General features: G+C 45.7%; 1 long non-coding RNA gene across 1 annotated transcript; it reads right to left on the bottom strand.

The window, feature by feature from the left end:
- Positions 1-52,015: 52,015 nt before the first annotated feature.
- On the bottom strand, positions 52,016-71,568 carry LOC130681078 (uncharacterized). Its single transcript, XR_008994148.1, has 3 exons — positions 70,688-71,568; positions 70,348-70,469; positions 52,016-52,191 (listed from the first exon to the last, which is right to left on the bottom strand). It is a non-coding gene; the product is annotated as an uncharacterized LOC130681078 (long non-coding RNA).
- Positions 71,569-72,089: the final 521 nt, after the last annotated feature.

Here is a 72,089-nt window from a genome sequence, read left to right as displayed (position 1 = left end):
TCATAATAACATCAATTGTAGTGACAGTCATTGTCCCCATAATCACTGTCACTCTAATGGTAGGAATAGTAACAGAAGGTGTCTGTGTCTGAGGCTTGACAGTCTCTTAACTGAGTCACATGGAAAGAAAAGGGGCACAAAGGGGATGACTGTCCATCAGTAAACATGTACAGGGACCTACGAGAGCTGAGGGTCACTGGAGTCTGATGTGTTTGACATGACCATTGAGGCCAAGGCTGAACAGATTTTGGGGAAGAAGAAAGAAATACCTCTGATTTGAATAGAAACCACTAAGGAACAGAGGAAGCCCTACATAGTGGACCCAACCCGTGGCTGCTGGAAGCAGTGGCAGCTGAGAACAATGGCCCGGGTCACACCCACCACTGCAGCCCAGATGTCTGCTCTGTATCGCCCGGGGAGGCAGCAAGCTACTGTACGATGGCAGCCGGTGCAGGGGAAACACTGTTTCAAATTCCGTTTCCTCCTTTTATCTTCTCTCACCTGATCTCTGAAAGCAACTGGGGCCCAATAAATTTCTTTGCTGTTTAGAAAGTGAAAAATAAATTTCAGTTCCATGAATGCCTACCAAGGTATCTTATGCCATGCTGGGCATGGGACTTGGCTCTTGACATTGGACATGTGCTCAAAAGGTACAAGGAAAACAGAGCCTGAAGATGTCAAGTGACACAGCCAACCAAAGAAAACCAGCCAGTCTGACTTCCATCCTAGGTCTATTTCACCAATCTGCTGCCTGAAAATGTGCCTTAAGAAGCCATTTGCCTTTACAAATGAGATGTTTCTGTTAAGTCACATCTTACTCAACTTTAAATTTGTGCTCAGCCTTGTAGCAATTGGTACCAATCCCTTGTCCTCACCTTACCACTGTAGAGCTTGTGGGCTTCTGTCTGAGCACCTTTTCTGGCTGCCAGAGCCCAGTTTACCTGCAAATGCCCACTGTAAGTACTGGGAGATGAATTCCCTCAGGAACATCCCTCAACCAATGGCTAGAGGGAGTCTGCAGCCAATATGCCTCAGCTGCCTGGTGTTCAGAAGGCTGTTTAGAGGCATTTGTCCTATGCAGGTTCCCAGCCAGACTAAGATTCAGTGCTTGTGAGCATTACTGGCTTGATGGCGCATCCTTTATTCCGTGTCTTCCTTTCCTTCCTCAACTATCCACTCGCCTCTGGGTGTTCCTTTCCTATCCCTTGTAAACTGCTTACACTCAAATCCTTGCTCAGGGTTTGTGTCTGGCGCAGCCCCAAAGCATCAGATCACACCCACTTTTCTAAACCCTTCTGTTTTTCAATTGGCTAAAATTACACCCAAGAAGGTGATACTCGATGTTAAATACAACACATCATTGTCACAAGCACATTATTTTGAGAGAACACTTCATCCTGTGTTTGGTTTTTGAAGCCCTAAAATGTTTCCCAGTTTTCCTGTTATTGTGAGTAGGACAGGATTAATTATTACCAGCTTTCTAAAGAAGAAAAGGGGGGGAAAAAGAAGTTCCAAAACATTTGTATGTAATACAAATCTGGGTGGAGAAAAGATCTCTTCTTTCCAACTATGTGTCAGAGTGCAAACTAGCTACATGAGCAAGACTGAGAGGAAGAGGAGGAAAAGTGGAGGTTCAGGGGGGACTGGAGGGCATATTTACTTGGGTTTTTGTGGAAGGAGATATTCATAGCCATTCAGGTGCCAGTAGGTCCTTGATGGATGGTTTTTCAGGAGAATATCTGTACCAAAACTGGGAAGGGAGCTTACCTTGCATATGTGCCTATTAGGGATCAAATAGTCTTCCAGACACTTTACATCTCCTATTGAGGATCATTATTACCATTTATATGGAATAGAACAGCCTAAGAGGGCCTAATAGAGTTAAGAAAGCATATGTAGCAGGTGGCAAAACGAATTCAAAGCTCACATGTAATAGACTCTAAAGCCTGTTACTATCAATACTACTACTGCCCCAGCAGGCCTGCATGGAAAGGAAGTCACATCACAGCTGACAAAGAATTTTCATTGAGGTTGAGAAAGAGATAGCGAGCTCCTGACAGCTGGGAATGGGGCTGCCCCTCTTAGGCTCACTGTGGTGTTAAGTAAGAACCTCCCAGCACTGGAAGGCAGGTGGATCTATCCTCCTGTTCAGCACAAACAACTTCACAGAACGCCAAGGGGCAGATGATCGGGATGGAGCAACATGAAGACAAGACCACCTGATAATCAGGGCTGAGCAAAATAAAATCAAGTACACTGTCCAAACTAAGAATGATAAAAATAACAATATTCATTCATTCATTACAAAGACCAAATATCATCCTTTCCTGGCAACTGCAAGTGACTGCTTCTTCTTTACCAACTCTGGCAAGAGCTTTGCCTCTTCTTTACCAAGTCCATCATGAGCTTTCCACATGCCTCCTGGACAGAAATTACCAAGATTTCTAATTATAGAATCACCTTTACTTCCTGACAGCATCTAATGTAGGGCAAAGCCCCACTTCCTAAAGCCCTCCCCACAATCCCCAAACAGAAGCCTATAATAAGACCTTCCAAGCACCCTCTTATTGAGAAAACCCACAATTTCCAACGGTGTGCATTCTCCCTCATTATAGCAATTTAATAAATCCTATTTTGTTCAACTGCAGGTGAATTTCTGGGGATCTTGGCTGAAGGGCATTATATGTTCCTTTATTCCACAAACTTTCTGAATCAGACACAGTGAATGATATCTGTTTTCTCTGCAGAAACTGACATAAATCCTACCCTCAAAAGGTGTATGGCAACACATACTGTAAACTCAAAAGCAATTTTAAAAGTGCAGAGACAAAATGTCAATAGATATAGCAAAATATTCAAAATCCTCCTTACTGAGTTGACGCCAAAATAATAGTGAATATTGTCTCTAAATATGATTCCACGGTACTGAAGAGAATGGGAGAGGGGTCCTCAGAAAAAGAAAGAGGATGAAAGGGTAATTATTGAAGAACATTGGGTTCCCCTGAAGGTAAAGCCTGAGACGAGGACTTGACATAGACTGAAATCCAGGGAGCAGCAGGGAGGGACCAGGGAGAGAGAAATAAAGGGGAAAAGCCAACTTGAGAATGTGTTTCTGAGTTTACCAAGGCATCCATTAAGGAAAGTTGCAACTTACTGCCACCCAGGTCTTCCAAGGACAGTGCAGAATGAGCTGTCCACCCAAGGACTGACGGAGAGAAGTAATGATCCACTCATTCTCTTTGCCCCATTGGTTGGCACCATCCATGGAGATGTCAACTCCCTGAGACCCAGAGGCTTCTCACACCTGCTTCATGATGAGCACCTTTTGACATCTTCAAGGAACAAGGGACTTGGGGGTATAATGTGAAAGTCACATTGAACATGTATGAGGGGAGTCGCTGTCAGTGTGAAGTGAGCCCAACCCACATGAACTGTCTACTGCAGCCATAGGGGACATCAGTGAGGCCAAAAGCCTGGGGGTCCAGGCTCCAGGGACGTCTGCTCTGCACAGTGAGAGAAGCTACAGCTCAGAGGCATGGGTGGGCTTCTGTGCAACGGGACTCTATTAGCCAACAGAACCACGTGGAGTCTTGTTACTTGGAAATACTGGGTATCACTGAGAATTGGAATAAGATATGGGATGAACATGGAGGAATAGGTGGTGGGAAGAGACATTTATTTAAATGCTATAGGCAGAGGGCATCGTACTACAGAACAGACCTTGTCTTTATTCACTTTGTTACATGTAATACCTCCCAGTATCAGGACCACTCACTGGCTTGTGATCACCCAAGTGCAAAGCCCACCTGTATACTAACCCACCTGCTGTGCAGAACCCCAGTTCAATATTAAGTATAAATCATTAGATAGTTGGGAGTGTCCAGTATAAAAATTAGATAATACAAGATAAATAGAGAAAGAAATTAATCTGGAGGAAATAAAGCTACTGCAGGGAATAGAAGATAATTTTAAGGGCAAATTTTTAATCTTTTAAAGGATTTGAAAACTTGTATTATCAATAGAACAGGCACAAAAAAAGAGTGCCCCAGAAAAGTATGTGGAAAGGTTAAGGAAATCCCCATGAAAACAAACTTGAAATGACAAAGAGACAGTATGAGATACATTTATTTCCCTATGACATGTGGGAGTATCAATCCAGAATCCCAAATATACTTTATAGTATTTTTAAGGAGATGACAGAGAAATGATCTGTTTCTAAATTTCACCAAGATGTGCGTATACATAAGTATTTTTAATTCACTATGTGAAACCATTGACAGACCTTCCTATCTGGAAACATGTTACAAATTAATAAATAATTTTAAAAGATAAACTAGAAAATACACTCTAGAACATTCATAAGAAAAGCCTCAAAATCCCAGTGGAAAAATTTGATAAGAAATGTGGACATTTCACATGAGACGCACAAGTGGTCAATGAGAAAGAAAACTTTAAATAATACCTAAATACATAAACAAATGTAAGTGACATGAAGAAAATGCCCGGCCTCACCGGGACCTTTTAGTAAATACAAACTGAGATGAGATTGTCTTTTTTACTTATCAAATACAATAAGCTTTTAAAAGTCAAACATTTTTGGCAGAGGAGGACCGGAACAGATACTCGTTTCCTTCCCCCGAGAGTGCAAGTTGTCCCAATTATCAGGAAAACAATCTTATAACGTGCATAAAATCCTTTTTAAAAAAATGTCCCTTGCTTTCCTCAGTGATTTTCCCAAGTCTGTCCTAAGAAAATCAAACTGACATCTCTGTAATTGGCAACAAAAATATTCACACAGACAAAAGAGGGGAAATGACTCAGACAGAGACATGTATAGAAAAATGTTTATTATTTTGGTGTCAACATTGGAAATAAGCTAGACGTTGAGCAAGCAGAGCAATAGTTTTAAAACTGTGACTCATCCGTTGAGGAAGCCTTCTAAGAGGGTGTTTTATGAGACTATTCAATGTAATGGGACACTGCTTGATGACACATTTGAATGATGAAGAAAAAGCAGGATTCAATAGGACACCAATCAAATTGTACAAATACAAGATATACATGTATGGGCAGGTGGAGATATCATCTACATGACAGAGATGACAGAGATAGATATCGGGAGAGAGAAAGAAAGACAGAGAGGAAGATATCCTGGGGGAAAAAAAGTCCCAAATGTGACCAGTGAATATTTCTGACTGGTTGGATTATATGGCTAATTTTTATTCTCTTCTTTGGACCCTTTGATTTTTTTACCCAGCCACTTACAATGAGCACCTACAACTTTTAAGATAAAAATAAACATTTTATAATTTCATTGTAGTCTATAACTATTTATATAATTTCTAGTTAAATTATTATCTCATAATTAATTATTAAAATAATGTTTTAATCTGTAGCTGTTTATCTTATGAAATTCATTTGGGGGTTTTATTTTAAGAGTTTGTTAAATGACCAACCAAGGACATCAACAGACAAAAGCCAGGGATGTGCTTTGCCAGGCCTGTGCACGCAGAGCAGAGGGAGAGCGGGGGAGAAAGGGGGTGAGTGGGGGCTGCTTCTTAATGTGTGCTTTGGGGGCGGCGCATGGATGAAACTGGGAGTCCCGTGCTTCCGTTCGAAGCCATGGAGAGAGGGGACCCGGGGAGGCCGTCGATAGGGGCCCACTTAGTTCCCTCCTGCAGACCCACAGAGCGAAAGGGAACTTGAGCGGCGGTCTGCAGCGTCCTGACTGCCCCCCTGGGAGGAGTTCCGAGCCGGCGCCAACACGTCACGAAGCGCGCTGCTTTAGAAATGGAATCACACAGTCAGGACTCCATTTCATGCAACTTTATCCTTTTTAATAAGCAGTTAAACCACATTTTACATCTGGTGGTAAATGAATGGGTTTTATACCGTGGTAAGACTCCTCACAGAACTGTCTTCACGAGGATCGCACACGCACAGCAGCCAGGACCAGGGACCTGGGAGGCGGCTCCCCTGCCTCCTAGCTGTGTGGCCCCGGGCGAGGAGTTATTTCACCACTCGTGCTTATTTCCTCATCTACAAAATGCAGATAATAAAAGAACCTACCTCTTTGGCTTTTTTATGAGGATTATATGAATTGAAATATGTCAGGGGCTTATTAGAACAGTGCCTGGTAAAAGGATATGCCTGATGGAAACATTTTCTGTATTAAGTAAAAATAAGTTGGAAGCATTTCTTGGTCTAATGTGTGCATTAGGAGACATAATTTCTTCTCCGCCAGCTGCAGCTCCCATCATAAAACTAAATCCAGGAGGTTAGTTCATCCAAACATGAATAAAGAAAATAAAGAACAAGCAGTGGGCAGCATCTTTCTTGCCCACCCCAAGTCCCAATGACAAAACAACACATGGCTGTTGGAGCTCAGTGAGCAGAGGGGATGCAGCTGTTCCAAGCAGGAAGCAGAGAGGAGAGAGTTCAGGGAAGTAGGGGCTGAGTGGCTGACCTTGAGGGAGAGGGGGTCCCCCATTTGTGTGAGGGGCAAAGTTTGGGAGGGCCAGTGAGTCATGGACAAAGAGGACTACTTCTTGGAAGCCTCCCTAGGAATGGGCAGGACCCCAGATGGTCCTGGTGCAGAGAGGGAGTGATGTGGTCCAGGCCACAGGTGTGGAGAGGCTGGGGGGCATCCTACACTGGTGCCTGAGAGCAATCACAAGGTGGAGCAGAAGGAGACAGGAGCCTTCCCTTTGTCCTAGGTCCTCTCCCGGCCTGTGAACTGGGCTCGTCATCCCCATTCCAAAAATGAGAAAATCAAGAGATAACTTGTCCAGGGTCATACAGACCTGACGTGAATCCCAGTCCTGGACTTTCTATTTGCTTCCGCATTTCCCCTGGCTGCCCAGAATCAGTAAATCCTGGAGCTGTAGTGTATGCAGTCAGTCAAGACGCGGCAAGGCCTGACCTGCCTGCCGGATCATCGGCAGGCCATCTGCGATCAGCCCAACCCCCTGCCTGGTCCCCCTACCCAGTCTTTACACAGGAGCCTGTCCATGGATTTAAGGCTCTACACGGGATCAACAATCAAGAGAGGAATGACGAGAGCAGGCTGGATAAAATCCTAACACATCAGTCCCCATCCCCGTGCAGTCATGTTGATTGCTGCAAAAGATACGGGCTGTGGCATCATAGAGCCGGGGCCTGAATCCCAGCCGGGATCACAAACTACATGATGCAGGACCAGCGCATCTCTATCTGAGCCTCACTCACTTTCTCTGTAGTGTAATTGTCATAACTCCCACTTCACATAATGCCTTTGTGAGGGTTGAATAAGACAACAGAGGGAGATGCTTAACTTGGTGCTTAATTAACACCAGGGTCTCCAGCTCCTCCCCAAATGTGTATCTAAACCTTCTTCTTCCCATCAAGAGGAATATCCAGGAACCTAGACTGTTCGGGACTCACCCCCCTCCTCCAGGGGCTAGACCCACTCAGTGTCCATACAGACACGTCTAAACGATGTGACCTGTTTAAGGCTCCCCCCCCAGCCCCTCACTGAATTTCCCAGTGATTATTTTCAATGACACAAAGAGAAGAATGACAGGACATGAAGACAAAGAATGTCAGTTTTTTTAACAGCTGGAAAGGAAAACAAAATGAAGAAAAATATTCCCCATGAAATCCTTATAGGAAAAAAATAAAAGCCATGTTGTCTTTAACCGGGATTACATAGTGAGTTCACACCATGATCGGGGCGCATCATACACCTTGCCGTGGTCTGGCGGCTTCGGCACAGGACGGCAGTGTTCATCATTTTCTGAAGGTGGCTCTGGCTTTGGAGGGTGAGAAAAGGCAAATTCCCAGAGCTGAAAACTGAAAAGAAACACGGTACAATCACAGGAATTCGGGGGAAAAGACAGTCTTGGGCTGAGTTATTACATATTCATGAAGCTGAGCGAGGACTTTCCAGCTGTGAGCTTCCACAGGAGTCTGAGCAAAGACGGCCACAGGGGAGCCTCGTGGCTCGCTGCAGTGGGGGCAGCCGGCTGGCCAGACCTCTGGTCCTCAGCCAGGGAAATTTTGCTCCCCAGAGGACATCCAACACGTCTGGAGATTGTTTTGATTGTTGCAAGTCAGAGGGAGTTGCTCCTGGCATCTAATGGGTAGAGGCCAATGAAGATGCTAAATATCCTCTAATGCTCAGAATTGTAGCCCCCTGCCCACCCCCCCCAAAAAGGCAATCCAGCCCCAGATATCAACAGTGCTGAGGCTGAGAGACCCTGAGCAAAACATATGGAGAAATGCAAGTTCATCACTGGGGGCAACAGGCAAGATCTGATACCGAGACCCAGCATCTGATTCCCGAATCTTCCGTTTCTCACACTGGTGCACGTGCCCCAAAGCCACATACATTCTCAGCCTCAGTCTATGCTTTTTCTCGCTCTCTCCCCTGATACTGAAAACACATCATTTGTCAAGTTCTAATGTGCCAGACCTTTGCTGAAGCGCTTTACAGCACCGCCTAGTAATCTGCCCTAATTCTTGTGATACCTCTCCACGGGACATGCAGTGAGGATCCCCGCTCTGCACACCGGGAAACTGAGGCCCCAGGGTTACTTAAACTGCCCCACTGTGAAGTGGCAAAGCCGGGTGTCAGACCCAGGCCTCTCTGACTGCAAAACATCAGCTCCGAACCACTCAAATCTACTTGCCACGCTGAACCTGATGGCCTGGGCAGGCCTGCAGGTCACTGAACACCCTTAGGCTTTGTCCTCAGAAACGGATAATCACAGCTTAAGTTGCCTGAGCTGAAGAGGACGCAAAGCAAGGGTCCCCGAGAGCTCCGAGAGCTCATGTGGGGAACCTGTGGGGCTGTTACACCCAGGATTTCCCTACGGCTGACTAGAAGTCACACCAGAGGCCCCCACACTTCCTTCCAGTTCTAAAAGGCTGGATTGTAGTGGAACCGTAGCAATTCTTGGGGGCTTGGCTCAAACCCCCACCTCCTCTCATGCTTCCCTTACAGTCACTTTGCTTCTAGACCACAGGCGAGCTCCTGCTATGAACCCTGACAGTGTCCTTTTGTGTACCAGGCCCCAAGTAATCTTTCTCTTTTTGTCAGATTGTAGAATTCGACCTGAGAGCATTTCACCGTAATGTCCTTGAAACAGTTCTATTGTCAGTTTTTAGGGTCACTCAGAACAGATTAGACAATAGCTGTAAATGCTCAATAAATACTATTGGCTGAGCTTACCCAGCAGATAAGCAACAGACGTTATAAAGCTTGATTATATGTATATAAAGAGCACAGAATCACGCTTGATTTCACTGGGTCCTCCTGATAACCCCTGAGGAGTCGGGCAATGTTACCCAACCCTCACGTCTCTCCTCCCACCTGTTGGCATTATTTTGAGGCTGCTTTGGCAGCTCTGTGTTCCCCTCTCCTACTATGTGGTTGGGGATGACCTTCGCTCGGACTGACGTTCTGCCTCTGATCAGTGGGTGGACTCGGTCATGGCGGAAGGGTAGCCAGGGGGGTGAAGTCCTAAGAAGATGCAGTTGGGCCTGATTCTGACCTATTGTGAGGACTCCTTATCCCACTCTGACTCTGCAGCCCCCCACTCTTCTAAGCAGCTTTGTGGTCACACTGAAAGCACCTGGGGAACCCCCAGCACTCTCCCCATCCCAAGTTCCTTAACTTCATCGCCCCTGCACAGCCCCTCCTGCCATGTAAGGAAACATATTCATAGGTCCCAGGGGTTGGATGCAGACACCCTTGGGGACCAACATTCATCCTATCACAAATAGGGTGCACTGGCCAGAGCACAGGTGGCAGGTGCAGAGCCCCAATATCCAGGAAGCATCGGAGGCTGCACAAACCACAATTTTACTGCAACTGACCTGAGGCATTCCTCAGATCATGGGTGAGGGAATAAGGGTTGAAAGGCAGGGAGTGACTTCTAGTGTAAGGTCAAGACTGAGTAGAAGATCAAGGCCTAGGATCAACTCCTGGTCCCATGCCCTTACCCATAACATCACTACATGCAAAGGTCTCCCTGCAAACAGTACCAACAATAAAATATGTAGCATGGCTTTGGTACAGTACAAGCCACAGTCAAACCGCCATGTAGCTTTGCAAAATGAAGACAGAGAGGAGGTTCCCTGGGCCTTGGAAAGCTGACGTCCTGTTATGAATTGGAAGGCCTTCCACTCTGGAAACCTCTTAGTAATGAAAATCCCTGTTGGCCAACAGCTAACTGCTCATCAGAAAGCAGAAGTCAGGGCTGAGCTGATCAGAACAGAAGGCCCCTGGTGAGGTCCAGAGACCAGAAGGCCTATACGTGGTCCAGCTGCAGGGTAGAGGGTGGCCCCAAACCACTTGCCTGCATATTTCTGGTCCAGTGAGTAACCCATCTGCTCCCACGACTCTCCTTCACTCTTTATTTCATGTCATTCACTACTTTTTTCCTTAATCTCAAATATGAGCCACATAAAGATTTTGCAAAAGACTAGACCCTCTGACATTTGGATGACCTGGTGTTTATTATTTTGGGAGATTTAAACTGACTGTGATTTGTTCTTAATTTAGGGGAGTGACAGACAAATGCCTGAAGTGTGTGTTTGTGTGTGTGTGTGTGTGTGCATGTGTTGTTTGTATGGCACCCAGGATCCAGGCACACTGGGGGTTTAAAATCCAGGCAGCCACAAGTTGAAGGGAAAGGGAAATAAATACACATTTCAAATCATTTATACTACAAAATAAGTGGGGCACTTGGCCAAGGAGCAGGGGTCCACCTACTGACGCTACCACATCTGTGGGCTTTCTTCTGGAGGTGCCTGGGGTACTGAAATGGCTTTCAAGAATGAATGAGAGAGAGGTCCTGTCAGTCTGTGGACCTCTGACAGAGCCCAGCTTTAGGGAGACAGACGGACAGGTCACACAACTACCCCGGGGGACCCAGTCTTTCCTGACCATGCTGGTAATAGCCATCTGGCTTTCTCAGTGCAATTCAAATCATTTTTATCAAATACCTACTGTGTGCCAAGCACTGCTAAATACTCTAGAAAAATCTCTTAATTTTCACACCAGTGTGGAAATTGGATACTATCCTAGAGTTCAACTTATTTCATGGATTGAAGCTAGAAATGCTAACTGCATAAGACCTTTCCAAGTGGGAAAGGTGGGATTTTCACATGGGTTCATCTGACTCATAAGTCTGTGTTCCTCCCACCGTACCATGAGGCTTACCAAGCGAAGAGCAGGACGAATATGTATGTAGATGTAGATGCTGTCCTCCAGGAGATCTGAGTCAAGCAGTAACTAATTCGCTTACTCAACTTTTGACTCAGCTAGTATTCAAGAACAGCAGAGGATACAACAAGAAGCCTCTTGTCCCTGTGGAGCTTACATCGTTTGGAGGGGAGGGAACCAGATAGTCAACAAATGAACAAGTAAGTCAGTCAAATAGCTGCAGATGCTGATAAGGGGTTAGGAAGGCTGTAGCCGAATGGCTGCCGTGGCCAATAGCAGCCGACAGCGTCCCATAAGGGACCACGTCATCCTGTAAGGGACGCACTTCATGTCTCTGGGAGAATTTAATCAAAGTGTGGGTGACCCACAGATGATCCTGCCACTATGGGAAGCTCGTAAAGGTCAAGGGAAGCAGACACCCGTCCAGCTGATTCCTGGTGATGTTCCCCACCTGCAGACAGGATGTGCCACCCCCTTAGGGTGGAGGAGGGATTCTGGAAAAGGGTTTGGGTTATGGATCAGTATTCCTAAGAACTGGGCTCAGGCCAGGGAGGTACCAGCTGGATATTCTGGTAATTCTGAGGGAGAAACAATGGAAGAGAAAGTATTCAAAGGACTGGGGGTGGGGAGGCGGGCGACACACTCAAGTCATCCGCTGTGACGGCAAGAAGGGCGAAAGCCCCGGGTTCAGGCCGAGCTCAGGCCCCGCGAGATCGCTGTCAGCGCCAAGCCCTGGGCTCCGCAGAGCCCGGCCCGCGGGAGAGCGTCTGGCTATCTGCTGGCACGGGGGTTCCCGCGCCGGTCCAGAGCGGGTGGGGAGAAGCGTCCAGTCTGGGCTGGAAACCGGAGAGGCACTTAAGGAGCACTTCATCTGAAAAGGGGGACTGTTTTCCTTTTGTCAAACTGGGTAATTTGCCCCAAATGTTGAAGACCTCCCGTTCCCTTGAAAGGGCAGCCGTCTACAGATTCCGTGTTCAAACAGCCAGACCAACAGGGCTTGGGGCCAAGCTCCGCCTGCGTCCCTGCTCCGCCTGCGTCCCTGCTCCGCCTGCGGGTCTGGCCGGCGAGCTCATGCACATGACAGACGCACGATTTTCACTTGCAGCCTTTAGCAAAGTTTCGGCGTGAGCGGGTCCGAGGCAGCCGGATCTGACAGAGCAGGCGCGGCTCACAGTTACCCGATTCTAGAGTAAAATAATCTCTGATTGGGCTTAGGAAGGTTCAGTGTCCCCGGACCAGTAATAACACCCTTAGTTCATGATTTCGGACCCGAAGTTAAGAATTCTCAGATTTTTGAAAACCCCTTTTCTGCAAGAAGAAGGAAAAAGAGGAGTATGTATTTCAAAATTTTAACGTCTGGCAAAATGCCAGAATTAACACCACCACCCCTTACCCACACCCACACACAGCACAGAGTCAAGAATTCTGCTACAGTTTTTGATGTATGTTTTCTCATGTTGTACCTAAGAAAACCGAGGCTTCAGGAGATTAAACACGTTGCCCGAGTTCACACAGTTGGTAAGTGGCAGAGGCAGGATTTGAACCAGTTCCGTCTCGCCCTAGAGAAGTGCTTCTCAGCCAAGGCCATTCTCCCCCCAGGGAACATTGGCGATGTCTGGAGACATTTCAGGTTATCACACGGTGGGGGGGGGCCGCTGCTGGCACCGAGTGGACAGCAGCCAGAGACACTGCTGAGCACCCTAATATGCCCAGGACAGCTTTCCAAAAGCGAAGAATTATCTAGCCCAAAATATCAGTAGTTCTGAGGCTGAGAAACACTGGTCTAGAGGCTGCTAAGTATTACCCTTACCCCTGGCGTGTCTGTTTTCATATCAGTCCTTTCCTTCTAGCCCGAATCCCTCTAGGGTCTGTTTCAATCCCACCGTCCTACGTGTGGGTGTGTAAAGCCACCTCAAAGCCTTCCTGCCATCGGATGAGGAACACGGCGTCACCGTCTCTTGGTATTCCCACATGGAATTCTCTCTCTCTCTCCTCTTCTCTCTACCCCAGCCGCCAGCCCTGCACACTTCCCGACGGCAGACGTTCTCAGACTTCAATGAAAACTTACATCAGCTGCAGGGCTTGGTGTACGCACTCCGTCCTCGCCCTCGGGATTCTGATGCAGGAGGTCTGGACTGGGAGCCAGGAATGGGCATTTCTGACAAGCGCCCCCCCATGGAGTTTCGATGCAGGTGTCCCTTGGACCAAATTTTGAGGGATGCTGCCCTATGGAATGCTACATATGACATGTTTTCATGGCGCAAATAATGGCAAAGATACTGATTTGCCTTATTTAATCGTGAAAATAACGAGCAAGATGAACGCATGTGTTCACTCATGTCTGGAAAAGAAGGCAGTTGGCTTTCACGGTCCCCGCAGAGTAGTGACGAAAGTGTTGGCTTGAGCACCATGGAAACTGGGGTTCGACCCCAGCTTTGTCATCTGGAGCCTCCTGGCTGTGAACATTCTCTAGACCTCTCAAATCTTTACATCATTTACTATTCATTAATAGAGTAGAACTCATATTATCTGCTTTCTAGAATGCTCCCAGCATTAGACATTTTGTGCGTGACTTCTGTGTACTTATTAGAGAATGAAGATCCACTACCTGTCCTCAGGAAATACTTTGTTTCATTGTTGCTGTCAGTCAGCGTGTGAAATGGGTCTGTTCAGCCTGACTACGAGCAGCCCTGAGCACAGCGGCGCCTCCCGTTTGGGCAGGGCGACACCCCTCCGTAATCCAGGAGCAGCTCACCTGGCTGAAGCGCGGTCCCCCTTAATGCATTCCCCGCGAGCACCGAACCGGAATAAGCAGCATCTCACAGGCATCTGAAATATTTAAAAATTTATAAACATGCCTGGAGCAAGAGCCTGTCTTCCCGGCTCTGACGGCCAGCAGCCCCCTTTTCCTCCTTCCCTTTTATGAGACTGGGCTGTGAGCAACGCATGCGTGAATGAACTCAGAGATGTCAAAATATGGTCAGACGGTCACAGAGTTTTCCTTTGTAATTACATGATTATTTCTGTCTGAAAACCCGATCCGAGTAAAATGCATGCGGCTCCATTCCGTGGTGGGGGCTGCTCAGAGCCCTGCCACTGGATGTACAGCGGCCGGGCGACCGGTGGGGTGCAGGGCACGCGGGGCAGAGGCATTCGCCGCATCAGCAGACGCGCGCGATCCCTGTCCTCGGGAGGCTGAGTGTCTGGCGTGGTGGCGGAATCACTCGGACACCCACGAGGCGTTCGCCGAGACACGCAGCCAGCACAGCTCAACACTGCCAAGGTCCCACGGAACACGGACGGGCGGAGAAGCCGCCACGGGCCACGGAGACTACGGACGCGTGACAACAAAACGCAATATGGTGCCCCGACTTGGATCCTGGGCCAGAAAGAGGACATTAAAGGAAAAACTGGTGACCTCCAAGGCTAGAATTCAGTCAGCGGAATTGCGCCAATGCCAGTTTCTCTGTTTGGACAAATGTCCCACAGCGGGCGTTTGAAGCTGCAGGAGCTTATGGAGAAGTAAAGTGTGAATGATGGGGAAATGGTGGGGAGTATAAGGGAATCCTCTACTGCACTCCCTCCTTTTCTGTCAATCTGAAACCACTCCACAACAAAACTTTATTTAAAAAAAGAAAACAAAACTAGGGACATTCTGATAAAAATGCGTATTTCGTGGTTCTTATCCAGAATATTCCAGTTCAGTAGTTCAATCTTTTATTTCTTAGGTTGGAAACAAATCGTGACCCTGGCTGCTGCCCCTTCTGAGGCCTGGATGTTCAGCTCCGCCCGTTAGATGAGCTGCTGCAGGTTCTCAGGACATGAGGTATCCGTAAGCTCTTCTGAGACGTTCCTTTTAAAAGTTCATCCAGAAAAGCAGTGCGTGTTTTAGGTTGGAGGAACCAATGGGCAGATCTTCACGGAGCTATTTTCTGTCATTTTGTTGCCCCAAATGCGGAATGTCAGCAGGAGGCAGGGATGTGTCACCTGCTTGTCCCTCAGGAACAAAGGGCAAAACATCCCCATAATTATCCCATTGAGACTGAATGTGGATTGGGGGCAGGAAATTCCCTATGGGGAAATTAGGATGCTGTTGCCAAAGAGGACAGGAATAAACGCCAGGCAGCGCAAGGAACAGGCGTCCACACCGGGAGTGGGGCTGAGGATATAACAGAACCCTCCCTCACTCCTGCCTCCGCCCTGGGTGATTCTCCGGCCAGGGACCAAAGGAGCCCACCTGAGACTCACTGGCCTACTGTGGCTGACGGACCTCAGTCATGATGCAAAAAAAAAGAGAGAGAGACTGACCTTGACCCCAGAGATGAGGCAAGGTGCATGGAAAAGTGGCAATGAACTGGGTCCTGAAATACGGGCAAGATTTCTGAGCAGGGAGGATGGCAGGATGAGCAATTCCTGGTTCATGTTTTCCCCTGGCAACAAAGAAATCAGAGCAAAGGGAAGAGGAACTGTTTGGGACCAGTGTGGCTGGCCTGTGGGGTGCAAGGGAGATGTGGCCTGAGATGGGGTAGAGAGGAGGGCCCCCAAATGTTCTGCAAGGTGCTTCCCTGCTTAAGGGACCTTCTGCAAGTAAGCAATAGACATGGGCCTCCCTGTTCAAAAAGCAGCTGGGTCCCCCTTGTGCCTGGGCAAACTGCAAACCCCTGAGAACCTGAGAGGGTGGGACAGGAAGCGGGAAGACAATGAAGGAGGAGGATGGCATCTGTCTGACGACAGGTAAAGGACACCTGAAGCTCCAGGAATGGAAAGACGGTCAGAGATTTGGCAGAATAAAGATGGCAACAACTGGGACTGGCGTGAGAAGTGAGGGGGATGTGTCTGATTTCTACTCGGGGGATCCAAGGTGACCATGTGAGCTTGTGCTATGGAGCAGTGCACAGGTTTGGGGTCCTGCAGACCTGCTGAGCGAGGGGGTGCAGCTCCTTCATGCTTTGGGCAGTATCACTAGGGCGGGATGCCAGGACAGTGGTCCAGATAAACTAAAAGAGCCAAGATCCTTGCTGGGCTAGTGGTGCTGAGTTCAAGGCTAAAGCATGAAGCAAATACAACATTCAGCCTGATCAGTGAGGCCTGCTGCAGGGACAAACACGCTCTGCTACACGAGAAAGGTTTAAGGACAGAGAGCAAGCAAGGAGACCGGGTAGTGTGTCCTGCTGCTCCATTTCATGCGCTGTCCCATGGGGTTCTTACAGGCATGGACATTTGGCTTAAAGGGCCAGACCAGGACTCCCAGAAACATCTGTGAGATTTCAGCTTGATTGACCGAGAGAATGGGGGAGAAATTACCTGACACAGGCAAGCAGGAGGAAGAGCTGAAGTGGGGAGCAGACTTTGAATTAGTTACTGCGCAAGAGGAATTCAATCTGTCCCCTGGTCCGCTTCTACAAGCTGCGTTCTCCCTGAAGAAATATTTATCAAGTGCCCCTGTTAGAAACTAAGGATTCAAAACCCCCATTTTTGTAGAACAAAGGTTTAAGTAGGCAATCAGAAACTATGCAAATAAACGATATTTAACATAATATCAGGCCGTTTCTAGAAAGAAAGGGAGTAAGTGTTGGGTGGCCGCAAAAAAGATCTGCTGTCGCACTGAGCTTTTTCCTTTTGATTCGGGACATCAAACTTTGAAAAATAGAGGAGAAAGGTAATTAACTTATCTAGAAGACAAATTGCGAGTTAACCAAGTAGAGTTTGGACCATGAGGGGATCATTTTTTGATAGCAGCCTGAGATTGTCCACTGGAGATGGACAGTCCTGAATTCAAGTCTCAGCAGCTCTACTGTGACCCTGGGAAAGCTACTGAGCCTCTCTCAAACTCAGGTGCTTTATGTACAGAAGAGATACACGAATACTTCCTTGAAAGTCTGGGCTAAGGATTAGGAATAGCATACATAAAGTGTTAGTATAGATCCTCTTGTAGGTGACTGCAGAAATTGTCAAAAAAGAGAGACATCTTTGTTTCCTCTCCTGGACAGTGAATATGAAAAGTCAGCCAGCACCGTCTACTCCTTCTTCTCTTGACAATTTAAACCACACTGAATGGATGGAGATGATTTGTGTTAACAGTGTTACCCCAAAGAAGCTGTCTATTACTTACAACTATCTCATCCCATAAAAAAACCTGCTTCCTGCCTTTGCTGAGGCCTAATTGTCCAGTTCTTCCTTCAATCCTGCCCACGTGCTTCTAGTAATTCCCCTTTGCTGAGTGTCCACAAGAGTCTCAGTGACTGGCTTCTAAGAAACCTTGACTGGCTCTGTTAAAATTAGCAGTAGTGTTTGTATGTCTAATATGGAATTACTACATATTATTTGTATTAGTGTTAATATTAATTTCTTTCTTAGAAGTAAAAATCTTAACTGTACCCTAGGTTTGAGGATGATGGAAAGAGGATGGGATGGTACATACATTAGTAGATAATAGATCCCCACCACCACCTGCTGGATCTTGATTGGTTGAGGAAACACTGTTTGCTTCATCTAAAACGCTCAGGACACTTAACCACGATCTTGGCCAAGAGAAGACAGACTGAAGCCTACACAGATTTCCTGCATGACACAGTGGATGCTGAAGAACATCTCGGATATGGCTGCCCGCCTAGAGGAGCAGAGCTCAGGAGGTTGTACATGGGGACTCAGAGATGCAGGAATGTTCAGACGGCCATTGTGGCTGCTGGTTCCTAAGCAGGAGTAAACACGTATGTCCGTCCCTTGCCAAAATTTGATTATATTGCATCCTACTGCTGTGCAAATTTTACTTGGAGGTTAAGTTAGATTAGAATAAACACAGACATGCATGGATTTTGTGGTCTCTTGTTTACACTGAATAAATTTTGTTCTGAAGTTCACCTGACTTGAGCTCTGTCTCCAGCTGTTCAGAGTTGACTCCAATACACTTTTTAGATGGGAAAACTGCAGCCCAGACAGAGGAGGACCTTGACCAAGCCATGGAGTGCGTAGAGATTGGGGCCAGTCCTGGACATCAGTCTCCTACTTGTTCAACCCAATTAAGAAGGAAAGGAGGAAAATGTGGTGGTAGCTTTTGTTATCTTTTGTTGTGCAATGTTTTTTCTAGACAAATTCTCGGGTTTTTGCTCTGCTCTGAGATGGTAAACTGGTGCCACGAGCTGTTTTCTTCCCCACGGCATGGCTCTCTCCATTCAAATCCCTTGCCTATGGCTGAGCATGGGCAGCAGAGGGCAGGTGTGACTTAATGCAAATGGAAACGACCCTTCATTTATTAAGGCTTGCCAATTTGGTGGACAGAGTTGAAGTTTCCATCACTTGTACTATAAAAATCTTGAGATGGGCTTTGGTAGTAGAAATCGGAATCATCAAAGAGAATTCTAAATAAGATCTGTGTCTACTGAGAGTCCTGACAGCTCCTTGAATTCCCCTGCACACAGCCGCCTCTTTGAATCACCATCCAGTTAAAATCCCAGCCATCCTTTTTCCTCTTATTATTAGATATTGAGAGGAACCCCTGGAGGAATGTTGGCATATACTTTCTTCATGCTTTATTATATGCATTTTAAATAATGTTGGTTATATATATGTAAACATCTTCTCCTAAAATTTCCACATAATAATATGGAACTTGGAAAATGGAAGGGCACAGGAAAGCAAGGGTATTTCACTAAAGAAGAAATATAACTGGTTGAAGAATGTGGACCAAAGTTCAACTTCAGGAGCCAACAGACGGTAATATAAGCAAACTGGTACGTTTCATGTTTCAGTTACCTTATTATGAACTCTGCATAGAGCTGCGTACCTTTTATCCCTTGACAGGTACTTGTTCATCTCCAGGTTGTGGGTAATTAGGATCACTTTTTTGGTAATTATTAAATTAATAAAGGTGAACATCTCTTTTTTTCCCCCTTATCTCATTGCTCTCTTTTTTCATTGAAGTTAGTTGGTAGACAATCTTATGTTAGCTTCAAGTCTACAACACAGTGGTTCAATAGTTACCCACATTAATAAATTTTCAACCCCACTAGTATGGTTACTATCTGTCAACACAGGAAGATGTTGGCTTCTATGGAAAAATTGACTATATTCTCCATGCTGTGCTACCATCTCTGTGACCAACTTATATTATGATTGAGAATTTTTGTGCCCCTTTATCCCCCTCACACTCCCCACCCACTCAGCCCAACTCCTTCTCCATGGTAATCACCAGTCACTTCTTGGTGTCTATGAGTCTACCACTGTTTTGTTTGTTTTGGTTTGGGTTTAGATTCTACAAATAAGTAAAATCATATGGTATTTGTCTTTCTCCACCTGGCCTATTTCACTTAGCATAATACCTTCTAGGTTCATCCATGTTGTTACAAAATGACAGGGATTTTCTTTTTTATGGCTGAATAATATTCCATCATGTATATGTACTGCATCTCCTTATCCATTCATCTATTGATAGGCACTTCGGTTGCTTCCATATCTAGGCTATTGCAAATGACGTGGTGATAAACATAGAGGTACATGTATCTTTTTTTTTTTTTTTTTTTTAATAATTATTTTTTATTGAAGGGTAGTTGACATACAGTATTACATTACATGAGTTTCAAGTGTACTACACAGTGGTAGAACATTTATATACATAATTCTAGGTTCCAGCTATCACCCTACCAAGCTGTTACAATATCTTGACTATATTCCTTATGCTATACATTACATCCCGGTTACTAATTTATTTTACCATTGGGAGTCTGTCCCTTTTTTTTTTTTTTTTTTTTTTTTGTGAGGGCATCTCTCATATTTATTGATCAAATGGTTGTTAACGACAATAAAATTCTGTATAGGGGAGTCAATGCTCAATGCACAGTCATTATTCCACCCCAAGCCTAATTTTTGTCAGTCTCCAATCTTCTGAGGCATAACAAACAAGTTTTTACATGTAGAACAAATTCTTACATAATGAATAAGTTACATAGTGAATAGTACAAGGGCAGTCATCACAGAAACTTTTGGTTTTGCTCATGCATTATGAACTATAAACAGTCAGTCCAAATATGAATATTCATTTGGTTTTTATACTTGATTTATATGTGGATACCACATTTCTCTCTTTATTATTATTATTTTTAATAAAATGCTGAAGTGGTAGGTAGATACAAGATAAAGGTAGAAAACATAGTTTAGTGTTGTAAGACAGCACATGTAGATGATCAGGTGTGTGCCTGTAGACTATGTGTTAATCCAAGCTAGACCAGGGCAATAAAACATCCACGTATGCAGAAGATTTCTCTCAGAAAGGGGGGGTGAGGTTCTAAGCCTCACCTCCGTTGATCCCCAATTTCTCACCTGATGGCCCCCCTGCGACTGTGCCTGTCTTAGGTTGTTCCTCCCTTGAGGAATCTTACCCGTCTCTGGCTAACCAGTCATCTTCCGGGGCCATACAGGGAAATGTGAAGTTGGTAAGTGAGAGGGAAGCCTTATTGTTTGAAAAAGTTAGCTTTTTACTTCTTTGCATATTTATGCCCTGTGGCTTCTATGCCCAGCATTTGTCTTGAGGTATCTTTACCACTTGGAAGAATTATGATACTCGGTAAATTTGATATGAGGCACGAATTCTATTTAAGGGTTGTAATTAGGAAGGAAGAAGAAAAGCTGTAGAAGTAGCAGGCGGAAGAAAACATGGGAAGATTGATTATTTCTTTGATATATCTTCTTGTAGAGTAACTTCAGCATGTATAGGTTTTAAGCTACTACTTAAATTGCACACACACATTAACATAATAGGAGTATAGTTACATAACCAAAGCATATCTGTAATTACCAGCCATCTGCAGTGAAACCAAGAAAACCAGTTAGGTACCTTAGGCATTTGTGAAAACTTATCTATGATATGGTGGATATTGTCCAAATGACCTTGAACAGTCTGAGAGAAATCAGACAAATTAAAACAACCCATTCCTGGGGACTGTTCACATGCCATATGTTCTTTTAACAATAAATAGTTTGTAGTTGTAAGACTTTGGAGCGCTACAATTTGCACTTCTCCAAATTCTTGGTTGAGTTCCAACCGTATAGATCCAGTCCAATTTTGTTGTTTTACTGTATGCCCAGGCCAGCTTAGATATCTCCTTCCTCATTCCCATGGCAAGTCCAGGAACTGGTGGGATGAGTGCATCTACAGCTGTAGCAGTGCGTGGATCTTTGTTGGGGTTTTTTGATGATCATCTTCTGGCATGAGTCTTCCAGAGAGTGCAGATGTTGGAAGTTCTTTTTCATATCGTATCTTAGTTCATTTTCGGGGTAGCCCAATTAGGCTTTGATCCTCTGTATAAACACAAACAGACCCTTTGCCTACACTTTTATATGCCCTTTATACCCTTGTGTAGAACTCGTTGGAGGTTCCCACACAGGAACTGCCCTTTTTTTTTTTTTTTTCTATCACTAATCTACACTTACATGACGAATATTATGTTTACTAGGCTCTCCCCTGTACCAGGTCTCCCCTATAAACCCCTTTACAGTCACTGTCCATCAGCATAGCAAAATGTTGTAGAATCACTACTTGCCTTCTCTGTGTTGTACAGCCCTCCCTTTTCTCCTACCCCCCCATGCATGTTAATCTTAATAACCCCCTACTTCTCCCCCCCTTATCCCTCCCTACCCACCCATCCTCCCCAGTCCCTTTCCCTTTGGTACCTGTTAGTCCATTCTTGAGTTCTGTGATTCTGCTGCTGTTTTGTTCCTTCAGTTTTTCCTTTGTTCTTATATTCCACAGATAAGTGAAATCATTTGGTATTTCTCTTTCTCCGCTTGGCTTGTTTCACTGAGCATAATACCCTCCAGCTCCATCCATGTTGCTGCAAATGATTGGATTTGCCCTTTTCTTATAGCTGAGTAGTATTCCATTGTGTATATGTACCACATCTTCTTTATCCATTCATCTATTGATGGACATTTAGGTTGCTTCCAATTCTTGGCTATTGTAAATAGTGCTGCAATAAACATAGGGGTGTATCTGTCTTTCTCAAACTTGATTGCTGCATTCTTAGGGTAAATTCCTAGGAGTGGAATTCCTGGGTCAAATGGTAAGTCTGTTTTGAGCATTTTGATGTACCTCCATACTGCTTTCCACAATGGTTGAACTAACTTACATTCCCACCAGCAGTGTAGGAGGGTTCCCCTTTCTCCACAGCCTCGCCAACATATGTTGTTGTTTGTCTTTTGGATGGCAGCCATCCTTACTGGTGTGAGGTGATACCTCATTGTAGTTTTAATTTGCATTTCTCTGATAATTAGCGATGTGGAGCATCTTTTCATGTGTCTGTTGGCCATCTGTATTTCTTTTTTGGAGAACTGTCTGTTCAGTTCCTCTGCCCATTTTTTAATTGGGTTATTTGTTTTTTGTTTGTTGAGGCGTGAGAGCTCCTTATATATTCTGGACGTCAAGCCTTTATCGGATGTGTCATTTTCAAATATATTCTCCCATACTGTAGGGATCCTTCTTGTTCTATTGATGGTGTCTTTTGCTGTACAGAAGCTTTTCAGCTTAATATAGTCCCACTTACTCATTTTTGCTGTTGTTTTCCTTGCCCGGGGAGATATGTTCAAGAAGAGGTCACTCATGTTTATGTCTAAGAGGTTTTCGCCTATGTTTTCTTCCAAGAGTTTAATGGTTTCATGGCTTACATTCAGTTCTTTGATCCATTTTGAGTTTACTTTTGTATATGGGGTTAGAAAATGGTCCAGTTTCATTCTCCTACATGTAGCTGTCCAGTTTTGCCAGCACCACCTGTTGAAGAGACTGTCATTTCGCCATTGTATGTCCATGGCTCCTTTATCAAATATTAATTGACCATATATGTCTGGGTTAATGTCTGGATTCTCTAGTCTGTTCCATTGGTCTGTGGCTCTGCTCTTGTGCCAGTACCAAATTGTCTTGATTACTATGGCTTTATAGTAGAGCTTGAAGTTGGGGAGTGAGATCCCCCCTACTTTATTCTTCTTTCTCAGGATTGCTTTGGCTATTTGGGGTCTTTGTTGTTTCCATATGAATTTTTGAATTATTTGTTCCAGTTCATTGAAGAATGTTGCTGGTAGTTTCATAGGGATTGCATCAAATCTGTATATTGCTTTGGGCAGGATGGCCATTTTAACGATATTAATTCTTCCTAGCCACGAGCATGGGATGAGTTTCCATCTGTTAGTGTCCCCTTTAATTTCTCTTAAGAGTGACTTGTAGTTTTCAGAGTATAAGTCTTTCACTTCTTTGGTTAGGTTTATTCCTAGGTATTTTATTTTTTTTGATGCAATTGTGAATGGAGTTGTTTTCCTGATTTCTCTTCTGTTGGTTCATTGTTAGTATATAGGAAAGCCACAGATTTCTGTGTGTTGATTTTGTATCCTGCAACTTTGCTGTATTCCGATATCAGTTCTAGTAGTTTTGGGGTGGAGTCTTTAGGGTTTTTTATGTACAGTATCATGTCATCTGCAAATAGTGACAGTTTAACTTCTTCTTTACCAATCTGGATTCCTTGTATTTCTTTATTTTGTCTGATTGCCGTGGCTAGGACCTCCAGTACTATGTTAAATAACAGTGGAGAGAGTGGGCATCCCTGTCTAGTTCCCGATCTCAGAGGAAATGCTTTCAGCTTCTCGCTGTTCAATATAATGTTGGCTGTGGGTTTATCATAGATGGCCTTTATTATGTTGAGGTACTTGCCCTCTATTCCCATTTTGCTGAGAGTTTTTAACATGAATGGATGTTGAACTTTGTCAAATGCTTTTTCAGCATCTATGGAGATGATCATGTGGTTTTTGTCTTTCTTTTTGTTGATGTGGTGGATGATGTTGATGGACTTTCGAATGTTGTACCATCCTTGCATCCCTGGAATGAATCCCACTTGGTCATGGTGTATGATCCTTTTGATGTATTTTTGAATTCGGTTTGCTAATATTTTGTTGAGTATTTTTGCATCTACATTCATCAGGGATATTGGTCTGTAGTTTTCTTTTTTGGTGGGGTCTTTGCCTGGTTTTGGTATTAGGGTGATGTTAGCTTCATAGAATGAGTTTGGGAGTATCCCCTCCTCCTCTATTTTTTGGAAAACTTTAAGGAGAATGGGTATTATGTCTTCCCTGTATGTCTGATAAAATTCCGAGGTAAATCCATCTGGCCCGGGGGTTTTGTTCTTTGGTAGTTTTTTGATTACCTCTTCAATTTCGTTGCTGGTAATTGGTCTGTTTAGATTTTCTGTTTCTTCCTGGGTCAATCTTGGAAGGTTATATTTTTCTAGGAAGTTGTCCATTTCTCCTAGGTTTCCCAGCTTGTTAGCATATAGGTTTTCATAGTATTCTCCAATAATTCTTTGCATTTCCGTGGGGTCCGTCGTGATTTTTCCTTTCTCGTTTCTGATACTGTTGATTTGTGTTGATTCTCTTTTCTTCTTAATAAGTCTGGCTAGAGGCTTATCTATTTTGTTTATTTTCTCGAAGAACCAGCTCTTGGTTTCATTGATTTTTGCTATTGTTTTATTCTTCTCAATTTTATTTATTTCTTCTCTGATCTTTATTATGTCCCTCCTTCTGCTGACCTTAGGCCTCATCTGTTCTTCTTTTTCCAATTTCGATAATTGTGACATTAGACCATTCATTTGGGATTGCTCTTCCTTTTTTAAATATGCTTGGATTGCTATATACTTTCCTCTTAAGACTGCTTTTGCTGTGTCCCACAGAAGTTGGGGCTTAGTGTTGTTGTTGTCATTTGTTTCCATATATTGCTGGATCTCCATTTTGATTTGGTCATTGATCCATTGATTTTTTAGGAGCGTGTTGTTAAGCCTCCATGTGTTCGTGAGCCTCTTTGCTTTCTTTGTACAGTTTATTTCTAGTTTTATGCCTTTGTGGTCTGAAAAGTTGGTTGGTAGGATTTCAATCTTTTGGAATTTTCTGAGGCTCTTTTTGTGGCCTAGTATGTGGTCTATTCTGGAGAATGTTCCATGTGCACTTGAGAAGAATGTATATCCTGCTGCTTTTGGATGTAGAGTTCTATAGATGTCTATTAGGTCCATCTGCTCTACTGTGTTGTTCAGTGCTTCCGTGTCCTTACTTATTTTCTGCCCAGTGGATCTATCCTTTGGGGTGAGTGGTGTGTTGAAGTCTCCTAGAATGAATGCATTGCAGTCTATATCCCCCTTTAGTTCTGTTAGTATTTGTTTCACATATGCTGGTGCTCCTGTGTTGGGTGCATATATATTTAGAATGGTTATATCCTCTTGTTTGACTGAGCCCTTTATCATTATGTAGTGTCCTTCTTTATCTCTTGTTACTTTCTTTGTTTTGAAGTCTATTTTGTCTGATATTAGTACTGCAACCCCTGCTTTCTTCTCACTGTTGTTTGCTTGAAATATGTTTTTCCATCCCTTGACTTTTAGTCTGTACATGTCTTTGGGTTTGAGGTGAGTTTCTTGTAAGCAGCATATAGATGGGTCTTGTTTTTTTATCCATTCTGTTACTCTGTGTCTTTTGATTGGTGCATTCAACCCATTAACATTTAGGGTGACTATTGAAAGATATGTACTTATTGCCATTGCAGGCTTTAAATTCGTGGTTACCAAAGGTTCAAGGTTAGCCTCTTTAGTATCTTACTGCCTAACTTAGCTCGCTTATTGAGCTGTTATATACACTGTCTGGAGATTCTTTTCTTCTCTCCCTTCTTGTTCCTCCTCCTCGATTCTTCATATGTTGGGTGTTTTGTGCTGTGCTCTTTCTAGGAGTGCTCCCATCTAGAGCAGTCCCTGTAAGATGTCCTGTAGAGGTGGTTTGTGGAAAGCAAATTCCCTCAGCTTTTGTTTGTCTGGGAATTGTTTAATCCCACCGTCATATTTGAATGATAGTCGTGCTGGATACAGTATCCTTGGTTCAAGGCCCTTCTGTTTCATTGTATTAAATATATCATGCCATTCTCTTCTGGCCTGTAGGGTTTCTGTTGAGAAATCTGACATTAGCCTGATGGGTTTCCCTTTATAGGTGACCTTTTTCTCTCTAGCTGCCTTTAACACTCTTTCCTTGTCCTTGATCTTTGCCATTTTAATTATTATGTGTCTTGGTGTTGCCCTTCTTGGATCCTTTCTGTTGGGGGTTCTGTGTATTTCCGTGGTCTGTTTGATTACTTCCTCCCCCAGTGTGGGGAAGTTTTCAGCAATTATTTCTTCTAAGATACTTTCCATCTCTTTGCCTCTCTCTTCTTCTTCTGGGACCCCTATAATACGGATATTGCTCCTTTTAGATTGGTCACACAGTTCTCTTAATATTGTTTCATTCCTGGAGATCCTTTTGTCTCTCTCTATGTCAGCTTCTATGCGTTCCTGTTCTCTGATTTCAATTCCATCAATGGCCTCTTGCATTCTATCCATTCTGCTTATAAACCCTTCCAGAGTTTGTTTCATTTCTGCGATCTCCTTTCTGGCATCTGTGATCTCTTTCCGGACTTCATCCCATTTTTCTTGCGTATTTCTCTGCATCTCTGTCAGCATGTTTATGATTCTTATTTTGAATTCTTTGTCAGGAAGACTGGTTAGGTCTGTCTCCTTCTCTGGTGTTGTCTCTGTGATCTTTGTCTGCCTGTAGCTTTGCCTTTTCATGGTGATAGGAATAGTCTGCAGAACTGGGACGAGTGACGGCTGGAAGAACTTCCTTTCTTGTTGGTTTGTGGCCCTCCTCTCCTGGGAGAACAGCGGCCTCTAGTGGCTTGTGCTGCGCAGCTGCGCGCAGACAGGGTTCCTGCTTCCTGCCCGGCTGCTATGGAGTTAATCTCCGCTGTTGCTGTGGGCGTGGCCTGGCTCGGGCAGCTACTCCAAAATGGTGGAGTCGCGTTGGAGCAGGAGCTGCTGGGAGGCTATTTATCTCCGTAAGGGGCCTCCCTGCTCCCTGCAGCCCAGGGGTTAGGGTGCCCAGAGATCCCGGATTCCCTACCTCTGGATTAAGTGACCCGCCCTGCCCCTTTAAGACTTCCAAAAAGCACCCGCCAAAACAAAACAACGACCACCAAAAAAAAAATAAGAAAAAAAATTTTTTTTAATAAAAAAAAAAAAAAAAAAAAAAAAGGGGGTCATCGTTCGTTTTTCTTTATTCTCCGGTGCCAGCCTCAGGTCTCTGCTCAACGGTCTTTGTGCCCTGTTTCCCTAGTATTGGGGTCCCTATCCCTTTAAGACTTCCAAAAAGCGCTCGCCAAAACAAAACAGCAAAAAAGCAAAAAAAAAAAAAAAATGGTCGCGCGCTTTTCTTATGTCCTCTGTCGCCCAGCCTCCAGTGCCCGCTCACTGTTCTTGCTGCCCTGTTTCCCTAGTATTGGGGTCCCTATCCCTTTAAGACTTCCAAAAAGCGCTCGCCAAAACAAAACAGCAAAAAAGCAAAAAAAAAAAATGGTCGCGCCCTGTTCTTATGTCCTCTGTCGCCCAGCCTCCAGTGCCCGCTCACTGTTCTTGCTGCCCTGTTTTCCTAGTATCAAGCGCCCTGCACTCTGGCCCGGATGGCTGGGGCTGGGTGTTCGGCAGTCCTGGGCTCCGTCTCCCTCCCACTCTGCCTGCTCTTCTCCCGCCGGGAGCTGGGGGGAGGGGCGCTCGGCTCCCGCGGGGCCGGGGCTTGTATCTTACCCCCTTCGTGAGGCGCTGGGTTCTCTCAGGTGCGGATGTGGTCTGGATATTGTCCTGTGTCCTCTGGTCTTTATTCTAGGAAGGGTTGTCTTTGTTATATTTTCATAGATATATGTTGTTTTGGGAGGAGATTTCCGCTGCTCTACTCACGCCGCCATCTTCTGCCCCCTCTCTACATGTATCTTTTTGAGTCAGGTATTTTCTTTTCTTCAGGTAAATTCCTAGAAGTGGGGTTACTGGCTCATATCATATTTCTATTTTTAGTTTTTTGAGGAAACTTCCTCCCTATTGCTTTCCACAGTGGCTGCACCAATTTATATTCCCACCAACAGTGTAGGAGGGTTCCCTCTTGCCCATATCCTTGCCAACACTTGTTATTTCTTGTCTTTTGGGTAGTAGCCATTCTAACTGGTATGAGGTGATATCTCATTGTGGTTTTGATTTGCATTTCCCTGATGATTAGCTATGTGGAGCCTCTTTTCATGTGCCTGTTGGCCATCGGTGTTTCTTCTTTTGAAAAATGTCTACGAACATCTTTTTTCTAACTCTTCAGATAGATTACTAAAAAAAATGGAATAGCTGATATTCAGACACCCTCTAATGTCTGAAGGTGACCATTTTATTTTATTCTTGCCAATCTTGGGGAATTTCATTGAAGAAGAAAAAAACTCCTTGCCAACTGATACATGAAATGCACCAGTTTGCTTATATTACTGTCTGTTGGCTCCTGAGGTTGAACTTTGGTCCATGTTCTCCAACCAGTTATATTTCTTCTTTGGTGAAATACCCTTGCTTCCCTGTGCCCTTCCATTTTCCAAGGCCCTTCTTACATCTTATCCCATTAGGGGCTTTCATTGTCCCTTTAGCAGAAAGGTAATCCTCTCTTTCACAGTCCCAGACTCTAAGAGGATCACACTCAAACTGCAGTAACTGCACGTGGCCATAACAAAGGCATTTGGGTCTAGGTTTCTTCCCAACTAGAAAGGGCCCTGAGCTTTGCTCTCTGGATAGAGCACACATCCAGTCAGTGTGGAAGAGAGGGAGGATTAGGGACAGGACGTAAGGACAGCAGACCCAGATCACTGCAGATGTTGGGATCACAGCCGAAGAGAGACTGGGAGATCCTAGTCTGTAGTGCAACTAAGTATAATCCACTCCATTTTCACTCAGATTCACAGGCCAGCATGTCATCAATGTTGTCTCTCTACAGTCTATAGATGGGACATAGTGAACTGCCATACAATGCATTGAAGGCTTTGCAGAATCAGGGCTAAGTCACTGATGCCACTCTAGAAGGTCCTCTTTAGATTGGCCAACTTTTAAATAATGCTGGATTTCCAACATCAAGGCCAATCCCACGGGAAACCACAGTTAAGAAAGAATGGCAATCGACACACACCCGGATGCTCACAAACTGATGCACGTAGCTGATCATTATTTCCAGTGACCATTGTTCCCAGGTACATAAGAAATCTGTGACTGCAGATTCCCTCCACCTTCCGTATGGCATCTCACCTACACAGAGAGGGCAATCATGCTTCCAAACTAGGTCAATGAATACAAACCAAAGGCTGATGGTGCTAAGCTGCTCTGAGAACCAGATGCAGGCAGAAGAATCATTCCAGCTGGTTGTTTTAAATGAATCTCTTGTGCTCTACGCTTATCTAATCCCAGAGAATGAAAGCTGCATATTTTACAATACATGTGCTGAACTGTATGTGTAATTCAGTGGAAAACCCTGAGGAATAAAGGAACAAGTGCCCAAACCATCAGTGGTTCCCTGGGTCCCAGGAAAGCTTGGATAACAGTCTGCAAACTTCAGAACTCCTCTAAACTCTACTTGAATCTCAGACCTCAGAGTGTATTTTATTGCTGCCTGAAATTATCCAATAGACCCAGCTTCTTGGTTATCAAGGGATGAAGACCATGATGAGCCTCTCTTTGCTTTCAGAACAATTATGTACATTAAGGAATCTGAAAGTTTTATGTATACTGAGGAATCTAAACCACCCTTCCAAGGACTGATGGATCAGCATTTCTGAGAGAATGTGTGTGTGTGTGTTGGAGGTGTGGGAAATCAAGGATGAGGCTTTGACTTAGTTGGTCTAATGCTAAATAAGGCAGGAAAGACAATCACTAGTTGACTATCTATTTTAATTATGACAGAATTTACTAGTATCTGCCCAAGCATATGCTAGGTATTCTTTGTTTTGTTTGTTTACGATGGGGATATGTGTAAAAAGTTGGAGCATATGTGTGTGTGTGTGTGTGTGTGTGTAGAGGTTAATATTCCTCAAGCACTGCTATGTCTTAAATCACATACTACAAACATGTCATTAGAACCCTGTGCATAATGGGTAATCCTCATCTGTGAAGTGGATGTGATGCTATCAGCCTCTGAAAGTGAAGCAACTTTCCCAAGTAGTGGGAATGCTCGGGTGTGAACTGGACTTTCCCAGCACACTAGGATATTCGAGGCCACAGCCTCCAAAATTAATATTAAGCCCCTGCATGTGTAGACAGCTTTAAGGATTTATGACATACTGTCCCACACATTATCTTTCTACAGTATTCTCAGCAAAATTGTGAACTCATTACCCTATAGAAAGGAAGAGAAAGTTAGGGAGAACTTGGTGATGTGAGGCTAGACTCCGATCTGACGTGGTTGAACGTGCAGAGGGGAGGCGAGGAAAGGACACTCCCAGTTAGGAAACAGCATCAGGTCCTACTAAGCGTGACACAGGGAAGACCTTGGGATGGTTAAGAGGAGGCTGCACATGGGTGAGGAAGGAGACAGTATCGAGAGCTGACATTCATTGAGCACTTACTGTGTAATTGTCACTGTCCTTAGAACGGTCTGTGCATTAACACTTGTAATCCCACAGCAACCCTATGGGAAATAAACTTCCCAAGGGCACCTGGCTAGAAGGTGGCAGAGCTTGGATTTAACCAAAGTCTCCCTGTGTTAGAGCCCATGCTCTTTCCAGAGCCAGGAAAAATAATAACAAGCTCTTGCAGTGGCCCAGGGAAGAGAAAGAAAGGAAGAGATGGTAAGAGAGGCATTTAGAAAGGCGGTGGGGTGGGGGGTGGGCAGACCGGGAACATGGAGCGCTCTCTGAAGAAACAGCCCCGGGAAGACGTGAGCTGGTAAATCTCTCAGCGGGTGATTCCCAGCTTTCAGCATGACAGCTCTGAACTCCGAGCCAGGATGAGTCAAGCACCATCAGCTCTTGCAAGCTGGCAGGAGCCAGTGTCAGCACGCCTCTGGCCCTGGGCACAGAGGGCCCAACTTGAGAGCAAAGTGAAAATGCCCCAGGGTCTGGGGAAGCCCTGCTCTGCCCCCATGCATGGCACTGTCATCAGGGCCACTGGAAATGACAGAGGAGGCCAGTACGGAGGACGGAAAGACAGGAGGCAGCTTCCACTGGCTGAGTGGTGCATGACCAGGCAGGGTGCTGGGTCTCCCGGAATCCTCAAAACCATTCTAGTAGTTACTAATTTTTCACAGATGAAAAGGTTGAAGCTTAGAGGGATTCATTCACTTGCTCAAGATCACACAGCAAGTAACTAAAAGGAGAAAGTGCTTACACACAGGTGGACCTAACACCAAACCCTGTGTTCTGCTTCTCCTCAATGACTATTCCTACCAGACCCCAGAGATGCTCTGAGAGACTCACCTTGCTGAGCGCTGGGGGAGGGGGGAATTCAGGCTGGATGCCCACAGGTATGAGCCAGACCCACGTACACTGTGAGGCTGGTAATGCATAATTCCTGCCAAACGGCAATGCCAGAGCCCCTATCTCCACCCCCATGCCAGATTTCTAACAGGATTTCCTTACGACCTTTTCCCTAGATTCGTGAAAGAGGAGAAAATGATAAAGCAATATGAAAATGAGTTCTATCTATTTCAGAATAAATTAACAGCATTCCTCTGTGTCTGTACACTGGACACGCATCGAACACAGAAACACAGCTCCTGGCCCCGGCTTCCCACTTCTCTGTCCCTCACGGCCTATTCCCCAATCACTTAATTTTTTTTTTTCAATGAGATATTTTTCTTTTATTGTTGTTATTTTTTAGTTGAAGATCATTATTATTTTTTTGTGTGTGAGGGCATCTCTCATATTTATTGATCAAATGGTTGTTAACAACAATAAAATTCTGTATAGGGGAGTCAATGCTCAATGCACAATCATTAATCCACCCCAAGCCTAATTCTCGTCAGTCTCCAATCTTCTGAAGCATAATGAACAAGTTCTTACATGGAGAACAAATTTTTACATAGTGAATAAGTTCTTACATGGTGAACAGTACAAGGGCAGTCATCACAGAAACCTTCGGTTTTGCTCATGCATTATGAACTATAAACAGTCAGTTCAAATATGAACACTCATTTGATTTTTATACTTGATTTATATGTGGATACCACATTTCTCTCTTTATTATTATTATTTTTAACAAAATGCTGAAGTGGTAGGTAGATACAAGATAAAGGTAGAAAACATAGTTTAGTGTTGTAAGAGAGCAAATGTAGATGATCAGGTGTGTGCCTGTAGACTGTGTTAATCCAAGCTAGACAAGGGCAATAAAACATCCACAGATGCAGAAGATTTCTCTCAAAACAGGGGGGGTGAGGTTCTAAGCCTCACCTCTGTTGATCCCCAATTTCTCACCTGATGACCCCCCTGCGACTGTGCCTGTCTTAGGTTGTTCCTCCCTTGAGGAATCTTACCCATCTCTGGCTAACCAGTCATCTTCTGGGGCCATACAGGGAAATGTAAAGTTGGTAAGTGAGAGAGAAGCCTTATTGTTTGAAATTGTTAGCTTTTTATTTCTTTGCATATTTATGCCCTGTAGCTTCTATGCCCAGCCACTTAATATTGACTAAATGGAATGTTCCTAAACACAGATGCCTGGGGGGAGAATAAGGTTTCACATTTAATATGGGTAGCACCATCATTTTCCACTAGCATACAAACCATGACAATACATTTAGAGGGACAGGGACTTGCAGAGCCATCAACACATGTCTTGTTTGTGCTATTGCTTCTTTTGATAAAGATGGAGGAATCAGCCAGGCTTGCTGGTTAAATCAACAGTTTCAGAGTCACCCACACTAAGACTGAGGATGTCCACTTTCGAGGGTAAAAAAACTCTAAAGCTTCCTGTTGGAAAATATATAGGAGCCCAGAAGGAGGAGCAAACAGTTCAAGATCCTGGGCATCTGTGATCCCGATCCAGATGGTACCTTGGGTGGCGGGGTGGCCAGGCTGCAGGATGGCTTCCAAAGAGCCTCACCCCTGAACAGCCATGGTTCTGTGTGGTTCCCTCTGATCATGGGCAGGGTGTATAATCAAGAAGCTATTGCAGAAGTGACAGTATGTACCCCCGAGCTGAGGTTGAGAAACATGCATCTTCTCCCCTGGCCTATCTTAGGTCTCTCCTTCCGGAGGAAGCCATCTACCGCTTCATGAGGACCCACAGCAGCCCAGTCAAGAGGTCCACACAGGACAAGGACCTGAAACCTCCGGCCAACAGCCAGCACTGACTTGCCAGTCATGAGGGAGCAATCTTGGACACAGACCTCCCTCCTCCCCAGTCACACCTTCAGATGACAGCAGCCACAGCCCATGTCTCACATGCAACCTCCTGAGAGAGTCTAAGCTGCTTCCAAATTCCTGGCTCACAAAAACTGCATGATAACAGATGCCTATTGTTGTTTTAATCTGCTAAGTTTTGGGGTGATTTGTTACATAGCCCTCTGGCTAATGCAGATGAAGTGTTAGGCTGGGCTCCCTGTAAGCAGGCCCTGAGACTGGGATGTGAGCGCACCCATTTTCTGAGGGGACTGTCTTCAGGAGAATCCTGCAAGGCGGGGTGAGGCAGGCAAGGAGGGGAAGCCCTGAGAAGGATGTGGTCCCAGGTGAGCTCTAGCCACGGCCCAGTCCGAGGAGAATCTGGGTGCAAAGTGCCCCACGGGGCTGCCTTCCTGGAGGCAAGGATTGGGCTGTGGTTCTCCTGCACCCGCTGGCCACTGGCTGTGGGCTGTTCCCCTTGGAGCGTAACTTCCTAGGCGAGGCAGCTCTTGCCAGTGGAGGGAAATCCCCAGAGGAGGGGCTGATGACAGCCCAGAGCAGCCAGCTCTCCCCACACTGAGGGAGGGGTCCATTGCCTGACAGAGGGGCCTGCAGTGGGGCTCCACAGTGCTACTGTGAATAGGAACCTGGGGTGACACCTCTGACCTAGGGGGCTCCTCTCCTACTTCCCAGAGGTGGGCCCTGCAGGGCTCCCCACAGGCAGCTGCCCCTCTTCAATGCTAGTTTCCTCTGGCAGATCCTCTCACCCACTTGGAACCACCGACGAGTTAGGACTCCTGGGGGTTCAGGAGGCTTGAGTATACGTTTATGTCCCAGGTTGAAATAAAAAGAGTCGGGGAAACACAGCGATGCCAATCTGCAGAGAGGCTTTGTGCAGCTTAACACTTGCAGGTCCAGGCAGTCCTGACATTCCTCAAGTTGAGAAACTTCCCAAATGAACTTACACACAAACACACACACACACACACACACACACACACACACACACACACACACACACACCATCATACATACACACACAATTTTTAATTCTAGCTTCTAGTTAATTTTTACTGTTTATCTGTACTTACTGGAACTTTGTAACTTACTCTATATGCCCTTAACACTGTTAGTGGAAAGAGGTGGTACAGCTCATTCAGGGGAAAAAGGAACATGGAGTCCCCGTGCTGGCCAATCCGGCTCCCGCTGGGCATTCAGACAGAGCTCGGGCCCCAGGGGGAGGCCACCGCCTGCAAGGAGGCCACCTCCAGTGGAAAACTGCATCTGGAGCCTTGACTGCCTTGAACTCAGCCACCAGGCTGACACAGCGTGGGATTCCTGCGTGTGCTGGATGCAGCCCTTGCTTGCCTGGGTGTGAGATGGCTGTCAGACCTCCAGACATTTCTCACAGAGGGGATCTGAGCATAACTCCAAGCCCAGCTAAGCTCCACACATTCATGTCCAATTTCTGCTTCAGGTCGTGCTACAAAAGGCCTTCTTCTGTTTATGCCTTTGGTCCTTGCCCAGCCCCTGTAGGCCTGGAAGAGGACCAGTTGGGGGTCTGGGGGTGGTGCTGACAGATCCTGCCACACATTATTTATGGGTTGCTGGCCCCAGTGCCTCCAACTCAACCACAGCTTCTGTAAGAATAGGGATGCGGGTGCCTTCCTTTGTCTCTATCTTTGCCCCTAGGAGTCTACCTCAGGGGCCAGGCTCTGGTTTGTCTTACCAATATCTGTATTTTCTGACATGGCATCTGCCGTGGCAGGCTCCTGGCATCCTCTGGTTAAACAGTCCTCATCCCTCCAATCTGCTATTTCCGCGCAACTCTGTTATGACATGTGAAATTCTTAACATTTTCCATCCAGAGCATCAAACACAGTAGATGTTTAAAACCTTCTGCTGAGTGAGTGGTCAAAATGCCATTGATTTCTTTTAGATATGGCATTTTAGGAGGCAGGAATGGCCTCCTCAGCCCCTGTGTGATCCCCTTGGGACTTGTGCACCGGGGATCCCCTCTTCTGGATCGTGGCCCTCTGCTCACCCTCCCCAGGGCTTTATGTCACCCTCGCAGTGAGGCCACCGGGTCTAAAATTACAGCTGCACTTCCCAACCCCCTCCTGTGCTCTGGTGTTTTTCTTCAGCACTTAAACACCTCAAAGGCATGAACTGTTTCATTCATCTCATGTATTGTTTGTACCCCCACTAAGCTCCACAAAGGTGGGGTTTTTATCTTGTTTGTTCACTGTTACATCCCTAGCACCTGAAACACGCCAGCACATGGTACACACTCACTAAATATGTATTTAACAAATGGGTGAGGGCTTGATTCCAATTTGCATTCAAATACAGGTCCTGCCACTTACAGGCAGTCTGAGTCCCAAATCCGAGGTGCTGGGGATCCTGGGGTCTGGCACTCCCTTTGACCTTCACAAGCCTCAGTGAACTCCAGTGCTGACATCCTACTTTCCTCTTTATTTTCTTTGTCACTTTTCAGAAACCACATCTCATCTCTCCCTGAGAAAAGCAAAGCCTCGCTGTTCAAAAAATGGCTTTCAATTGGGGAACCTGAAAAAACAGCCTTGCTGAGCGTTTCTGTGGGAACCAGGTGGAATTTGAAATGCCCCCAGTTGCCTCATCTGTCCTCACAGCACGGCGGCTCATGCGCTAATGAATCATTTCCATCTTTACCATCAACCGGGGTCACAAATGTGAGTATTGTTCTTGGACAAGAACACGCATCCTCAAGAAACTCTCACTTGGGGTGATCTCGCCAGCAGGTCAGGCTGTCTGTGCCTCTCTGGGGCAGACAGAATGAGGGTTTGAATTACAGTGTCAGAAGTTCCCTCCTCTGTGGACTTTGGATTTAGACTTCCTTTAACCCCCAGAGGAAAAGCGTGCAACTTAAGGTGTCAGTGAAATAACTCAGGTACAGAAAATGTTCCTGAATTCAACATCTCCTAGGGTTTAGATGGAAAAGTGTGCATGTATGAGCGGGTGTGCATGTGCATGTACACGTGTTGAGAGGGGAGACAGCAAGAAACACGGGAAAAGAGAGAGAAAAATTCCTAAATAAGACTTGAATTGCTAATTTCAAAAGTCTTTTTGAGCTTGCCTACAGAGATGAAGAAAGCAGCTCATCAATACTGTGATCTGCTTGGGACATGAAGTGCTGCCTCACCCAGTCTCCCTGAAAACACTGCCACTGAATCCCAATTTTACATTTTTTTAATGCCATAAAAACACTTTCTATTTGCCGAGGGCCCATTTTGTTTGAGGAATTGAACTTTCCACTAATCTCATCTTGACCACATTGCTGTGATACAGGAAATATTTTTACTCCTTTATTCAAGATGAAGTTGCAGAGTCTTAGAGGGCTCAGGTGATGCCTGCAGAAATGGCAGGACCAAGACGCCAGCTGAAGTCTGCCCAGCTCCAGTGGCCGCAGTGGCTGCTTCTATCCAGCTGAGGGATGACAGGAAAACATCCTGCTTCTTGCCTGCCTGGGTATTTGCCTCTTCTCCCTTGTACCCATTCCCCAGGGCACCCACTTGCCTCTGTATTTTAGAAAACTACATTTCCCATGTTCCATTGCCTTCTGGTTCCTGGATGGCTTTGACCAATAAGAGGCATTGGCAGAAGATTAAAGCACAAGCAGTACAGAGAAGGCTGGGTATGTCTTCCCCTCTCCCTGATTCCCACAGAATCTCCACCGCAGCTCCAGCAAACGATGGATGGCCCTGGCTTCTGAACCCTGGTGACAACACCTATTCCTGGGACACCTCCAGCAATAGGGCTGGTAGAGCCACTGCTAATTCCTGGGTTATCTCACCTCCTGTGCAGTTTCTTAGCCCAAGCATCAACCATGTAACCAACTCCCTGTACTGTATAACCTCTGTTTGAAAGACCTGGACTGGTTTCCATTTTCCTGGCTGTACTCCAGCTGATACACATATATTATACATCAGGAAACAAACATCATTCAGAGCATGTACACCTGATATTAAAACCACAGTAAGAATCAAAGCACAGAGTAAAGGGGAGACTTGGTAGTCATCATCCCAATTTCAATAATCTGAACTTGGTATTACACTGAGAACTAGTGTGTGATAATCATGAGGCTTTGTTGTCAGAACCAGAGCCTAACACTCGCAATTAGTGGCTGTGTGGCTTTAGGGAAGTTACCTTAGCCTCTCTGGGTCTCACTGTCATCCGCACAGAAAGCCCAAGTTGCTGTGTTATTGTCCAAATCAGAAACTGTGCATGTAAAGTAGTGAAGCACAACTCCTGACATGCAGGAGACAACCAGCAGATGTTCCTTACTGTCCTTGCATTCTAATTAGCCTCAGGAATCTGAAAGATTTCAGAAGGACTGGAAACAAACAATTTTCCAGAGTGGCAAGACACACGTGTTGCTTTTCCATTCCAGAGAAAATGGGAAGAATGGTGTTTAAAATGATGAGCTGTGCGCTAAACAACTATCACCTGGGAGAATGCTACAACTTGCAAGATTTAGGATGGGGGTGAGACCAAAGGAAGACAAATATGACAAAAAAATCTTTTTTGGTGTCATTCAGCCAGTGAAATGTTTATTTAGCTTTTCTTCAATCTGTGGCCATGGGAGAGGTACGGGGATAAAGAGGCCTCATCCTGGGCGCTGAGACCTGCAGCAGCGATTGGGGAACCTGGGCACTGGCCTCAGCTCACTTCCCCCTGGGGGCCTCAGTTTCCCCTTTTGCAAGCAGATTATCAAGTCAATGGCATGCACCTCAGGATCACCTCTTTAGCTTTTAAAACAATCCCTTACCCAGGGCCCATTGTCAGAGTCTGATTCGGTACATTCCTAAGGGACAATTTATTCCTAAAAGCTCCGGATTCAGACATGCACTCCTGCAGACTCTCCTGGCCTATGGCTTCCAACGTCCCCTCTGGCTTTTAAACTCTCTCACACCACCAATGTACCCCTACTGGAGACGCGTCTTCCCAGGTAGGAAATGTCCACTTGGTGGTAGAACAAAAAAAAGGGTGTGGAGGGCAGGCAAACTGTAACCAACAGGCTGGGAAGTGGGACTAAACACGGGCCTAGGCCCGGCTCCACAACTCCAAGCCGTGAGCAAGAATTCATTTGCTCTGAGCCCTCGTTTCCTCATCTGGACAAAGGAGACAATAACACTATCCCGTCAGAGATTTGTTTTGAGGTTAATATACTGTGTGCTTATTAACGCTCCCAATGAAAGAGAGCTGATACCATGAGAGCTATCACCATTATTATTTCTAATAGCTTCTACGTATTCCCTTGGATGGCTCCCCCGTCCCTCTGCACACAACATGCCTGTGCTAGAGCCATCATGCTCAAATGAAGCAGGGAGAAAACGTGACCTGGGGTCTGGAAGAGGAGCTGGGAGGGATGGAGACAGAAATGGAAGGATCCGGAAATCAGCACTTAGAGCGGGGCGCCTGATCCTCAGCACTCCCGGCCTTGGGGTGGGGTCATCCTGTGCAGCGAGCTGTCCCGGGCCCTGTAGGATGTTCAGCAGCACCCCCGGCCACCACCCCCTTGAGGCCGAGAGCACCTCCTGGGGTGACAACCAGAAACAAACCCAGACATCACCAAGTGTCCCCTAGGTGGCAGGGGGTGGGGGGCACGCACCCCAGTAGTTCAGAACTACTGATTTGGGGCACTAAAAAGGCAGCTTTCTCAGGAGAAAGAGAGAGAAACAGACAACTAGAGGATGGAAAGGGAAGGCTCATTTTAGTAAGAGGGAAAAAGAAGGCAGTTTTTTGGTTTTGGGGTCTGCCTATTTCAAAAATCTCAGACCGGTCGACCCACCACGGACAGGCCTCGCCTTTCCCAGGCGCCCGGGGAACTCCGGCTGAGCAGAACCGGTGGATTCTTCGCAGAGCGCGTCCCCCACGGATGGAAAGACGGTCCAAGTCCTGACTGTGAACCGTAAGTACAGCTCTTGGCCCTTCCCCAGAGGGCTTTTTTCCTTCCTTCAGTTGCCGTGGTTGCTTTGGAGATTCCAGAGTTTCCCACCCAGCGCACGCCTGCCCTCCCGTCTCCCCACGATGCTCAGACGGCCCAGGGAAGTCCTGCAGAGGGCCTGCCAAGCGCGGCGGCCAAGGTGACAGATCCGCCTCCTCATCTGTGAGCCGTCCGCTTCCCCCCCGTTCTTCCCAAGAGGAAAGCTGGCCGGGCGGCCGGGCTCACCGGGGCCGCCTCACAAAGGCCGACTGGTGGCGAGGCGAGGCAGAGGCAGGCGGCGGGCGGGCAGCCTCCCCTCCCTCACCCGGGCCTCCCCTCCCTCACTCCTCTTCCTCGAAGGCGGCCTGCCTCTTTACTGCCCTGCGAGGCCCCCTCTCCTTCCCCCTCGCTCTGAAGTGCCCTCTGCCGTCTTCCCAACCCCACTTTGCTCTGGCCTTCAAAGTCAGATGGGCAAAATCGAGAGGGTTCCTTGAATTGAACATTAATTCAAATACTCCAGGCAAGCACTTTAAACAACTGGTAGCGTGAAGTACCACGCTTAACTTCTAGAATGTTCTGTCATGCCAGTTCATCATTGACTACTTTGTTCTTCACCTGAGGTTATAGCCGAGGTCATTTCCTGTACGGAAGATGTCGCCTACTTACATTTTAAATGACCTCTTGAAGACAGGAAGCAGATTGTATGCATAACCTTTTTTTTTCTTTCAAATCCCTAATAACACATGTCTCTGCAGCTGACACCCAGCAGGTGCTTGGTGTGGGCTTGGCATGAACCGTTAGTCAAAGATATGTGGCCACTACCCTCAGCCTCCTAGCTTGGCCTGGAGTCCGGCTCCAGCTCAGGCCCTCAGCCAGGCTGCAGGTGCCTCCCAAGGCCTCCTCTGTGTCAGGTGCCGCCCCAGGGGCTAGAGCTGTGAAGGCAGAAGGAATAGACATCGCCCCCAAACTCAGGTCTTTCTTTGGTATTCCAAAATCCAGACTTTCCACTAGTTCAAACACCCTCCAAGTCAAGCAAATAATTGGGATTCACAGTGTCTAGAAAGTCACATAGCTCAACTCTGCAGCTGAGATAGGATGTTTCAAGGTCTACGTCAAACCACAGGCTTCGATTCAGCTCGCCTTCCACCTCGGGCCATGCACAGCCTCTGTCCTTTCTTCCCCTTTTATCCGTGATTTCCACTCCCATTCTCTCCTCCATAAGCCTTATTGGTTAATATGTATCCTTTAGTATGTCAGAACCTCATAAATTATGGGCTTTGTGTATTTAATTCCCATCGAAAGTTTTCTATGTTCAAAATCATTCTGTTTCTCAATTAGAATGTTTACAAAACCTGGCCAGGTGGCTATACCTTATTTATCCAATTAATTCATTTAGAACACTGCATATTTGTATTCATTTTCTATGGCTGCCCCAAAAATTGCCATGAATTTAGGGGCTTAAACATGTAAGTATATTATCTTACAGTTCTGGAGGTCAGAAGTCTGGAATGGTCAGAAGTCAGAAGCTGAAGTCAAGATACTGGTGGAGCCTGTGCTCCTTCCCAGGGATGTACCTGTCCCTGGGCTCTACGGCTCTAGTGCAGGATCGGTCCCCTGCCTGGTCCAGCTCCTGGCGGTCACTGTGCTCCTTAGCATGTGGCCTTTTCCTCCAACCTCACAGCCAGCAACGGCACGTAAGTCTCTCCCGTCACCACTCTGACACTGACGCTTCTGTCTCCCTCCGTGACACTTAGAGACCTTTGTGATGACATTGGACTCTCCTGGATAATCCCAAATAATTCTACTGATCAGAAGATTAGCAACTTTATTTCCAGCTGCAACCTAAATTCCCTTTGGCATATAAAGTAACATATTCACAGCATCCAGGATTAGGACACAGACTTTGGGGTGTTGGGTTTGGGGGCTATTACTTTGCCTACCGTGGTATTCCGTAGTATATTCCCACCACATTTTAATAAGCTACATTTCCGTCTCCTGGGAAATAAGACTCCAGTTCTCTGCTAAAACAAACAGAGGTGCTCATCCTAGCAGACCTAGGAGAGAAATTTCTCTGAGATATATATGCCTAGTGATGGTATTACTGAAACTTAATATTTACAGTTATACTGTATGATTTCAGAAAAATGTTCAATTTCTGTCTCTCCAGCAGGCTAGCAGTATTTCTATAGAAAATATATGACAAAGACCTTGGAGCTGTCCCCAAATTTCTTCTCTCTCTTCAGTTCCCAGGCACATGGTGGGGCTGCCCATCTCTGACTGCTTTGAAGCCGGATATGATCATGCGCCTGCTTCGGCTGATGAGGGAGTGAGGCTGTGTCCTGAAGACCGAGGTTTTAGGAGCCAGTACACAGCTCTAGCCCCTGCCATGTAAGGTCACAGGCACCCATGTTGACAAAGAGCCCCCGTCAAGCTGGGTGTCTGAGTGACTCCTGTGGACGGAGACCACCCGTACCCTCCCCAACCAATTGGATGTGGAGTGTCAGAAAAAATAAAATCGAACTTTTACTACATAAAGCCACTAAATCATGCGGTTTTCATTACTGCCCCATAAAGTAGCCTATCCTGTTATGTCTTTACAACCAGAAATAATCCAAGTGTAAACTCAATCTAGGTGTGGAGAATTTTTATAAAGCACATTTTATCACTTGACTCGTCCTTTATCCCTCAGACTTAGGGGTAGTCTTTCCCTTCCTGCCCACGCACACTGTAAAGATATGCTGAAATCATCTCTTGACATGCTTGCTCACTAGTTGGTGACAGGAGCAGTCCCTGCACGTGACGGTGTGGTCCTTGAATGCAAGCACGACGTCCCTTCATCATGCCTCGGTACAAAAGGCAGTCCGTATCTGGCACATTGGTGGTAATCAAATGACGCTGACTTGAGGGACTGTTCTTCGCATTTACAGATGCTGAACAAGGCTCAGGGTGGCTAGGAGTCTGGCCAGAGTCACACAGCCGGGAAGAAGAGGTGTCAGGATGAGCACCCAGATCCCAGTGCAGTGAAATTCCTCCTTGGCACCCTGTGACACTACCTGGGACCCCTCCCTGCCTTGCTCATGCCACCCAGATACAGACATGGAAGCTCGAGTTACCAGAGAAAGGCACAGTTCCCTTCCTTGTTTTCAGAGAATGTGGGCATGATGGGCCTGGCCTCTATTTCCAATGAAATCAGCATCCGGGCTAATTGCTTGTCGGCATCTCTGCTACACATTTGCTAATACATCCTCTTTGCTCAATTACAAAAGGAGCCTCACAAATCTCCTTCATCAGACGGGGTATCATACGCCACGACGTAATCCCAGCATCTCAGGAGATGTGAACAATCAAATCAGCACGTGTTCCTGGAAGTCAATATGGACTGGAAGGTACAGGGACATACAGGGAGGCTCCGGGCAAGAAAGGGGACCCACGTCTAGCTTAAAATGTAAATCAGAATGAGGGAGAAACTAAAATGACCCATTTCCTCTCATCTTATCATAAAATGAGGTTAACAGCGATCCCAGAAGTAGTCAGAGGCTGGTTGTCAGCAGAGGGCGTGGCTCCCTTATCAGTCAATCAGCTGGGCTAAACAGGACCCTGTGGAAATGTTTTTCTCCGCTGCATCTGTGCAAATAAACACTGGCCATTCCTAATATTCAGCTGCTTGCCTGTGAAGTGACCTAAGTGATATAAACTTAATTCACAAGTGGTGGCTCACCTCCAGCTGGACCTAAAACACCAATTTGCTCAATCTTCTGATTATTTCCTTTTCTTCTTGTTCTTGACCCTGACAGATTATCACCCGGAAAGTTAGTAAATTGTTCCAAACCAGCAGGTCCCATTTGTTTGATGACTCAAACCTCTCCTTCTCTGAAAGGGAACGATGGCTGTGACCTCAGGTGGCTAGAAGTGATTGTTAATGCGCTCTCCCCAAAGTGGTCAGAATTTGGAAATCTGGAGCAAGGAGTCCGAAGGATTTGACTGATAGTCATGGACATGGGGGAGGCTAAGTGCTTGTGGCTGATGCAAGAAAGCCTGAGCTGGGGCCTGATCTCCAGATGAGAAGCCATATTGCAGTGGTCAAGAGCTTAAGATCTGGACCTGGGTTTGAATTCTATTTTCCACGAAGTTGCCCCTTGCCCTGGAGTGATTTACTCAACCTTCTCCACCCTGTTTCACAGCTCACCTGGAAAAGGGGGACAGTAAGGTTAGATAGGGTCATTGTGGGAATTCAGTGAAGTAATTTATGCAAACTCTTAACATAGTCCTTGTGTGAACATCAATAATAGCAATCATATACATTCCACCAAGGAATGGTTATAGGTTCCCGATGCAAGGATACCCAGCCTGGGATAAGAATTCAAGAATTCGGAAGGTAGCCCCGGACACACAGATCTCTGGAGTCTGGGGAGTAGGCAGTCCTAGAGGAGAGAAAAGGGTCGTCCAGATGGACCAGAGACACCATCTCGGGATGTGGCAGCAGCGCGAGGCTCTGATTTCCGTGGCCAATGGAGCTGCTCAAGGGAGAGCTGGCTAAAGGCAGCTTCCCCCATGGGAGCAGGTGAGCACTGGGAGACAGGCTGAATTTGCTAGACCAGCCGGCTAGCGGCTGCCACTGAGAAAGGACTAGTTCTCAAGTGGACTCCAAAGGAGTGGTCAGAGCAGGGGCTTCTGCCAGCAGAGGGCAATGCCACCCGAGACGGTATACCACCCAAGCAGGTTACCCTCTTACTTGAAACTCCTCAATGGCTCCCCACAGCCCCAGGAGAAAAACTCCTTCCCATGGGCAATGGGGCTGCCCCTTTGTCTTGCTAATGGGTTTCTACACCTGCAGGTTCACTATGGATTCAGTGAGACCAAGGAATGATGATGGAGCTTCTTGGGGTGAAAGGCTTTATCACCTGGCTTGTTCTCCCAGCAACAGGTTGAGCGCTAGAACTCCGTCTGCAGGTCTGTAACCCTCCTTCCTCTCTGCGTCTGCCCACTGGGCAGAGCTCTTTAGGTAGCGACTCAGTGAGCAATAGCTCATTGCCTGTGGGTGTGGAAGCAGTAGCCTAGCAGCAGGCCAGTTACATCATCAGGTAGTTTAGGTTCCGGTGAGGATCCTGGCCAGAGGAACTTTCACTTTACCCACACCCTTCCTAAATCCCTGCAGCGTCCCCTCCCTCCTGGTCCCTCCAAGCGTCCCTCTCCAGCAGCATTGGCCTCCTCTCTGCTCACCAAACACTGAGAGCTCCTTCCAAGCTTGCAGCCTTTGCAATGCCTGTCTCCCCTGATACTCACCCCCCTCCACTGTACCCAGTTAACTCCTGTTACAACATACACTTCAGCTCCAGCATCACTTCTTCAATGAAGCCTTTCTAGGGTGCTTATCACAATCATCCTGGCGTTACGGCCCCATCTCTCAACTGTCCCACAGGTCTGGCAGCTAATGGCTTTCCCCTGTGGCCGCCCAACATGCCTCAAATCCCTTGTTAATTTCCTTGGCCTTTGTTGGTCCCTCCTCCTTTAAAGACTCTTCAAAATCCCAAATTGGACTAGAATCTTGCCCGATAATGCCCTTCTCAATTAGGAAAAAGCGAGGTCAGAGACTTGTTTGCACACGTCTACATGCCGCTGATTCTCCAATCGCTCTACGAAGCCTCCCCCTGCCTCCCCCGTTACTGCCGCATCGGCTTCTGAAGTGGGGGCTATCTGCACATTTTAAGACAGTTGAGTGGAAACGGCTGCACGGCTGGCCAGAAACGGGCTGGGAAGTGTAGCCCGGCCCCTCCTGCACCTTCCCACTCTGTCCACACCTGGACGGGGCTGTCGTCATGGGGCAGGAGGCTGCACAGCTCCAAGCAGTTGAAGCAGCACGTCAGCCTTCAGCGGAGGGGAATGCCTGAAGCAGAAGAGGGAGGTGTGATCACCCTCCCTGCAGGGATCATCCCCAGGACACCGGTGCCTTCGTGTGTAGGTGTCCTGGGGTCCGGGAGTGTTTCCCCTGGGACCACCTGAGAATGCAGAGCCGAAGGGGAAAAGGCAGGAACTGCTGCTCTGTGTGCCGAACGCCACGGTCTGCTCTCCCTGCAGGCTTTGGAATCCCAGCAGGACCGGCAGCAGCTGCCTTAGGACGGGTCACTCTGAAAGGTCCTCAAAAATCATCGACAGCCTCCAGCTCGTGGTGTGACCTGTGATTTTCTCAACAGTGGAGACGTACGGTTTTCAACACCATGATTCTGGTGTAAGCCCTCAAGACACCTGCTGCCCAGCTTCACCCGTGGTCCAGACTGAAGGCACATCCCTGAGAGGCAGAGATCTGCAGCTTCAAATCCTGGAGGCCATTTGGGACTTGGAAAGGTGACATCCAGCTACAGCACCTTGGGCCAGCTGCCCAGTCCCTGTACCGCTGCACATGGGCTCCGGCCTGGGCTCCGAGCGGGACAGACTCTCAGCTGCTCCATACCCATGAGCTTCAGAGGGTGTCTGTCATCACCAGCTGCTCACCAGCCACCTCCCTCCCTTTGGGCATGATGGCTGTCACACTGCACCATGGCACATCAGAAAACTCCAGTCCCGGCAGGGCAGCTGAGAGGCGGCTGCTCTCACCATCCGGAGCCAGCCAGAGAGGGGGAAAGTGTGCTGACTTTAGCAAACTGAATAATGTCTCCCAGATTTTGAATCTTCAGCAAATTGAGGGTCAGAAAAGAAATGGGTTAGAATTCCTTAATTCCAGGTGTGCATTAGTGCCTTGCTAGATTACTCACTTTAGCGGACAGAGTCCAGTTATAATACAACATGACAAATCACAGGCCTTGGTGATGATTTGACACCATCAACATAAAAAGCCTCAATGCCATGAGCCTACTGAGTGTAGCAGACAATGTTGACACCTGACCTAGACCCCACTGGTGCCTTTAGGCTACATGTGTGCACCGGGCTTCTGTGCACGTACAATAGCCAGCCAGGGGAACGCTCACAGAGGCTGACCTTGGCTCATGGAGCTGGCTTTGCTCACAGGCTTGGAAAGTCACAAACTCCTTGGAATTAATGTCTGCTTCCCACCCTCCTCCCGAGGGTGGCTCTTAAATGGCTGACAGGTACAGGAGGAGGAAATCCCCATCGCCCTTGCCCCAGATTCCCAGGCACAGCTTGCCTGCCCAGTTTCCCCGATGAGAGTGGCTGAAGCTCCCTCTGTGGGACTTTGCCTGGAGCTGCCCCCTTCTTTGGCATCTTCCTCTGCCCTGCTCCCCCGCATCCTTTTCTCCCCTGGGAGCCTCACTGTGCACCTGAGGCCTCATGCCAGGGTCTGCTCCGGGGTCACCTGGGCTTCATCAGCTCTGCCATCACAGTCACCCCTGGGGCAGCATTTCAGAGGCAAAGGCAAGAAAGGGTAGACAGATTTTGGAGATCAGCCCCTGATTAGACATACACTTTGCAGATAGATCTTCTCTCCCATTCAATAGGCTGCCTTTTCACTCTGTTGAGGGTTTTCCTTGCAAAGCAGAATATTTTTAGTTTGAGTCCCTCTTGTCTGTTTTTATGTTCATTGCCTGTGCTGTCAATGTCACTCATGAAATGCGTTGCCAAGACTGATGTCATTTAGTTACTAGCGTTTCCCCCCCCACCGCCATCTTCTTGCAGGGTTTTTACCTATAGTCAACAGTAATGTATTGCACACTTAAAATCTGTTAAGAGGATCTCATGTTAAGTATTCTTAACACAATAAAAATTTATTTTGAATTACAACTGACACGTAAAAGCCCAAAATAGACTGTAATACATTAAACCCATCCCAGACCCTACCCTCAGCAAGCTTACTGATATCTGTAGCTATATTTATACATTTCACAACCTTTCTTTATATGACATATATGCATACACACATGTAGTATAAAGACAGAGAAAATTAACCAGGAAGAATCAAATCTCTAAAGGCTAAACTTGCAGCCTGTCTACTGCAGAAGCATAAAGGAACATGATTCCTTCTCTCAAAGGAAAGTTTGTGGGAAAACAGTCTGGCGGCTCCTTTGGCATTACTCTTAAAGGGTCAGAGCACGCCTCAAAAAATCAGAATCTCCCTTCATAACCACCTCCTAGGGATGTGACATCCATGAAAATATCTAAAGGCGTGTGTGGTTATTTCTATTTGGGGACCGCTCCTTGGGAGGAATGTGTTCCATGCACTTCCTGCAGTGAGAGGTTGTGAGGAGCAGAAAGACTGTAGACACAGATAAATACGGGTTTGGATGTGACCTCTCCTCACTACTTCTCTGGCACTGGGGCCCAGATATTACAGTGTTTGTCTAAAGCACCTAGCCTGGTTCCTGGTACAGAGTAGCACTCCCTGAAGCTTATTTTCTCTGTCCACCGTACTCTCTCTTTCAAGGATTCAGGCTTAAGGAATATTAACTAACTGAATAGAGAGGCTGAGAAACAGTCCAATGGAAGGGACTTTTGGAGACAGATGCTTGGTAAGCTCTTTGAAGGCAGAGGCTCACTCTGTTAAGTATTCAGTAGGGTGTCAAGCCTGCTGGAGTTACCCATAAGCATTTAAATAATAGTTGCCTAAGAACTGGACTTTGGTCTCAGTTTCTTTGGAGAGGCCGCCACCTGGTGGACAGCTTTCAAAACAGCACACCTCTGAAACCCGTATGTTCCTAGGGCCATTTAAACCGTGGCAATTTTATCTACTACCATTTATTGTTCCTGGGAGCCCACACAAGCAACGATGAGTTCCCAAAGACGCGGAAAGGGCAATTTAGAAGGCAAATAGCAACTTCTAGGGTACTAAAAAGATCAATGCGTTTTCTTGCTCTGAATCCTTCACCTAGAGACTCCACCTTGTCATGTAATGGCCCTCAGAATTACAAGTGAAAATTAGCACCTGAAATCCTCAGACTTCAAAGCACATTAATCATCTCAAAAGCAGCCCTAAACTAATCCAAGTGATGAGGAAGAGACAAAGGCCACACTGAGTTCTCTTGGTCCATTAGTAGCTGGCCTGGTCAGCAGGAAACCCTAGAGCTCTGCTCTCTGCTGCTCTGAAATGTACCACCGCCTGAGCATTCTGAGATCTAAGATAAAAAATCAGTTTTCATGGAAACACACTTGCAACATTCACTGATTCTCCAAATGGCAGATACATTGGTGACACAGAGCAGAAAGGAAATTCTAAATGGAGGCAGGGCAGGGGGAGTCCTAGGTTCCCATTAAATGAATCTATGATAAAATGGAAAGAGGATAGCTTTAAAGGCCAGATGACTCTGGATACAAGTCCCAACTGTGTAATCTTGGACCAAATATTCAGCCTTTCTGATTTCCCCACATCTGTAAAATAAATTGATAAATGTTCCTTTCTCTAACCCCCGCATGGCCACGTGAGTTACGGTTGCCACCTCCCCGCCACCAGGACAGGGATAGCCATCAGCAGGGCTGATGTTCGTAGGTAAACCACATCATGCGTTCGAGCAAACTTTTGGGTTTCGTTTATGACTACATGTCATGATGCCCTGCCTTACTCAGATCATCACCCCCATTTCACCAACTGGTTGTTTTCACAATGAGTCCATGGAAGTCTAAGGTCAAAGAAGCACTTATTAAATGATGCCCACAAGTTTCCTGCACAGAATTTTCAATCAAAGCCAATAATGTAAGGAAAGTGCTGTCCGCTTCCATCAGTTCATTTCTGCCTCGGCTTCCTGAAAGATCCCAGGTAGCGATTGTGATCAGCTCCACTTGGGGGAAACCTGCAAACCTTTTCAGCTCATTGGCCCAGGAAAGGCAAAAAGGGACTTGAGTAGAGCTCGTGTGATGTGGGCCGACCTTTGCCTTCCGCCTCCCTAAGCAGTTATTTCCTGCACGGAAAGGAGAAGCTGGAAGGATAATATCTATGTCGGTGGCAAAGGCCCTCACCTTGGTGTTAGGTAAAAGCAAATTGGGTTGGGAGGCTAGGGACACTGAGACAATCATTATAATGTCCTCCCATCCCACGAGCAGAACGCACACCACGACCCTTTCCCTGGCTGATCCCAAGGGTCTTTCCTCATTTCTAGAGATGGTCAAAGATGCCAACAAACTCTTTTCCTGCCATATTGGAAAGCTGGAACCAGTTTCACAGTTGAGATCCCCTTGCTGAAGTCTGATTAGGTTCTTTGTATTATCCTTGAACAGAATCCCGAGGGAGGGCTGGCAGTGGGAACCAAGCCCAGCCGGCTACCGGAGAGGAGCATCAGTGGTGAAAATCCGCAGGGCACATGAAAAACCTCACGAGAGCCCTACAACTAGGTCTGCGAATCCCTTGCACAAGTGGCTTCACTTGGCCTCGGTTTCTTATACTACAAAATGGGGGTGATATTCCTCACAGCAAAATCCTGTAATGAAAAGTGAGATTACACACTTCATTTCTGCAAGTTCATAAAAATGCACATAGAAAATGAGCTCTGAAAAGTGCTCACTATAGTGCCCGACACAACAGGTGCTCCAAAAAAATGGCATTTTGTCTTTATGATTATATGTAGAGGAAATTTGGGGAAGGCAGCTCAGCATAACCATTTCACACATCTGGTAAGATCACACATCTGGTCAGGCCGGGGTTTGGATGGGGCCTGACGCTCAGTTGTAAATCCAAAGCTCATGCCCTCTTCTCTGGAGCAGGGATCCCAAAACTTTGGTGGGCATCGGAATCTCTCAGGAGGCTGGTTGAAAGTGAACGTTCCAGGGCCTCATCCCTGATTCTGATCCAGCAGGCCCGAGTGGACCCCGGATTCTAATGTAAGCAGTCTTTAGAACTTATCCCATAATTCCTCTCAATGTAAAGCACTATGCACATATTAGCTATTAGTAGTAGTAGTAGTAGTAATAGTGTCCCTGTTACCATTAGTTTTTACCATATAACAAAGGTTAGAAGGAAGGTGAAAGTTCAACACAGCTTGTTCAGAGATTAAGAGGAAAGACGGTCAGGCAGGTACACACACACACATCCACACATACGTCAAAAGAAACTTTCATCCTACTCACTCCAAATGGTGATAGACAGTCAGTGTACTAAAACTCCGTGGACCTAATAAATGGAAAGTTAAAGTATGTCTGGTGAGTCCATAATTTTGACCATAAAAACTGTTTAATCTCTCAAAGAGTCTCTGGACTTTAGGGAGGTTATTTTGATAACATTTGAAAGATTGGGGAAGTGACATTCATTCATTCATTCATTCAATCATCAAACATGTGCTGCTGATCTATTTTGTGTTAGGCACTGGGATAAGTGTGAGGGATTCAAAACCAACAAGACTAGAAGCAGCACAAAGCCCTAGAACTTGTCTGCCCTGTTGGGAGAAACAGACAAACGTAAGTAAATCAAATATCCCAGCATATGACAAATGCTATGAAAGAAAAAAATCTGGGTGCTAGGACAAAACTATCGGGGGTCGGGGAGTGTCGGCTAGAATGCTCTTTCTGAAGAACAGACATGGAAGCAGTGTGAGGTGCTCGGCTGTGTGGGAGCCAGACGGGGGACCGGCAAGTGTGGGAGCCAGATGGGGGACCGGCAAGCAGGCCCCGAGGTGGGAAGGAGCTTGGGGGGCTCGGGCAAGGGAAAGCAGCCCTGGGTTCTGTCTGTGCAGGCCAGGCAGAGAGAGACGTGGGGCAAGGCTGGAGAGGGCAGGGGTTCCCACAAGGCCCCAGGGGCCCTGGTCAGGGGTCTGAGTTTTATTCTACGTAGGCTGGGACAGCCACTGGAAGCTTTTGAGTGGGAGAAAACATGATCAGGTCTGCCTCCTAAAAGAACCAGGCTGGCCACCGGGTGGGGAATGGACTGAAGCGACCAGAGCAGAGGCAGGAGCCCCATGGAGAGCTCACAGGGAGAGAAGGCAACATGGGGGCAGGCGTGCCGGGCTCGGCCCAGTCTCTGCCCTGCCCTCCTGGTTACATGTGCACCACTGCCCTCAAGGCCACCCGACATAAAGCACCTGTTGGCAGTGACAGACCACGAGTCTGAAGACCTTGTTTCCCCCTGCCTTCTCCAGGCCAGGCTGACTGCAGGACAGCCTCTGCCCCCTGCAGCTCTTGGACCTACTGAACACAGTTCCATTGAGAGGGAGAAAGAGCTTCCAGGGCCACTCCCATCGCAGGCTCTGCCTCCCACTCAGGCCAGGGCCACCTGGGTAACTAGCCCAGTTGCTCTCAGGGCACAGGAAGGGGGGTGGTGACTGTAACAGGGCTTCTGGAAATGTCTGAGACATCTGTGGCTGTCTCACGGGGATGATAGGTGCCACTGGCATCTACTGGGTCAGGCCAGAGATACTGCTGAACACCCTGTAAGATACAGGACAGTCCTCTCAACAAAGAATGGTCTGGACCCAAATGGCGACAGCGCCCGGGCTGAGCAACTCTAGGTGAGCAGCTCATCCAAGCATCATTTCTTCTCCTAAACAGCCAGTGTCTCCCAGAGCAGTTCCTGAAGGGGTAGGATAAGGAAGGATTCAAATCCTTGTAAACAGGACAGGGGAAAGGAAAATGGCCAGCATTTACTGATATCCTGCTGCATGCAGGTCACGGCACTTTATATGCAACTCATTTCCTATTTGTGTGGTGCTTCAAAAAATTTTTTATACAACAGATGTATAACAGATGGGTGTTTTATTACTCCCATAGGAGAGATGGGAAAACAACTGAGATTCCCTCTGGACAAAGCAACCTTTCAAAAATCACAGAGCTGGGATTCGAACCCAGAGCTCATGGACGCCAGGCACGGGGCACTTCTCTGAATTCCAGAAAACCTCCCAGGTCAGCCGGAAGGGAAGCAGAGCAGCCAAGACTGATTGCAGGCGTCTGCTGTCATGCCTGGGAAATGTAAATGATTTAGATATACAGGGTTCATCATGATATAATTAGAATAATTTAGATATACAGGTATATTATCATCCTGTCTGGTTTCACAGGCCTCCCAGATGGAACTCCACACCTCCCCTGCCCTCCACGCTCTACACCCACCCCACGCCCCACAGCCCGCACCCCTTCAGGCTCTTGCTGTTCCAGGGGCAGAACCTCCTTCTCCACCAGAAGCCAGTCCTTTCATGAGGCTAAAGGTGAAAGGAACGAATATCATTTGACAACCAAGTTCCTCAAACAAAGAAATGCCATTATAGGCTGCGTAAAAGATACAGAGGCAACACTCAACCAGCATGTCCTGATTTGATGCCTACTGTGTGCAAGGCTCCATGGTAAGAATAGTGAGTGTAAGAAACAGTCTTCAGGCCTCTGTCACTCAGTATAAAATGCTTTAGTCAGCACATATTTTAGCCAAGCTGAATGCAAGGCTTTGAGGCACCAGGACAGATGGAGCAGGATGATCCCTGAGCTCCACGGGCCAATGATCTACAAGTGTTAATTTCTAAGTGAAAGTGCTACTGAAGATCATGCTGAAAGCAGCCCTGAGTCAGGGGAAGAACAGACACTGTCCTGTGTTTGATGATTGAATGAGTGAGTATAAAAAAGAATGAGTACCATTCAAAAGGGCAGCTAAAGTGCTGGGAAAAGGGAGGCATAGAAGTGAGGGGAAGACAGCCCGCAAGAGAGAAACCGGGAAATGTTTAGTGGCAGATTGGCCCTTAATCTTAACAAAATACAAGATGTATGGGTATGAAAGACCTGCATCTTGGGAGAGAGTGAGTCAGAGTTCTGGGAAAATGCCTTCTCGGGCTGGAAGGAGTAATCTTCCCAGAGGTGAGAGCCTTCTGGACAGAGGGAGAGACGGGATGCAGCAAGGATTGGTCGAGTGCCACAGGGGAGACTGTGTATTTGGAGCCCTTCACCTATTACCCTCTTTAGAGTCACAAGAACTATGAGGTAGGTGCTTTGATGGACCCAGTTAACAGATGAGAAAGCTGGGCACCCACCTACCATTCCAGCAGGTAAGCAGTGAGGCCCAGGTGGGATCATACGCCCTTTGGCTCAGAGTAGGTGACTGAAAACTACAGTGCATGGGCCAAATCTGGCATGTCACCTGTTTTTATCAGTAAAGTGTTACTGGAAAAAAGACATGTCCGTTTGCTTGCATATTGTCCATGGCTGCTCCTGGGCTATGACAGCAGAGCTCAGTGGTGTGACAGAGACCATATGGTCTGCAAAGCCCAGAATATTTATGATCTAGCCCTTTACAGAAAAGTCTACTGACTATGGCTCCATAGTTCACTCTCTTGGCTTGGGTGGCCCGGCAAGTCCCGGGCTGGCAGCACTGGATGGAGCCCTCTGCCTGGGGGACACTGTCAGCCCCTCCCTCCTCTGAGGGGGCAGAACTCAAGGGTCTTCTCAGGACATACAAAGCCCTGAAAGAAAGCACATCCCTGAGTGCTCGAATTCCCGTGGCATCTCCACTATTTATATTGCAAACACCACAAGCACTCATTTTTCATGCTATTTCAGCTGAAAACAGCCATGGCAGGACCACAGTCTGGAGATCAGGGATGGTGGGGGAGAGCGTGTCTGTGTGGCCCGGCTCAGCCGCCCGTGCCCCAGGTTGCCTGTCCCAGGTGCACTGGGCCCAGGCCAGGCTTTCTTCTGGGATCGTGGGCCAGAGGAATGAGGGGAAGCCGGGAGGGCAGAAGGTACTCGGCTGGGAACATTGCCTCCTCTGATCTAGGAAAGCATGAAAACCCAAGCTGGCATTCACATACTCACCTTGTTCGACAGCCTAACATGGGTCATTAATTGAAATAAAATGAAACAAAATGGAATCCCGATGTTAGCATATATTCACTCGCATGAAATCCAGAGACAGATCACCAGATGCAAATGCATCAGAATATTAGCAGTAGTTCTTTAAGGGGTATGGGGTTACGTCGTCCTGTCTCTATCTCAATCACTTGGTTTGGGTTTATTTTTCCTTCATAGCACTTAGATGAAGAAAAAGATTTCTAAAAAAAGGCAGGTAACATCATAACTTAGAATTGTTTTGCGTTTCTCCTAGTAAGAATGTTAACTCCATGACAGGCGGTCTTTGCTGTTCACTGTTACATTCCCGGTGCCTGGAACACAGCAGGGAGCATAGTAAGTGTTCCATTAATGGTTGTTGATTGAATAAGTGATTATATTTTTACATATGTCAGATGATCCACAAGGAATACAATTATTGTTTTAATTTTTTTTAAAAGCACATTACCTAGAAATATGTACCAAGTATTTATTGACTACCTACTATGTGTCCACACCATTTTCCCTTTACCCCAGGAAGCCTTGCATGGAAGAAAATTCATCACAAATATTTAACTAATGGCTCATGAATATCCCAGGCCACGCAAATTGTGCAAACCACCCCCACCATGGTTACCACCTACTTTGAGAATAATATATAAAAACAATTGAGTAACTACTCGTCTTTAAGAGCTTAAACATTCCTATGAGGCCATCTTCACAAACCGTGAGTGTCTGGAATGCATTTTCCTGGGAGATAATAAAACTGAGCTGCAACCAAAGTGCAAAGGGGAACTCAAAGTGGTTTTGGAGAAAGTTATCGCAAGTCATCGTGAGGCCAGCAACTGGTGTGAGTGAACAAGTCAGCATGTGTGAAACTTCCCAGCACAAAGCCTGGCACCCCACACACCTCATCCCACTAGCCACCTTCGAGCCCCAAATGCTGGAGATCAAAGTCCAAGCACAGAGGAGCTGGAGAGCATTGGGAAGGTAACTACAGAGCCTCTGGGGGCTCTGAACGTTAATGCACACTTAGTATTAAGCATGAGATGTTCAGGCAGATCTTGACTCATGTTTTCCCCCTTTCACAAACATGGTAATGAAACCTTTATTTTAAAGTCCACTTATTAATGTTGAGTAAGAAAGGACACCCAGAGAGTAGCCAAGATTGCCAAATAATGACTGGCCTGACCGCACTGCTCAAGTCTGACTTTCCAGGGAAACAACACTGGGGCTCGGTTATAATAATAAAGCCTAAGGCTCGGTGGGTTAACTGGCCCACTCTGGGCCTTCATTTCAAAGATGCCTATGACAGCTACACCTTATCTATACCACATCTGCCAGCTGGTATATTGTAGGAGGAAGTCAAGGGCAGCTGGGAAAAAGAAAAAGACCTTCAAAAAGTAAAATGAGCATTTTTAAGATGATACCACCCTCCACCAGCCATCTCTCAGAACTAAAGGAAACAGACCTATACCATACTGAGCATTGATTGGAGCAACCCTTCCAACCCTGGGAGAATAAAAAAAAGGCCAAATCAAAATAGCAGCCAATGAAATGGATGCCACACTGTTTAAGAAAGATTGCTGAATGCTGGAGTTTTTTAGACATTATCTATTCATTCAAAAATGAGTGTGAATCACCTAGTGTGTGGCAGGCCTAGGTGCTAGGAAGAAAAGACCAGCTCTGCCCTTCACGTCAAGTATGATTAACTCCTAGAAACATGTTGAGATTTGCTAATGGCCTCCTATGAGCCAAGTTTTATGCTATGTGCTTCTTAAATGGCATTCATGCATCCCGTGTTTACAAAGCCCCATGCGTGTGTAATAAGTACACTGTTCTAGGCATGAGAATCACACGGAACAGACAAAACCCCATCCTCACGCATCTGACTGCCGGTCAGTGTGTCGCTGCCCTGCAGACATTATTCCAGGAGAAGGAATGAGAGAAGACGTGACCCATTCAGGGTCACACACCAGTGTGACCTTCAGGCCTTCCTCCCCGCCTCAGGCGCCTGCAGGGGCCCGCTGGCTGAGCACAGTGGGACGGGTTTATTCCGTGATGGCAACTTGTGTTTGTTCTTGCTTCTACACAGACACCTGGTTATTAAACCCACAATTATATTGTCTGCATCTGCCAAAATAATAATAATAGTAATAATAATAACAATAATTCTCCATCTCATTTTTCCCCAAATGCATAGTCCTTTTCAGGCTAATTTCTCTTTCATCAGACAGAGTCAGAGTTAACGAATGCTTCACTTGCCTTTTAACATTGTTGTGAGAAATATTCAGGGTGATCATAATGAAGAATGGCGACCGGCCCTCACCACCTCCCTACTGAGGACACAGGGGGTCGGGGTGGGGGCACGGAGTGGGGAGTAGGAGGCCCGAGTCTCAGGGCAATTGCATCTCACCCTCGGCTTACTTTCTGCACGGTGACCATCGGCTAAGTGCCATCGGAACTTCCGATCCTTCAACGGCAGCCAGAGGTCTGGATGCTATGTCAAATCTCCCACTATCTTGATATTGGCAAGTGATTTTTAGGAACAATTTAAGTGTGTATACCAACATTTTGCTGGCTAAACAATACACATTTTGGTGTTAAATCTGTTACAAGTCTCTGCATTATTCCAAGTGTTCTTTCCCGCAAATACTGTGCATGTTGAACAACATTTTAATATCTTGACTTGGAGTACTTATCAATGGGCTTTCCCTTTCCACGTTTATAGACATGCCATAAAACCAACTATAGACAGAGGAAAAAATGTGCTTATGTCTAATAGCATTAGATTCCAAGTACCAAATATAAGACATTGACAACAAATGCAATAAAAGTTTAGAGAAGAAAAGAGGATTCCAGAATATTCAATCCTTGCATCACTGTCATGGGGGAGAGGAGACTCTTCCTTGGAGTGGAAAGGATGGGTCTAGTTTGGACAGGCCAAAAAGTGGCAGAAAGGCAGACCAGGAAGAGATGGAGCAGGAGCGAAAGCCCAGGATGAACATGAGCAGGTAAAGGTTAAGGGAACGTAAATCCAAGAGCACTGAGAGAGGAGAAGGGGTGACCGGAAGGGGTAGAAGGTGAGGGAAGAAAGTGTCTCCAGGCAACGGAGGCCGAGTACCAAAGGGCAGCGGCCTCCGGCCACCTCTGGAGATCAGGGTAGGGAGGAGACTGCGCCCTGGAGGGCAGGGTGGTTGCTCTCAGTCTCCTGACGTCTGCCACACGTGACACGGTGCTTGGTAAGCAGACAGCTCCCAGTGGTGATTTTAAGGATGAAATGAAGGCATATACATATATGAAGGCAAATTTCATACATATGAAAGCATTCTGACCAACACAAAGTGTGCACGACGTCAAGGGATTATTAATATTGATGAGGAGACAGTTTTCAGTGGAAACTTACAGAGGACTCTGGAGAGAAGAAGAAATTGAGGGTCTCTGGCAGTCGTTGATACTGTTGTCAGAGTTCAGCAGGCGTTTCCCTCTCTAAACAATGGGGGGAAACTTATTCCACTGGTTTCTGATCCAACTGGGGATATTGGGCCAAAAGTGGAAGGGCAACAGAGGCTAGCATGGGGCCCTTTTTGGGGTCTCAGAGTAAAGAGACACACCCTACCCTTCCCCCAAAGTCTCCCCTAAGTAAAAAATGCAATAGCTTTTAATATAAGAAAGCAGTAACTATTATATTCATCAAAAGCTATGGTTCACTTCCAATCACATGACAAGCTTTGGAACTGGACAGAACTGGGTTCAAGGCCCAGCTCGGCCAGTTACCAGCTCTGCCACCTTGGACAACTTACTGAGCTTCTCTGAGCCTCTTCCTAAAGGGACGAGGCAGTGTCAGCCATGTCCATCTCGTGTGGCTTGATGACACGAAGATGGACAGTGACCACTAATTGCCCTCATGTAAATAGCAAATCGGACACAAAATGACCTCATTTCAAGGAGACATCAAAAGCCAAAGAGCTGATTCTGTTGAGTTGAAAATCCCACAAAGATGTCATCCAGGAGTGAACTGGTTCGTGATACTCATCTCTCTTCTGACTCCTCCGGGGCTGCAGCTGCCTTCCTTCTGGGTGTTTCTCTCAGCTGGGTCATCCACAGGTGCCGATTACCCACAGCTGTCCCAGCCACACATGAAAGACCCAGGCACTCCCCAGTGACCTGCCGGCACAAGGTAGTCATTCATCATGTGCTGGAAGCTCAGCCCAGATGCACCATGGAAGGTTAGCCCTTGGTTTTTACTGTGTTGGTATCAGCTTTCCCTGTCCATAGCTGTTTGCTCAGTCCAAAGCTTTGCACTGCTGACAAATGTTTGAGTCTTGGCCTTTTCTTTTTACTGACTTTTAGATACTTGCATTGTTAATCTTTAATTTTCACTGGAAACTTCAGTGGGCAATGAAAGCAAAAGGCTGCCTTCTGCAATGTGCCTCAAGTCCTGCTGGACTGTTGCCTCCAGAAGGGGTCTAGATGTGACGGGCTGCGTTGGGGGAAGAAGTGACATTATCCAGTCCATGCAAAAATTGAAACTGTTATTTTTGGCACTTGCTACCGGCCACACCTGCCAAGGCATTTGGCCCAGCATTGAGCATAATGTCAGCATTTAGTAACGAGCAGGGGTTATTATTATCATTGAATTTATTCTGTTACAGTTATTTCCATGACCTGTATGTTCCAGAAAGAAAAAAGAATACATCGAAGACAGAAAGTAACTTCAAAGTAAAAAACTTTGAAAATAACTGTACAGAAATAACAGCAATAAAAGCAATATGAAGTGTCACTCTTATAGCCCAAGCCTCAGAGTGCTGAAACATGGGTATGGTACAAATTTGTTACTTTCCTTACTGATGTCACATATGAATGGGGACAAAGGAGTGGCATAACTTCTGTGAAAAAAAAAGAACTGTTTCTTCCAGATTTCTTTTAAGTAATTTCCTACATCAGCACCATCAGGTACAACAATCTGTGACCTTGGCAAAGTTGCAAAACTTAGCAGAAAGCTGATTGCTAAACTACATTGAGTTTTTAATAATGTGGATATAACAAATTTATTTAAGATTAATCATACCATATTCCATGGTCTATACATGCCAGGCTTTACACAGCTACTCCCTTACTTTTTCTTATTAGAGTTGTCTTAGATTTAATATTGATAATTCAAAGGATACTTTTGAGAGTAACAATATACACTCCCAATATTTACATGGAAATTGGGAACGCTAGCTGTTCTCTTAATTTTTTAGTCTTGCATATAGTCTGAGAGTTTTGTATATCATCTAAGACTATCCATCTATGAGAGTCAGCATTGTTCCAATTCATGCACAAGTAGGCCATTTAGATAGAATTGTTCTATCCTTATTACATCCTACCACACTTCTGATTTCTAGTCTGGTAGCTTTTAATCACCAACAATGCTTCTTATGCTACACAGAAATCTGAGCAAGGACGGAAGTTCAAGAAGGAAGGACGGTAGCCTGGGAACGATGCTACAGAGCGTGCACAGGTGGACAAGGGTCCTGGTGAGGCAGCCCGACAGCAAAAACAAGCGGCTTGATCCTCCATCCTGTGGGGCTGCCAGCAGCCCTACTCTCTACAACACTTCTCTTCACTTTCCACAGGTCACAGGGGAACATTTCATTCTCCCCATATACCACTTGGTGCTTTTCAAAGTGTCATCACGTCCATTACCTTATCTGATCATCACAATGACCCTGGCTGGGGGACAAATCTCAGAGAGAATATAACAGTGTTCACATTTTACACACGGACCCAAACGTGTTAACTTGTCTGGGGTGACATGACTATCCCACAGAAGCCCTAAAATGAGAACTCAGGTCTCACAGCTTCCAAGACCAGAGGTCTTTTTAGGGGACTCCATTTCCTTCCACTCCTCAAGGACAAAGTAGGGCAGCTCTCTGGATTGATGAACAACCAATAAATAACACCAGAAGGTTGTGTATCCTGCCTAAATGAAAAACTAAGGATTTCTGGTCCAGATAAGATGGGAGAAACACACCACACCCTGCCTCTCCCATTGGCGATAGCGAGAAAACAGGGACATAATGCATGAAGCAGCCCTTCGAGGACTCTGAAAAGTAAATGCTGGGCACACACACTGGGGAAGAAGGTCAGAACTTGAAGTACGGCTGAACCGGTGGTGGGTTTCCCACGGTTTTCCCCTCCCGTATACCTTGGCTTGAACTCAGCCCTCTAGACCTGCCGTGGGCACCAGAGCAGAGCAGACAAAGCTGCAGGAGAAGCCACCTCCTTCTGGCCCGAGGCCCTGAAAAGTGAACTTCTAACTCAGAAAGAGCATGGAAATTTCCCATTTTGTTTTCTCTTTCTTTTCTCTGTATTCTCACGTCCAATATCAATGTTGTAAGGGTGGCGCCACTGACCAGTAACAGGAGCCCACAGAGCCAAAACTCCGGGGGAGAAGAATGCTTCTGTCAATTTGATGGCGTCACAAACCCGAGAGAGTGGAGAGAACCTTCATTTTTCTCTGATTCTCCTACCACTGCCCTTTGACACAGACGACCGAAGTGACTAATCCTCAGTTTTCTAGTCAGAGGACCAAAAGGAGGACCATACGTGTGTTTATGAACTCACACTCACCCCCCGACAGGGCAGGTACCATCTGATCCTCTTCAGCGTGCCAGGGATCAATGAACACACCACCTGCCTGGCCCAGATTGACCACTAGGTGGCGCACAGGCAGGGCAGATCCCAATGGCAGCCCTGACAAGGCTTGAAGACCGAAGAACACTAGAATCCCGGCCCACAGAATGTGCGATAGGACTTGGGCCTGACCACAAACAGGTCAACTGACCACTAAATGAAAAACATCAACACTCGCCAAGGATTTTAGAAAAGACCCGGAGTCTCTCAACATAACATTAAGAAGGTTTCAGGATACCATCCCAAATTACTTAGCATGTTAAAAAATCAGCAAAATCTGAACTCAAATGGGAAAAAAAAAACATTGACAGACACCAACACTGAGCTAATACAAATGTTGAAATTGTCTGAAAAAGGCTTTTTAAAAGCTAGTATAAAAATGCTTGAACAAGCAACTATAAGCACTTTGAAACCAAGGGAAATATAGGAAGCCTCAGCAAAGAAATAAGAGATGCAAAGAAGAATCAAGTAATTTTAGAACTTAAAAGCACAACCGAAATAAAGATTCATTGGATAAACTTACTAGCAGAATGAAGGTGGCAGGAGAAAGACTCAGTGAACTTAAGGATAGAGCAACAGAAATTATCCAATCTGATAATGGAGAAAAAGATTGAAAAAAAATTGAAACAGGGCATCTGTGACCTATGTAGATTGACAAAAGTTTTAACATTCATGTGACCAGAATCCCAGAAAAAAAAAAAAAAGAGAAAAGTATAGTACTGGAAAATATTTAAAAGAATAATGGTTGAAAACGTCCCAAATTTGGTGAAAGACACAACTTGCAGATTCAAGAGGCAGAGTAAATTCCAAAAAGTATAAGTCAAAATAAATCTACACCAAGACCTAGCAGAATCAAACCGTTAAGAACTAAAGACAAAGAATAAATGAATTATCTAGAAAAGAAAAAAACTGAAATGACTTCAGATTTCTAATTAGAAACCACAGAACCATAGAGAAGTGGCAAAATATCTTTAAGGTTTTGAAATTGGAGAATTATCAATACAAATTCCATATCCAGCAAAAATAGCCTTCAGAAATAAAGGTGAAATAAAGACATTCTCAGATGAAGAAAAATTACAAAAAATTGTTTAGAACAGACCTGCTCTAACCAAGTTGCTAAAGGAATTTCTTCAGAGACAAGGGAAATGATATCCAATAGAAATTTGGAATACCTGTAATGAAAAATGATCAAAGGAAAGAATAAATATAATAGGCCATTCTTCTCTTGAGTCCCTTAAAGTACATTTGAAGGTTGAAAGAAAAACTAAAACATTGTCTCCTGGGGTTTTCAATACATGTAGATGGTAAAATGTTGATTTTTAGTAGATAGTCGAAAGCTAAATATGTATGTAGTACATATTAGAACTCCTAAAAACTTGACAAAGACAAAAGAGATAAGAGGCTTAAAAAAGAGTGGGGGGAAAAAGGTACATAATTTATTTTAAATGTTCAAATAACCCAAAAGTAAGCAGGAAAGGGAAAACACACGGTGGAAACGAGACAGACATGGTCCTTACTTCCATGACAACCAAAGAAGCGGATAAGTATCTGCATTTTATGATAAAACGCCTGCAGGAAAATGGGAAGCAGACACTCTGACGCAGACTAACAATAACGGTCAGGAAAGGCCTCTGGGAGGAGGCGAGCTTTCATTTACGAGTAAGAACAGATCTAGGGGGCGGGGCATCCCAGGAAGACCCCAAACAGGAAGCGGATTGGGTGTTAGGGGAGCAAAGACCTCGGGGGGCTGGAGCAGTGGGCAAGGAGAACGCGTGATGAAACAGAGAAGAGAGAGAGACGCTGTGCGAGGTTAGCGGCCACAGTCACCAGGCTGCGTTTCATTCCAAGCGCAGCGAGAAGCTGCTCGGGTGCAGTGCTGGAGAAGCAGAGCTCTGCTGAAGTTTTTTGAGGCGCCTCCGTGTTGTATTCCTCAGCAGCTGCAGCCCTTCGCATGTGCATCCACAGTGCATAAGGGCTCCAACTGGTCCGCATTTTCAGCGGCGCTTGTCTTTTGTTTTGTTTTGACAAACATGAGTCCTCTTATATGAGGCGTCTAACGTAGACAAACTCATCGAAGCAAAGAGCGGAACGGGGCTCTTTAAAGCTTCAGTAATGCAAGGTGACCAAGTTCTAGAGGTCTATTGTTCAACACTGCGCCTGTGGCTGAGCATATTCTACTACTGTGTAAATCTGTCAAAGGTAGTTCTCATGTTAAATGCTCTTATCACAATACAATAAAAAAAATTTCAGTGAAAAAAAAAGAAATGAATATTAGAATTCATCCAAAAAAGGACAGGGAAGGGTTCCTCGGGAGAACCCCACCTACCCCAACCCAGGTGGGAGACTCCTGGGCAGAGCACACACGCCCCCCAGGGTTGGGCTGAGGATAACACAACAGAATGAACAAGGAGCCCCCAGGCAAGAGCCAGCGTCTCCTTCCTCTGACAGCTGAGTGGTCAGCTTCCCTGGGCAGAAATGTGGACAAATCCGGATTACATCGAACAGTCAGGGGCCTTATCTGAAAGGCGACAGCCAAAGCTTGATCTTTGGCCTGCGGGGAGAATTAAAAGGTGTTTATGTTTCAGAAGTAATCAGAGTCAGACATCTCAAAATTAAAATTCTTTGTCAGCCTATCAATATTTATGAATGTGTAAAATTTCCGACAGCCCCATTCCACAATTTCCATGCATCGCAGGTTGAGAGATGTCTGACCTTGGGGACAGATAGCATCTCTCTTTGCCAGCACATTTCTCACTTCACTCCGCAGAGCAAAGTTTACTTAAAACTATGACCCATCATTTGGGTAGGTTACCTATATTCACTTCCCCACTGAAGCCACCAGAGAAAGATTTCTTTACTTAAAACACACCTGGCAGAGCTGAAAAACTCAACTATGGTTCCCCTATACACAATCAACTCCAAAAAGCCACGGGTCAATGAATGATGACTGTTGGATGCTACCGCCAATCTAGTTTGAAACAAAGGCAAGATTTGACTTCAGAATAAAAGGTTCCTAGTCGTAGTTTTGACATTAGCGCAATGTGTGAACTTGGTCAAGTCATTTTTACCTTCAGTGGCTTCAATTTTATTATCTGCAAAACAGTCATGGTGTGTAGACATGTGTATTGTGGGTGTGGGTGTGTGCATGAGTGAGAGAGTGTATGTGTGTGTGTGTGTGTGTAAAGATCAGGTTATCTAGAAGCAAAGCCTGAGACAGGGTGTCAGAGGTATGGGATTAACTGAGGGGTTCTCTTTGAGACACACTGGTCAGGGAGGGGAAGCAAGTGAGAAAAGGGGAAAGTGTTGAACAAGAATCCAGTCCAGGGAAAATACAGCCTTAGCCTGACTCATGACCAAAGAATAAACAGAACAGGAATACAACACACAGATTTGTATGTCAGAATAGTCCCCACCTTGAGACAAGAGGGTCAGTGTTTTTTTTTAAAACCCCTTATTAGGCACTGGGCTGTATCCACGAGGGAAACAGTGATTTCTCCTGGGTAAAGAGGCCATTCTTAGGTGGTGATAATTCTGGGGAGGAGGCCAGCCATGAGCCATTAGCAATGAAATCCACAGGAGTTGGCGGGGATGGACACACAGAGCCCAGAAAGGAGAGCTGGACAAGTCACCAACCTGTATGTTGCATACATATGAATGAGAGCACACTGCACACATATGGATGGAGCGAATGAAGGCGTGTGCGCACACAGACCCAGACACACCGGGGGAAGCTGGTAAGCGGGTGGGTAGAGAAAGAGGGAGGGTGACTTCTACTCTCTCTGTTGGCCTGTGATGTTATTATGAGAACAAAGTGAGATAATACTTGAGGAAATAGAAACTCGTGCCTCATGCTTTCCTGTGGAGGTGAGTGCTGCCCCCAACCACCTCAGATTGTTTCATCATCCATGTGATAGCTCGTTAAAGCTGTGGTTATGTGTTATGTGGTGGCTATTTTCTCTGTGCGGAGGATCACATTGCTAGCAACTCCCAGTTAATTAGATCCCATAACAACCTTGAAACCTCAGGGCTCCATCAAAAAAGGCATGATTCAGCTTGGATTTAAAGGAAACAAGAAGAATGCATAGCTGCTGCACTGAAGGAATCTAACATTGAAGAGAGAAAAAGCATGAAAATGGGGGCTGGGGGTGTCCCAGGCTATGAGCCAAATGCCCTGATAGCAGCTGGGCTCAGCAAAGAGTGCTCAACTATCTTTAGCCTCTATTTGTGTATACTGATTTCCGGAACAATATCCTCTAATTATGGTGTCTAGGATTCTATCCTGCCCCCTACCCTTCCTCTAGCAGAAGCAGTCATGCCCCACTGTCCAGCACCTCTCCCCAGGTGCTCCTCAAACCAGACAACGCTTCTTAGCTGTCTAAATACGCCGTCCTGGAACTGGCTTTAGCTTCAACATCCATCGGAGTATCCTGCTCGTGGCAAAGGGCAGCTCTTGCGTCCTCCCCTCTGCAGGCTGCCCTGTGGCTTTCTGGCGCCAGCTGACATCCAGCACAAAGCACTGGTACCACTTTTGCTGTTGTTTTCAGAACAACACTGCAAAGCACAATTCCATCTCAGCGGCTCATGGAGTGGGAAAACGAAGTTTATAGCCTATTCTGGTAACCCATGGCTACGTAACAAGTCACTCCAAAACTGAGTGGCTTAAAACGGCTCCTGTAGTCTTTCTCAGGATTCTGTGGCTTGGCTTGGCTTGGCTAGGGTGGTGGTTCTGCTGGTCTTTCATGCCTTTGCTGATGGCTGTTGGGGCAGGTGATATCTGGAAACTCAACTGGGATGCTGGCTGACGTCTTAGAGCATCTCCCGAGTAACAACATGCAATGGGGAGGAAAGACATCAGCAGGCTAAGGAGAGGGAAGGGAATGGAAAGATACGAATACCTGTATCTCATTTTTTGAAACAATGAAAACCAAGCCGCAAAGCCCAAGCACCTGCCGAGCTGCCTTTTGCTTCCTTCCTTTCCACCACTTCTCTTTCCATGACCTTATCAGCCAAGGTCGTGGGGTGAAAACTGAGCCAGAAATGATAGGAATCAGTGAACCACCTTCAGGCCCCACCTTTGACACACAGTTAACGTCTAAATGCACAAACCCACACACTGTGCCACAGTGGGAGTGAAGGAACAAGTTTATGGAGACGCTTTCCTGAGAATGGTAATTTTCTATCTGAGAATCCGAGTCCTCCCAGGAGCCCCTAATGTTTCCCGGAAGACTCACTGCTGCTCTGCAGTGTCTCCTGTCCTGGGTCTCCAGCCCTGAAAGAGGTCTTGGAATACTCCAAGTCCAATTACCTTTCCCAAAGGGAGTGCTAAAAGGGCTAAAGTAATGAGAAATGATTACACATTTCTGAATCTTCATGGCAAAGGGGGCCCACAGGTGATAAGACAACCACAGATTTTCTTGCCGGATATGGCGTGTCTTGCTCGCCTGCCCTATCTAAAATAGCGAGCTAATCACCTTCTGCTCAAATTTAATTTTCTCTGTGCATTTCTACCTGTCTGATAGTATCTTTTTTAGTTCATTGTCTGTCTCTCCGTGAAGGCAAAGACTTTATCTTGCTCAATGTATACCCCCTTAATTAGCACCTGGTACACAGTAGGCACTCATTAAATACCTGCTGGATGAATTAACATTAATTCAAATCCAATGAAGTATAAGGCACTGTAATATTTGCTCTGTGCAGTTGTGCTATGCAACATGAGAAGTTATCCTTCACTATATTGCAATGCACATTAATAACTCTAATGCTCAGGAAAACTACAAGGGCATTCAGAGCACAAAAAAATATCGAGAGAGCACAGAAAAAAATCAGGGAAGACTTCATGGATTTAGGCACTATCACGTGATTAACAGAGGTGTGATTCAAACAAAATGCAAGCACCCCATGGGCTTGTTGTGACTCAGGTACTGTGTGAAATGCCCATCATTTGAGAATCAGACTTCCTGACTCTGTGACCTTGGATTATTAACTTGTACTTTGTGGAACTTGGCTTCTTCCTCTATAGAATAAACATCTCCACCTAGATAATCACTATGATGCCTTTCCATGCAACTAAGGGGACAGTGAAGGAAGGAGCAGGGTTTGGGCACTAATTCCTCAGTCAGCGGAGGCATGCGTAACAAAGTGGCATCAGATTAATAAAGGTTAAAACACCCATAACCAAACTGTCTGCTATCAAGACCTAACCTACCAAGGTTGTACTCCATGGAGTTAACTGTAATAAAGAGAAAATTGGAAACCAACTGGAAATTTTTTGGAATTACTCATTTTAAACTAATTCAGACTTAAAGAAAAATTGCAAAAACTGACTTTCCATATACCTCACCCAATTTCTCCTAATATTTTAATAGTCTCTTTCTCCTTAGTGCTTTAAAATGTAACTGGATTGTATCTAGTTATAGGTCTTTATTCTTTCACCCTGCTTTTTACCTGGTGTCTTTACTCAGCACTAGAAAATGGTTTTCTATTACTTCTTTGATCACTTCCTCTTTCCTTGGTCTCTGCTCTCTCTTTGGGGAACTCCCAGCCACTGGGAGATCATCACATGCTTTACTCAGGGGAACTAACACCCAGACCAAATCTCTATAAAGGTCTTTCAGTGCTCACCCTGATTCCTGCTCCTCCTCCAACCCCTTCTTCCTCTGTAACCTAGTGAGCCCAAGCCAGGGATGTCGCTGACGCTCCAGGGAAGAACAAGTCCCAAATTTAACCCGACTGTTACTGTCTTGTCTTAGGTGTGCTCTGGGCCCCTTCCTCCAACTCTCCTTTGATAGGTAAATGATAAACTTATGGTACATCTGTGTCATGGAATATTACACAGCACAGAAAAGGAATAAACTACTGATGCCAGAAACCAATCAGAGATCTCAGGGAATTACGCTAAGCAGAAAATCCCCAGCCATGTGTACATACTGTATGATTCCATGACAAAATTACAGACATAGAGAACAGATAAGCAGATGCCAGGGATGGAGGGGGTAGCATGACATGGGTGTGATTACAAAAGGTAGCACAAGGAAGATCTTTGTGATAATGTATACACCTGCGTCTTGATTGTGGTAGTCGTTACCTGAAGATACACACATGATAAAGCTAGACATCTACATACAAACTCAGAATACATGTAAAACTGGTGAAGTCTGAATAAACTCTGTGGATTAGACCAATGTCAATTTCCTGGCTTTGACGTTGTGCTAGTTATGCAAGATGTTACCCCTGGAGGACACTGGGTGAGGGGTAACTCCTTTCTCTGATCCTGTATGGAATCTCCCTGAACATTGTTTTTTTATTTGCAACTTCCCACGAATATAATTATTTCAAAACAACAAAAAAAATTTTTAAGTGGGGCCACTGTGATTCCACCTTCATTCCCACCTCTAGATATTCATGACCCACTGAGAGCAGCCTCTGTCATTCTTAGGCAAATGGGGTTTCATTCCTTGTATAATCATTTCAATGGGATTTCTGGAGGCAGAGGAAAGGAAGTCTTGTGCTCAAGCGTGTACAGACAGCAACACTGACTTGGAAACCATGCATATATCTTTTGAATTAAGAGAAACATGAGGGGTCAAAAAGTGGAGCTTCAATCAAAAGCCCAGCTTAAAAAGAACAATATTTAAAGAAAGTAGCCTACATTTAGGACCATGTTAGGGAGAGAAAGTAACCTCCTTTTAGAAACCCTTAGGGATTTAAGCCTTACCCTTGAAATGAGATGGCACATCAGAAATGTGTTGGGCATTGTTGGATCCTGTTAACTGAGCATTTGTAAAATTGCCCTTCAGAATTGCATCCTTAACTTTTGTTGAAGATCTTTCCTAGGAAATGTCCGTATCAAAATGGCAATGAAACTTCTTTTAAAGACATTTTCCCATCACTTACTTAACGTCTCCCCTAAAGTGTATCTATTTATTACTTCTAGTGCAGTGGCTCTCAAAGTGTGGTCCCAGTCCAACAGTGTCAGTATCACCTGGAAATCTGTTAGAAATAAAAATTTCCAGGTCACAGTGATTCAAAAACTCTGCAGATGGGACTCAGATATCACTTTAATAGGCCCTCCAGGAATTTCCAATGTGTGCTAGAATTTGAAAACTATTACTTTAGAATATAATGATGGGTTATTTATTGTTAGATTTGGTTGCAATAAGAAAGTACTTTTTATGACCTAAAAATACAAGAAAAACTATGTAGTTGTGGAGTAAATCCCTAATAAAATTGTGTTTTTTCTAACTTTCTGCTACTGGGAACCTTATATATCATAAATTCCACTTTTTCATTTTGCTTTTGCTGCTAGGACACTCAGAGCCAAGATGGAAGATCAGTCACAGGAAATATATTAATCCATGGAGTTATATAGAATCCTTTCTCAATTTCCTTTCCTTTCCTTACCCCAACTTCTTATTTTAATTTTATTGGATTTTGTTCTTTTGTGGAAAGTAGAAAGTTATAAGTACAGTCAATAAATAAAAGAATCCTTAACAACAGTGGCACTGTGTTCTTATATACTGCCACATGTTCTGCTCTGAGTATGAAATACAGATTGTGCAGATCAAGTAGATGTTACCAGATATTACATTGTTTCAAAAATAGATGACAGAAGAGGAAAATCCAGATACTGTCTAGAAAAGAAAAATCTTCATGTGTAACTCCCAGGGATAATCTTATGAAATAGAATTATTGCCTTTTTGTTTAAATGTAACAAAAGGGATTTAGACTAGATTTATTATGTTAGCCTATTAGCCACTATTGTTCTTTTGGATTCTTGCCTTTGGGTGATGTTTTATTGTCGAGAATTGTTTTCTGTTTCCATCATCTTGAAACAAACAATGTGTATTTCAATTGTCTTATTTTCCCCCAGCCAACACACCAAAACAATTCCCATTTGAAAAAGTCCTTCTAAAATTTTATATATAACTAACAAAACACCAGAAGGTTTAACAATTCCCATGAATGCATTATATTTTGGGCCTTATCTGTGACCCATTCTAACATGTCTTTGAAAAAGATATGGTTAAATAAATGCTCAAATAAAACTTGAGGTGAACAACCACACTAACAATTAATAAATGTTTCTTGAGTGACACTTAAACTGACTCTTTTCTTTTTTAGAAGTTTGAACTTTGGAAGACAGAGAAAAAGTGCAAGACATATGCTCTGAAGACTGAAAACCAACTTGCATAGACTGTTATGTTTCTACTGGACAACACTGTTCTAGATCTCACAGCTCTGGACCCCATTATTCTACTTCCCTTCAAATCTGCCTAATTCTTCTTTGGAGACCCGGCACAATCATTTTCTAGAGGCTGGTCCCAACCAGAGCCCCGACGCCTGGCCAGATCTGGTTCTAAATCGGGCAACTACACAGAACCTTGGGGCTGCTGCCGACCTGCTCCAAATGGTCCCACCTGTTAGAATCCCCTGCTGCCCCACCTGCAGCGGCGCAGAGCCTCTGGGCAGCGCACCCCAACACTCCGGGTTCTGAGAATTCTGCCGGCGCACACCCTATGTATTAGTTTCCTGTGCTGCCACAAGAAATCACCATAAACTTAGTGGCATAAAACAACACAGATTTATTATCTTACCATCTGGAGGTCGGATGATTGGCGACAGACTCACCTGGCTACGATCAAGATGTTGGGGGGATGCGGGGGGTGCTGTCCTTCTTCCTTGGGACTCTGTTGCCTCGCCTTTTCAGCTTCTGGAGGCCACCTGCACTTCCTGGCTCTCGCCCCCTTCATCTGCAAGGCCAGAGCGGCTGGTTGAGTCTCTCCACAGCATGTCCCTCTAAACTGACTCTTCTTCACCTGCTTCCACTTTTAAAGACCCTTGTGATTATACTGGACCTCCATACATGCCTTGTCTTGCCAATGGGTTTCAGCCCTGGGCAAGTTCACTATGCATTCAATGAGACCAAAGAAATGACAGTAAAATGTTCTTGGGGTGAAAAGGTTTATACCCAACTGTGTTCCCACGGTGGCAGGTCAATCACTAAAATCCCATCCACTCAGAGCAAGTCTGCATGCAGCAAGCCGGTCTCTGCCTCTGGGCCTCTCTGTCTTCACAGCCATTCTCTGGGCCTCTCTGCCTGCACAGCCATCCTCTGGCTCTGTCCTCAGTGCTGCCACCACTCCAGCCTCTGCTCTGCTCTCCTGCAGCCCTGCAGCAGCCCTGCCACTGTGCCACCCAGAGCACTGGGCAGGGCTCTTTATATAGAGTCAATAAAAATTCATTGCCCACCTGTGTGTGGTGAGCTAGCCGACCCCGGCCAGGTGAGAATCCCGGCCACAGGAACCTTCATTTCATCCACATGCCTATTTTAAGGGTTGCTGATTGCAACCTTAATTCCACCTGCAACTGTAATTTCCCTTTGCCACATAATGTATTCATGAGTTCTGAGGATTAAGACATGGACACCTTATTCTGTCTACCATGACCAGTGAGCCAACGAGTGAGTAACTGGGTGGCCAGCACACCAGGCTGGTAGACTGCCAGCAGGAGGGTCCAGCTCTGGGTAATGACCGCTCAGTAGGTAGGAAGCAGTCTGTTTTCAGGGTCCTTCTCATAGGCAGAGTGGAAGTGCAGGCCGCACACCCACCCTCAGTCCTTCACCCCTCTGAGCTTCACTCACCTTGCCTACAACATGAAGATACTAGCAGCACCTGTTTCTCACGGTGATTGTAAACATTACTTGGGAAAACATGTCGGTGTCTGGAATATAGCAACAACATAATGAAAAGGCATTGAAAGAATGAAAACATAGTATTACTACTAATAAAAATGAATGTATATTCCAGGGTCACTAAGATACTAAGTCTAGAGACATAATATTCTAGAGTTGAAAGTACCTGGCAATATTCAAATGGAAGATGAAGGGCTGGGGTTCAGAGAGGGGAAACAATGGCATTCAGTTTACGGCAGAAATAAGATTAGAAATCAGCACTGGGTTAGAACCCACAAGACTCCTCTCTTCAAAACCACCCAACCATTTGTCAGAATGTGATGCCAGGGAAGACCTTCTGCACTTAGCAGGTGGGTGCACACTTCCTTCAAGCCCTGTTTGCACAGGGAAGCTGGTCTTTCTGACGTGTGGAAGCCATTCTCTGCAAGCTGATGTCCAACTATTTTTTAAAAATAAAATTTCAGCAAGTTTCAATGATATGTGGAAAAATTTCACCATAAGTACAAAGCATGATACATAACTGTATATTCACAGTAGCAGCCATTACATAGAAATCAACATTTTATTTGATATGAAATTATTATAAACAAAAAATTCTAACTGTTTATTTTATCTTGATGTTGTGCATGGTGGGTGGTTTTTATTTTCTTCTATCTTTTCTATGTTTTCCAGATATTCT

This window comes from Manis pentadactyla, chromosome 15, assembly GCF_030020395.1.
Source record: "Manis pentadactyla isolate mManPen7 chromosome 15, mManPen7.hap1, whole genome shotgun sequence".
Classification (NCBI taxonomy): domain Eukaryota; kingdom Metazoa; phylum Chordata; class Mammalia; order Pholidota; family Manidae; genus Manis; species Manis pentadactyla.
The sequence above is the reverse complement of the archived record's forward strand: the minus strand, read 5'-3'. Positions and strand labels throughout refer to the sequence as shown.